The sequence below is a fragment of the Phocoena phocoena genome, chromosome 12 (genome assembly GCF_963924675.1).
Source record: "Phocoena phocoena chromosome 12, mPhoPho1.1, whole genome shotgun sequence".
NCBI lineage: Eukaryota > Metazoa > Chordata > Mammalia > Artiodactyla > Phocoenidae > Phocoena > Phocoena phocoena.
In genome coordinates this window covers 74,187,748-74,259,836 of record NC_089230.1, presented here as the reverse complement: position 1 = coordinate 74,259,836, position 72,089 = coordinate 74,187,748, and the positions used below count along the sequence as shown (strand labels likewise).

Below are 72,089 nucleotides of genomic sequence, written 5' to 3'. Positions count from 1 at the left end.
CGGAGCAATAGCCCCGGGGCTGGATTTGCACGCAGCGCCCTTTGCTGCTTTCTTTCGTTCTCAACGTTTAGACCCTTCAAAACCACATCCAGAAAGCTTTGGTTGAAAAACCTCTGACTCTCTAGGCTCTGAAGCCCACCATCTGCAGAAGTAGTGCCAGGTTCCCTGCCTTGTGTAGGGCCTGCAGCCCGGCAGGGGAAGCAGAACGCGGCGCTGACCCGCCCTGCACAGTTAGAAGGTCCCCCCCGGGGGTGGGGTGGGGAGGGGAGGAGCCGAGGGTTAATTCCCTTCCATCAGTTACACGTGCTGATCGCCTGTTCCGCTGCCTCGGGCCCAGCTTCCTAAGAGCTGTTTGCCAGATGATCAGCGGCCTCTCCGCCCTCCGCGTGGTACCCGTGCCCGGATGTAGTGGGATGGCATGGTTCACACTTGTGACGGCCAGGCCACGCCGTCTCCCCCAGCGCAGGGAGCAAAGAGCCCCCGGCGAAGGCGAGGCTCGGCCAGGTTTTATTAATTGAACCGGAGCTCTCGCGAGCATTCGCTGGTGCCAGCAGCCCGCGGAAGAATGGCTCAGGACAGCCCTCGGTGAACAACGGGGTGAGCGCCTGGTACGAGTACCCGCACCCCCAGCCGTGACAGCTGCCTTCAGCGTCCTGTCCTCGCCCGCGCGGCACCCTTGGCCTGGGAAGGTAGGTGTCTTTCAGTTCCTCCGGTCTCGGCGGCCAGACGTGAGGGAGCCTGGGGCTGACGATTTGCCCTCCGAGAGAGAGGGCCTGCCAGAGAGAAGCCTGGCTCCTTGCCGTGAGGGGGTAGCTCAGACCTGGGGGGACGGCCTCAGGTTTATGGGGACCCCGCCCAGCCGGGGGCAGCGCGCTCATTTGTATTCCTTACGGTCTTGGGGAAGGAGGCTGGCGTTTTTTGGAAACACCTGCTGGGCATGTGTCCCTGAGTTAAGTGCTGTCGATTACCGAGCTCTGCTTGTCTACTTTACCCCCTTCCCGGCGCCGAAGTCCTCCTTTCAGAATCTGTATTCAGTTAGAGATCTTTGGCTGGCTGGCCGCCAGAAGTTCGGTCCATCGATGTAGGTGCCAGCACGTCCCTCTTGATGAGAAAGCAGCTTTTGCGCCCACAGCCTTAGATGACCTGCCCTTGGGCAGAAAGTTATGCTCCTGGGACAGAAGAAACTGGAAACGTAAGGTTGTTTGGGTGTTTGTGATCCTTAGTTATGAAGCTAAGTACTTGTTGGAGACCGTCTGTCCTGTAACAGTAGCAGCAACCTTCCATAGACTCGTCTTGGGAAGGTCACTTGGGAGATGAGGGGTGTCTCACTATCTTTTATCGTTTCATTTAATTAAAATGGAATAGAATATAATGGCATTATTGACTCGAACGGGTTCTTATTAGCGGGAGCTCACAGGATCGAGGAAAGAGCCTTGAATGATTTCGTATTCCTTCGGCCCTGTGCTGAAAGCACCCCAGGGCTCCCGAGCAGCTGGCCAAAGTTGCCCGGCCAGCTCAGTTCAGAGCTCTCAGCTGTTTCTGCCGAGGCCAGGTGTTCACGCTCATTGTGTTGGAAAATAGTCCCTCCTCCTAGGAGGAGAGCTCCCATCCCTGCTCTCAATCTCAGCTGTGGCTGAGGACCATAGCCCTCAGCTTGCCTGGGGTTTTCTTAGAAGGAAGCGTCTTTGGGTCCTCTGTTCGGGCAGTGTGTTAGAGAAAAGGAGTCGTTTGTCCCGTTGGTGTCCTGGTGAGCTGGTAATGCAGCCATGAGGTCCACAGGTGAGCCTGCCCTATGTTGGGAGAGGCTCGTCTGCCCACCCTGAGCTTTGCGCCGGGAGTGCAGTGTATCCTGGGATGTCTGTTCACCGTGACCCCACTGTGTTCCGTAGGGCAGGTGAGGCAGCCTGTGGAAGAGGGGGTTGGCGCTGGATCCTTGCAGCGGGGCCGTGGTTTACTGGCCTGACCCTCCAGCCTTCTTGTTCTACATCCGACACACCCAGTTAGGGTCGATGGATCAAGCCAGGAGCATTGCAGGGCCCTCACCGTGCCCATCTGTTGTCGTCCATTGTCTTCCTGGGCAGCTCAAGGGAGCCCTCCACCTTCTGGGTGGTGAGTGGTTCATGTCTGAAGGAAGCCTGCCCTGCTTCAGGCTACCATTTTCACTCTTACTTTGGGGGGCAGATTCATGTGAACTCGGGACCGGAAAATCTGTGACGTGCAGTAAACGTGGTCGCTAGAGCGATAAGCCCAGGGAGTCCCCATGACCCAGCGTTTCTGGGGCCCAAGGTGCTGGCCTGACAGTGAGGACAGGAGATGGAGGGGGGTCAGACAGGCAGCCCCCGAGATGGTTGCCACATGTCTGTCTGTCGTGCCTCACCTCCAGGGACCAGAAGTGCAGCCTGTATTTTATGCCCAAGTCAGTGACTCAGTTGTACCTACTAGCATCTTTCAGAAAAGCCCCTCGTGCCCTCCACAGGCTGCTGACGCTAGTTGTGTTGGAACACTTTCTGTGTGTGTGCAGTAATGTAAATGTGAAGGGGTCACATATAAAGAGTGATTTCGATTTGAGCATGACAGTGATTTGCTACACATGAAATGGGAATTCAAAAAAATCCAAGGACTCTGTAACGAATTGTAGAGACTTAATGATTTGTATTGTATAATGAGACAAACCACTTTAATTTTGTACCAAAAATGCCTTTCCATCATGTGACCAGTAGCTTCTGAATAAAACCAGATGATTTTTTGCCTAAAAAAAGAGAGAGAGCTCTGAGAGTTACAACCGAATTCACGTAAACCATCTTTGTGTAGAGTTGATATGAAAGCTATCAACAGCAATGAGAGCTGAGCATCTAGATCTAGAGGCTGTGAAGGAAAAAGGAGTATAAGGCAAGGTTCTCGGGCTCATAATCTGGATGAGGCATAGCGAAGATACGTATGAAAATCCGACGACAGATGAAGGTCTACACACTATGCTATCTTAGTATCTTATATCTTCATCTCTAATGTATGCATATATCTGGTCTAAAACATTCCAGTTTATTAACAAAATATTCACCAGTTTCTACATCAATGAAATACCCCTGCTATCCACCCTCCTCCTTTTCCTGCAATGTTCCTTTCTGGCTCAGGGAATTTTAACTGTCTCACTTCTTGAATAGATCTTTCTCTACTGTTTTTTTCCCTCCAACCACTCTCCCCTTTAACAGCCACCCGCCTCCTACACACACACACACACACACACACACACACACACACACACACACGTTGGAAGATAAAATATACTTGGAAATAATAACAGATCCTCTTCAGGGAAGATCACAGTACGTTCTTTAAAATATACTCTTGTGCCCCAAGTTTGTGCGGTGCCCTTTAAAAGCTGTTCATTTTTAAATGCAGAATCATCAGCCAGCTTTCCAAAAGATTATTAGATGTTTCCATGCTTTCTTTTTTAGATAAAACATAAATACCATTGTGAATTGATAAATGCGGGAGTTGTACACGGAAATTAGCAGAACTCTAGAAGCCTGCAAGCTTAGACACAAAGCACATAGAGCATGTGTTTTCTCAACAGGCAATTTTCAACATCTATAATTTAGTTTAAACAGTTCAGCATATGCAGTGTGAAACAGAGAATTACTTAAGTTAACTGTAACCCAAATGCTAATCTAGATCGGATGACACACAGGTGTTCCAATCCAGAAGCCCATAATCCAAAGTTCTGTATCCTGATCAACAACCAGTGCTTTGTAAGTTTGCAAATACACATCAGAAGTGGCTTTCTATAAGTGGAAATAGTAGTCTGTTGACTAGCAGAATGAAAGTCAGAAATTGACTTCCGTGGTGAAACTTTAAAATCGTGAATTGGCCAAAATTAGTTTAAAAACATTCTCTAAACTTAAATGCATCAGGTAAAAGAACCAAAGGAGGCCTGTGCCCTTTATCCTTAGGAGCGAAACTTAAATACTGCTTTGTCCAGCTGTGAACTCCGGAGAATTGTTTCCTGGTAGGCTACAAAGGTCACAGGGACCCTTGGCCAAGTTTTGAATAAATAGTTGATCTGTAAGGGTGGCAGAATCTTGCCTCTGGAATCTGGGCAAGAATCTTGCCTCTGGAATCTGGGCGTGAATCTTGAATGACCTTCCTTGAGCTGTACTACAGTCAAAGCACCTTTAAGAGGACTGAGAACTGGGGCTCTTATGAGACCACAAATCAGGCTGTATGAAGTATTCCACTGAGACTTGGGTCTTTCTCCTCGGCTTCAGCAATTAATTCACAGAGCATGAGAGTGTAGTTTGGTATAACATAACATAGTGTAGTAAATAACACTGTGAATAATAGCTTGTATTCTGAAAGCACTCACCACGTGCCAGGCACTGTTCTATACCAGGGGTCCACAAACACTTTTTTAAAAGGTCAGCTAGTAAATATTTTAGGCTTTATGGGCCAACAGGCAAAATTGAGGATATTATGTAGGTACTTATATAACATTTTGCAATGCAATCAGTTTTTAAAATGTAGAAAACATGCTTAGCTCATGGAAGAAAATAAAACAAAACAAAAACAGGCAGCTGGCTGGATTTAGCCCATGGACCATAGTTCACTGATCCCTTTTCTAAGCACTTTACATATATTAGCTCATTCAGTCTTCGCAGTCACCTCTGAAGTTGGTACTATTGTATCCCCACTTTAGGGATAAAGAGATTGAAGCAAAGAGCGCTTATTTTCTGGGGTCAGACAGTTACATTCTATCAATATTAGTACAGTATAAGTAATAGAGCCTAGTATAATGAAAATTATTTTTCTCCGTATGCATATTCTTCTTTAAAAGACCCATATACTACTTTTCTGCTGACAGAAAAAGACATTGATTGGAATGTCCCTCTTGTTAAATAATCTCTGTTTCTGACATCAAAATGCCCAGTGGCTGGGAAGCATGCAAGCGGCTCCATTACAGGATGAAGGTGTTGAGCCTTTTCTCTATCTGTGACCAATCTTTTATAAGCTCTCTCAGCCTCCTTTGCCTCCCTCATTTTCTCAGCTGTACAGAGAGCCACGGTCAGACCTTTGGTGAAGTCAAGCCACAGAAAGCAAAGAGTGAAGAGGACCGTGTTCCCTGTAGCTGGCAGGCAGGAACACTTGTTCTCTCTGGAAAATATTGACACTTTTATCAAGGGCCTCCCAACACAAATAATAACTGAACATTTATGTTTCCAGATGGCTCATCACAGTCATTCATCTTTGTGTAAGCGGGTGGTTAGTGCAAAGCAGCAATTGAAGCTAAATCATCTGTCAGTTTGTCTTTCGACCTTGCCGATAACATCAGCCCAATATTTAGGATAACCAGTACATGCACTTATGCATGGAAGAGTTGAAGCTTTACTGTCCCTAAAAGGAAATATCAGAGACAGAAAACACAAAGATTCCTTTGGGTCTGGAGCCTCTGACACCAATGAAAGGCCCTTACTGGCTAATATCCTAAAACTGGTGGATGCTTTTTCTGGTTGATGAGGCAATGATTCTCTGATACGGGTGTTGTTTTTCCTGGCTCTTTAATCAGTAGCCAGATCAAGTGGAAGTACTTTTGTTATGTGTAGCCTCAAATCAGATGGATCTTAGCTCAGTAATCATCACTCTGGGAACACTTCGGAATGTTAAGGACTTAGAACTTTCCAGTTCTCTAAATATCGCTTATTTGGCAAGGCGGGGCAGTGAGGGTTCTGGCCAAATTATAGACAGTATTCTGGATACAATAGGGAGTTAACCACTTATTCCAGATGAGGATTTCAAATTGTAAACCATTTCAGTTAATCAATGACTAGTGTGACTTGAATGCCTCCTCTGAGCAAAAAGTACTAGACGTTTGTAGTGTAGCCCAAAACTCAATGGCATAATTAATACTAAAATTATACTAAGATCATGGATACCTTCTGGGTTCAGCTGATACACAGGATTAGCAAAACAAATTGTTATATGGTAAAAGTGTGTGAGCGTTAGAGTCATAGAATCCTAAGAATCTACTATTTTTTAGGTCAGAAACAGCTGAATCTTGTTCAACCTACTATAAATTAATAGATTTCTGACTTAACATATGGAATGTTTACTATATTATTATTAAAATTAATTTGTTATGGAAAGCTTTCTTTACTTGGATACTACTTTTTTCTGATTCTTTTTTCTTTTTTGATTGAGGTATAGTTGATTTACAGTATTATATGTTTCAAATGTACAGCATAGTGATTCACAATTTTTAAAGGTTCTATTCCATTTATAGTTATTGTAAAATATTGGCTCTATTCCCTGTGTTGTACAATATATCCTTGAAGCTTATTTTAAACCTAATAGTTTGCACTTCTTAATTCCTTACCCCGATCTTGGCCCTCCTTCCCTCCCCACTGGTAACCACTAGTTTGTTCTCTGTGTCTGTGAGTCTGCTTCTTTTTGTTATATTCACTAGTTTGTTGTATTTTTTAAGATTCTGCATGTAAGTGATAGCATACAGTATTTGTCTTTCTCTGTCTGACTTGTTTCACTAAGCATAATGCCCTCCAAGTCCATCCATGTTGCTGCTAGTGGCAAAATTTCATTTTTTTTTTATGGCTGAATGGTATTCCATCGTGTGTGTGTGTGTATATATATGTATATATGTGTGTATATATATGTATATATGTGTATGTATATTTGTGTATACATATGTATGTGTATATATATACATATATATTCATCTGTTGATGGACACTTAGGTTGCTTCCATATCTTGACTATTTTAACTTGGATACTTTGATTATATATATCCTTCTCGTACCTAAAACACTTAAGACCTGGAATCCCTAACGGCTTTTCCAAAAAAAGATATGTTCACTTTCTGGTTCCATTTTGTGATTTCCCTGGTGCCTGGTGGCAGATTACACTGGGTTTACACACCCTCTCCTTGCTGCTGAGTGACAGGGCACGAGGTACAGCTGGTGAGGGGGCCCGGAGCTTCCTGGCTGAGCCCCCCTGGGAGCCAAAGAGAACCCACAGTCATGTGGCTTCTGGAGAGGGAGGCTGTCAGACACACAGCAGGCCGGAACTTACCGGTGGGAAGTTCCACTCTCCATTGTCCTGTCTGTGACATCTGTACAGGGAATGGCAAACCAGGCACCTAATGACCCACAATTCCACATGCAAGTAAATTAAAGTGAATAAATTCTCATCCTAAATACTATATTGTTCAAATTACTTCTTCCATTCTGGTCGATAATAAGAAGTGAAGTGAGATTTTTAAAGTACACGAAAGTGATTTTAATACCCTTTCATAACAAACAATTATTAGTTACCTCCTCTGTCGCAGAACGTGCCAGGCTCTCATATGTCATCTTTTCCTCTCCACAACTCGGTGTAAATAACAGGGCAAGGGTTAGAATCCAGGTTTTCTGAACCAAACACAGGGGACCCAGGTGCCACACTGGCTTTGTGACCTTCTTTGGACATCTTTGTCAGGGCTGTTTAGTAGACATTAGGTAATATGTTTTGTAAGAGGAACCAATTTAGTAACATGGAGAATGAAAACAGCTTGCTTTTGATTTCTTTGGGAGAGACTGTGTGCTCCTACGCCGGGCTAATGGCGCTGTTCACTCGGGCAGTGAGTGTAAGCAACTGGGACTGTCCAGAGCCACTGTTTTCTTAAGAAGGAGAAACAAGCCAGAGTTCGTGATAGCGCCCTCCTAAGAGACACAAACTCAGCCACCCAGCTTCACTTCCGTGGGGAGAAGCTGCGTCAAATTGAACACAAATATTTACCTACTCAGACTTAAAGAGGAACCAGAGCCACCTTCCTGCAGGGGTTACCGTCCTGCTCCAGAGGGCCGAGCAGTCACAGCTCGGAAGCAGTGACCACAACAGCAGCGCCTGTTCATTGAAACAGCGATTAGATGTTCTGATTTAGTACTAAGTTATAGTTTATATAAATATGTCATAGAAAATCTGTGGAAAATATGATAGATCTAGAAACCGGACAGCAAACGTTGCGTTGATTTTTTTTCACTCTGCTATTATAGTATTGGGGATTCTCTTGGGATTCAGCTTTTCTGGGGAAACTGCAGAGACATGTTTGCATTTCCCCGCATTCAGTTTGAGGAGTAGAAACATAAGCTCCCCTTCTGCTGCGTAACCAGTTTCAGAAGGGTGTTGCGGGTGCGGGAGAGGCCTGGTCAAGAAGCCTGAAAGCGTCAAAAAGTGGATGAGCTGCCACTAACCAGAGCTGGGAGAGTCCTGGTCCTACCACAGCCTCCGGAGGTCCTAGCCCCCTGACCAGCTCTCCCGTCCTGCCTGTTAGGATGGGGGTGCTCACAGCGCTACACACCCGATGGGAGGGTGTAAAACCCTGCACCTCCTTCAAGTCCCTGCAGGGCCAGCCTCATAATTGGCAGGGCCCAGTAAAAGATGCAGAGGCAGGGCTTCTTGTTCACCAAGCAAGAAAATACCTTTTCCCTTTTTTTTCTGAGGTCTCTTTCTCAACCAGTCGTGGTGCTTTTTATTTTTATTGTACTTATTTATTTTTATTTGCTATTTAAGGTAGCACTCCCTTGGTCAAAGGGATACTCACTGAGCGAGGGCAAACCTTCACCGTGATGGGGCTTCTAGTCCCACACCCAGCTCAGCACCTGGGGTTGCCTGTAACTGTCCTTGAACCTGCACCCAGCCCCACCGGAGGCCAGAGGAAGACAGCGGTTGCCGGACCAAGGCAGGGGCTGCAGGCAACCAAGAGCCTGTCCCAGGGAAGCAGCAACATGGCAGGAAGAGGGACCATATGTAAAGCAGGCTCCAAGCCCCCATTGCACACTCTGTGGTCCCATTCGACTTCACTTACAAAACACAAATTCAAAGATAAAATTATGAAGGATCTCAAGACCACTTGACCACAGAACATTAAACCCCAAGCCCGGAGCCCTTCTGAGCACGGAGAGGGTACCGTGGCACTGGTGATGCCCAGGATGTTGGTCCCCAGGGCCTGACTAACTCTCCAAGGAGCCTCAGAGCACCAAGTTTCTCAGGATCAGCTGTCGAGTTTAGAAACAAATTGGTCATGTGACAGTGGTCTATCCAAATAGCGAGCAACCCCCCACCATCCAGGAAAAGACTCCCAAAGCAGAAATGCCAGCCAAAGAACCACTGCACTGCCAAGAGGCAGCTCTCCTAATTTTGAACTTAGCAGGAAATGAAATGAGTTCAGGGATCTAAAATCTTTGCCTCAGGCTCAAGAATGTCTAAGTAATTATTCGGATGATCTGGTAAGTAAAAAAACTCTCAAGAGTTAGGTTGTTGACAAGCTAAAGGGAAGGTAGTTAATGAGAGCCCTAATCAGATAATCAGCACAGAAGCCACCAAATCATGAAAATCCAATCAAATAAACAAAAAAGCATTATCTTATTAACTGGGCCCCAAAACCAGATGGTCAGAGAAGGAGCTCTGGGAGCCTGGAAAATAAGATCTTAGAGAAAAATAAGAAAGAAAAGCACCACGACAGTCCTGAGCTAGGAGTGGAGCAAAATCCAGATAAGCTTGTTCTTAAAAGAACAACTGTGGGAAGCAACCTCGATGTCCATCGACAGATGAGTGGATAAAGATGTGGCACATATATACCATGGAATGTCAGCCATAAAAAGGAACGAAACTGAGTTATTTGTAATGAGGTGGATGGACCTAGAGTCTATTATACAAAGTGAAGTAAGTCAGAAAGAGAAAGACAAATACCGTATGCTAAGACACGTATATGGAATCTAAAAAACGGTACTGATGAACCTAGTGGCAGGGCGGGAATAAAGATGCAGACGTAGAGAACGGACTTGAGGACATGGGGGGGAAGGGAAGCTGAGATGAAGTGAGAGAGTAGCAATGACATATATACTCTACCAAACGTAAAATGGATGGCTAGTGGAACCTGCTTCACAGCACAGGGAGATCAGCTCGGTGCTTTGTGACCCCCTAGAGGGGTGGGATAAGGAGGGTGGGAGGGAGGCTCAAGAGGGAGGGGATACGGTGATGTATGTATACATAGAGCTGATTCACTGTGTTATAAAGCAGAAACTAACACAACATTGTAAAGCAATTATACTCCAATAAAGATATTAAAAATAAAAGAACAACAGTGGGTCTTATGTGTTCCAAAACAGAGTACACATATCACCCTCACTGGATTACATCTCAAATATAACTCAGAACTGTTTTGACACTGAAACTACATAACTGGAGCATCAGGTTAAATGTTTTGCATGGGCTATCATGCTTAATTGTCAAAACCACCCTTCATTTTTAAAATTTTTATTTTTTTAAATTGAAGTATAGTTGATTTACGATGTTGTGTTAGTTTCTGGTATACAGCAAAGTGATTCAGTTATATATATATATATATATATATATATATACACACACACACATTCTTTTTTTAATATTCTTTCCCATTATGGTTTATCACAGGATATTGAACATAGTTCCCTGTGCTATACAGTGTAGTACCTTGTTTATCCATTTTATATATAATAGTTTGCACCTGCTAATCCCAAACTCCCAATCAGTCCCTCCCCCAAACCCCCTCGCCTTGGCAACCACAAGTCTGTTCTCTATGTCTGTGAGTCCATTTCTGTTTCGTACATAAGTTCATTTGTGTCATATTTTAGATTCCATATATAAGTGATATCATATGATATTTGTCTTTGTCTAGTTTACTTCACTTAGTATGACCATCTCTAGGGCCATGTTGCTGCAAATGGCATTATTTCATTCGTTTTTATGGCTGAATAGTATTCCATATTGTGTGTGTGTGTGTGTGTGTGTATATATATATATGCACACACACACACACCACATTTTCTTTACCCATTCATCTGTTGATGGGCATTTAGGTTGCTTCCATGTCTTGCCTATTGTGAACCATGCTGCTGTGAACATAGGGGTGCATGCATCTTTTTGAATCATAGTTTTGTCCAGATAAATGCCCAGGAGTGGGATTGCTGGATCATATGGCAGCTCTATTTTTAGCTTTTTGAGGAACCTCCATACTGTTTTCTATAGTGGCTGCACCAAGTTACATGGCCACCAACAGTGTAGGAGAAGCCCACCCTTCATTACCCTCATTTTGCAGGTGGGAAACCCAGGCTTAGAGAGGGGCCCTTGCCCAGAGTCCCCTAGGTGGTGCATGGTGACACAGCCGAGGTGTGACAGCGGGAGCTGCCTCCACGCCTGCCCTCAGCCCCGACGCTTCCTCGGACTCACAGTACTGGCTGCCTCTGATTCCCTCCAGCGGCACAGAAAGCATTTGTTAAAGCCCTAAGTCCTGATTTTTTTATTTGGAAACTGTAATTACTAGAGCAAAAGAACTTAGGCTTGGCAGCTGTATGAAAAGCCGCCAAAGGATACAAAAGAAATCTCACAGCTCCTCCTGTTATCTCTCTTCCTTCTGGTATTAATCATTCCTCCCAGCCTTTCTATGCCCGTGTGTCCTGTTTGTAAAATAACAATAATAATGAGGTCTTCATCACAGTATTGCTGTAAGGACTAATATTGGTGATACATGTAGATGGCTTAGCCCTTCCCTCGGTACGATGTGCTGTTATCAGTATACTGTTCGTGTTAGTGTCGATATTGGTGTTATTGTGGACGTTGATGTGGGAAAGCTCGTTGAATGTGGACGGGGCAGACACTGTTGATCTCTACTTACTAAAACTAAAATAGGAAAAAGCAGAGCAGTGTGTTAAGATGGGTCAGAAAGGATTACACATTTAGGGCTTAATGATAATTAAATCTTGTATTGGGTTGCAAACATCAAGAAACACCTAATGTGCTTGATTTCCCAGTCTGTGCTCTCCAAGCTCTCCGAAAATTCTCTCTGAGGCTCCTCATATCTCACATGCGGGCAACTCAGTCCACCAGGAAGGATCTAAGGGAAGAACTAAACCCCAAGGATCTGGCATCCAAACGTTGCTGATTTATCTGCTCTGAACTTTATTTCTAAAATAGTTCTCACTACTCCTGATCACGTCGCTGATTTATTTTCTATTTTGCAGTTTACTGGCTAGAAATGGTTTAGGAATCGCGTCTTGTTATTCATTTTACTTGTCATCTCATGTAGAGCAAAAATTCTGTCTTTTCCTAGCACAGTGATACACAACAGAAGATGTATAATAAAGCCTTCATTAATTTACTTATTAGGCTAAATAACACTTTCCAATATTCTCTTAGGGAATTCATTCTCTAGTTTCCGTAAGTTGACTTCTGTGAGTTGAGAGTTTGGATCCCAAAGAGGGATCCTCGTGAGAATCCCACCGTGCCCTAAGCTACCCCTGTGGCCCAGCCACTTTGAGCAACTCATGCCAGAGGCCTAGCATGGGTAATCCACTCTGACCATCAGTCACGAGAAGGAAGAACTGCCATCACCTGGAGAGGGCAGAGAGGCTTACGTTTGGCACACAGGTGGCCCACTTGGGCTCCTCTTAGCGTTCTGCCACTGAAGTGTGATACTCATCAACGTGCATCCATCGTAGATGCGGCAGCCACCGCCTGAGAAAGGGGACTGAACCCCTCAGGGATGAGAGTCCGGATCTCCCCCAGAGGAATCCCCAGAGACCAGCAGAGCCACTAGCCGAGGGCAAAGGGGATTTTGAATCGTTAGCAGAGGGGGAGAATGAGTATCGTGTGTGGCCTTGAGGCCAACTGCGGTGGTGGGGATGTCTTTTGTCTCACTAACTGTCCTCCTGTAAGTTCCCTTTAGAGGCCCACCAGAATCCTCAAGGAGCTGGCCCCAGAATTCATACAAAGTAGACCCACCCAGCACCAGGAAAGGGCTGTCATGTCTGCAGTGGCACGGCCAGATCCTCCCTTCAAGATTGAAACATTTATGCCCTAGCTGGGGGAAAGTTGTTGACAGTCAGCCCCCTTTGGGAAGTGCCTCAGCTGAAGAGGGCCCCCTGCCCAAGGTCATGTGCCCCTCTGGGCAGACCACGTACAGTGTGAAGGGTCCTTCCAGCTTCAGAGCTCCCCACAGTGTACGGAGAGTTCCTGCTGTGACTGCCCCTCAGCCCAACTTCTCCTTCTGCCCAATTTTTCTTCTTCTTTAACCCCAGCTTAATAAACTTTCTGTACACTAAGTTCCAACTCAGAATTGGCTTCCCAGGGAACCCAACTCAGGTCGCTCACAATTACTTAGATTAACAATGAACTCTTTATCCAGACCACCATATTCCTTTATCTTCAGGCCAACCTTATCTGGTGGGTCAGGTGGACATCAAGGAAGATGGTGGGCTTGATCCGTTCTGCCTTACACATAAGGGCTATCCACTGGCAAAAGGACCTAGTAGCAAGAGGCTGAGAGTGTTCTTCTACAGGCCAAAATGAGGAAGCGGAACAAGTTTCCACCTAATATATATATTAGGAGCTGGGATAATAGGAGATCTCACTGGATACCTTCAAAAAGCTCATGCATGTAGCCCTTATGGGGCCAACATTTTCATGCCTTCCACAGAGAAGGCATCACCCACTAGCCATGATGGACCAAAGATGATACACATACATACAGCAGAGGACTGTAGGCAAAGTTACCAACCAGCTCAATCCAGAGGGGAAAAAAGCACTGATTTCTAATGTTTGCCCATTTCCATGGTGTAAGGATTTCCACCAGGACTGATTTTAAGCTCCCGACATGACATCACTGATGGTGAAGTTGTAAAGGACACACAGTAGCACGTGGCTCGATGGTATCTCCACCGTACAGGGACAAGACATGTAAATAGCCTTAAAGGGATAGATAATAGTAAAATAAGATAGGAAGTGACAAGTTTTGAGTACTTATTACCTCTTTTTTAATATAATTTATTTCATTATCATTTTATGTAATTTAACTTTTAATAGTGGCATATTTAACAATTGGCCCATGAAATTCCTTAACGTTTTTTTTTTTTTTTTTTTTTTTTTTGTGGTCCGCGGGCCTCTCACTGTTGTGGCCTTTCCCATTGCGGAGCACAGGCTCCGGACGCGCAGGCTCACGGGCCCAGCCGCTCCGCGGCATGTGGGATCTTCCCAGACCGGGGCACGAACCCGCGTCCCCTGCATCGGCAGGCGGACTCTCAACCACTGCGCCACCAGGGAAGCCCTTCCTTAACGTTTAACAGTCAGCTCGAACAACCTGGCTCAGGCCAACTCCAGCACAGCATCTGGTGCTGGAGCAGTTCTTCATCCCTCTTACCAGTCCCTAGCACAAAAAGCTAGAAGCAGAAGAGGAAGGTAGAGAAGAGAGAGAAAAAACCATGTCCCCTCTCCCTGGCCAGATAGAGATGGGCTTGGGAAGTGTTCCAGTTCTGCCCTGCTGCGTAATAAACCACCCCAGGATGCAGTGACTTTTCTCTCTTGCTTCGGAGAGTCAGCGGGGCTCATCTGGGTGGCTCTGCCTCACGAGCAGGTCTCTAGAGCTGCAGTCCCCTGGTGCCTTGAGTAGACTTTCACACCCAGGGTGGCCCATGTACATGTCCCGCCCCTTGGCAGAGAAACCTAGAAGACAGGGCTTAGCTAGGACCGTGGGGTGACTGGGCTGAGGACTCTTCCTTCCCTACGTGGTTTCTCCACACGACACGTTGACATGCCAGATTCCCTGCATGACGGCTCAGAGCTTCCCAAAGTGGAAAATAAGAAGTTGCCAGGCCCTCTTTTGACTTAGGCTCAGAACTGGTACAGCAGCCTTCGCTAGTTAACAGGAGTGAAAGGCCCAGCTCAGATCCAGTGTGGGAGGGACGACGAAGGCCATGGTTCATTAAGGGCCATCTTTGGACACCAGCTACAATGGGATGGGGATGCCCGGGAGATGAGAAGAAGATAAGGTTTAAATCAGATTTGAAACTAGACGTTCACATTTGAAGTTGGACCAGATTAAGGTTTTTATTTTTAAATTTTATTCAAGTATTGTTGATTTACAATGGGTTAATTTCTGCTGTACAGCACAGTGATTCAGTTATGCATATATATACATTCTTTTTCATATTCTTTTCCATTATGGTTTATCACAGGATATTGAATGTAGCTCCCTGTGCTCTACAGTAGGACCTTGTTGTTTATCCATCCTATATATAATAGTTTGCATCTGCTAATCCCAAACTCCCAATCCATCCCTGCCCCACCCCAGATTGAGTTTTTAAATAACTGAAAAGCGACAGGAAATTATGGACTGTAAACAAAATGCTATGGGTGGGAAAGGAATATTAGACATAACGGTTTAAGGGGGCATTTGAAATAATATAAAATTACTTTGTATATATATCTCTACTCAGTTTAAATTATTCAGTAAACCAACTACATAAGATGGTACAAATATTAGTGACGATTATGAATTATTAAGAAAGGGAATGTTTTCAACTACGAATCAGAATTGAGGTAAATATTTAGAGGTGTTGTCGTTATCTGAGTCTGTGCTCACTCTCGCTTTTAAGAAGGAACATCTTAATTTCTATCTGAATAGTGCAACCTGACAACTGTTTTACATTTATTTCATTTTGTCAGACATTTTCGTTTAAAACTCAGCATGTGATCCCCTCCAGTTTTCCATAAATCTCTGCAATTTTTCCAAATGTGGAAATAATGGAAAAATAAAGTGCTCTCTGGTACACACCCATATCCTGCTCAATTTTGAACAGATTAAGAAACAATTGTTACGAATTCACGATATCTGTTAAATACTTTCCTAGAACGGAACCATACATTGGAGTACATTTGTAAAGTATCACCGGGAATAATATACTGATAAAACTTTTTATCTGCAGTGGTAATGTATTTGCTTAGTTCTTTCCAGTTTAAAAAACACCTTAGGGTAATGTTATTGCATTCCAGCCTTAAGCCACATTGAGAAGTAGACGTTATTGCCTCTTCACTTCAGAAAAGGAAGTCAGGACATAGAGAATCTAAGCAGTTTGCTCTAGGTCTCAATACTAAACCCAGGTCTTCGGGCTTAAAATTAAATTGGCTAATTTTTCTAATTTAATAATGTACTAGCAACTTCCTTCCTAAAAGCTAAATCTTCCTTTCTGTAGACAGATCTAGTTTGAAAGAAAATTACTATAGGACTTCCCTGGTGGTGCAGTGGTTAAGAATCCACCTGCCAAGGCAGGGGACACGGGTTCGAGCCCTGGTCCGGGAAGATTCCACATGCCGCAAAGCAACTAAGCCCGCAAGCCACGACTACTGAAGCCCACGCTCCTAGAGCCCGAGCCCGTGCTCCGCAACAAGAGAAGCCACCGCGATGAGAAGCCCGCACACTGCAACGAAGAGTAGCCCCTGCTCGCCGCAACTAGAGAAAGCCCGTGGGCAGCAAGGAAGACCCAACACGGCCAAAAATAAAATATAAATAATTTCTAAAAAGAGGAAATTGTTATAGACTATTGGAAGAACGTTGGGTCCCCGCTCCTATAGAAAGGTTATCCTGACATGGACAGTATTTACCATCTTTTAACCCTAATATTATTGTCAATCCCGGGATTTTCTCTTACCTCTGTAGGACAGTGTTACTTTTTTTCCATAGCCAAGTTGATTAAGACAGAGGGTCTCTTATCGAGGAAGGCAGAGCACACGTACAAAACAGGCAGAACGCTGACAAACGGTACTTCTGGCAGGATCCACACAGGTGATGGTCTTTGAGTAGCCAGGTTGAATAACAGTGTATAATTCAAGTGTAGCTTCTTGAGCTGAGGCATGGCTGTAGGCCTGCATTTCTACGTGAAACAACCATTTCAGAAAAGTTTTCTGTGAAGTACAGCCTGTTGTAAGAATTGGCTTTTTGGCCAGATTTTTAATTAGCGTCAAAGTTTCTTAATGGGAGATTGCATAATAATTAAAACCATGAGCGTTGAAGTGAAACTTCAGCTGAAACTGATTTTTTAATTTTGTGGCCAGTCAAAAGTCACATAACTCTCTAAATTCAGATGTCTTCCTCTTAAAACAAAATAAAAATGGGTCATTGGTTGGGTTTAAGACAAGTGTGTATGTTAAAATGGATAGTACAATACAGTTTATATGTAAATGTAAGTGATAGGTTCCGTTCAAACTTGTAACTCTATATCCAAAAATTTCTTTCACTTTTTCCATCACTTAACTTTTCTAGTCTGTCTTCGAGCAACTTACTTACCATTACCTGTGCGCATAGACGTTACAACATCTAAAGACAACCTTTTGCAAAAACACAGGAAGTGGTTACCTGCATGATATGAAAAATCATGCCAGATTTACTTACTACTCTTGTTGGCTTTTGTTGGGAAAAGGAGCTTTGGTCTTAACATTTGCAAGATTTAAAATGAAAATGCTATCTCTTCTCACCTAGTCTCAGAAGGTAAAACAAATGATTAACAGTAAGGTGTAAATTATTGATATAAAATTTTGTGAGGACAGATTTCATGAGATATTGGGTACCAAAGAGATCCTTGGGTACCAAAGATCTATAAAACCTGAAAGAATGGACTCATTATACAGGAAAGAAGAATAACTTTTACTATATTTACATCTGTGTTTTAACGTGAAGTGAATCCATCAAAATTTTTCCAATAAAACTTTAGTTTGGGACCGATACACTCGCTGCTGGGAATATGAGGTGGCAAAATTCCTCCACTTATGAAGCACTGGGTGCCAGGGACTGTTATTGTTGCAGGGAAAGCAGAAATAAAGAATGCACAGCTCCGACCTCTGAGGTTTTCCTTTGATGGAGAGGATGAATTATCCAGCAAATAATCACTGTAAGGAAAGGGGAACACTGGAATAGATGTTATTTTGTGTGCTTTGAGGTATTAACTTTAAACTTTGATTTATTTTACATCTTTTCGAATTAGACAGGGTAAATAATAATTCACTGTTTTTTCCTATGCGCTTTGATCCCATTTTAGTAAGTGTTTGAAACAGTTGTGTTTTTGAAATGAGACTTTATCTCAATTCACGCACTAAATTTGCTGGTCTGCACTAAATTTTCCCGAAGGTCTGCTTCATTTACCTTTCATTTTCCACCAAGGGTTTACATCACTGCAAGAGGAGTAATTTCCTTTACAGAGGAGCCATAAGTATTGCCTTGGCCAAAAAGTTCATTCAGGCTTTTCCGTACATCTTAGGGAAAAACCGGAACGAACTTTTTGGCCAACCCAATATAAACAGCTTCAAATCAACCCTCTTTTTTTTTTAATCTCCTTATCCACCCAGATGCAGTAATTTCTCCTACAAAAACTTAGATTGATCAGAAACTACTGTAGGAATGTTAGATTTTCGATACTAAAGAATAACTAGCAACACAGGCACTATAGTACCCGTTTTCTAGATAAAATTGATGTTGACATCTGTTCCAGTAAAGGGGTGCTCTAGACTTTAAAAAGATAAAAGAATGAAAGAAATCAATAATAATAATAGTAATAACAACAACACAAGACATAACTAGATGTTGTTGAAGCATGTTGTGAACCAAGATCTCTGGGGATCACATTATTCATGCAATGCTGGTGAGTCATTCATCTTTCTATGGTTTGTATTTGTTGCACTGGTTCAGTATTTACTGACTGCTTATTATACACAAAGCACCATCCCTGAAGGCAAGATAACACAGGTGCTCAGAGTTGGTTCTCTCTCTCCTTTGGTAAACATATCCCACAGGCTCCGGGAGGGTAGGAGGTGAGGCCAGTCAATCCAGTATCGGTGTGAGAGTAACCTTGATCTTGACCGCTTACCGGATGAGATGAACTCTGAAATGAGTTAATGCGGGAGAGGAAAACGTTGCCAACACATGAGAAAAGGTCCTTATATCAGCAGAAGAGATTTAGGGTAGAAGTCGTAGGGTTAATCAAAGAGATTTAGATTTCTCAATGGGGAGAAAAGGGTGGTCAGCTTTAAAAGGGAGTCCAGACTCCCCCTTCCTGGCTATGACATTACTGTACCCAGTGGGTTACAAAGTCAGGCATTAACAGAGCTCGCCTGCAGAGGGAGTCCTCACCGTGACCGGGGACGCGTACGAGGCCCTGCACTGTGCCTGCTGAGGGTCTGTTTTCATTGACCCTTCCACTCTTGAGACTGACAATCACTTTTTTTTTCTTTTTCACTTTTTGAAATTAATTTTATTTTTTATTGAAGTATTGTTGATTTACAATGTTGTGTTTTAGTTTCAGGTATACAGCAAAGTGATTCAGTTATGTGTGTGTATATATATATAGATATATATATATACACATACACACACACATACATATATATTCTTTTTTCAGATTCTTTTCCTTATAGGTTATTACAAAAGACTGAATATAGTTCCCTGTGCTATACAGTAGGTCCTTGTTGGTTATTTTATATACAGTTGTGTGTATCTGTTAATCCCAGACTCCTAATATATCCCTCCCCACCCCCCTCTGGCAGCCATAAGTTTTTTTTTTTTTTTAATTTTTATAACATCTTTATTGGAGTATAACTGCTTTACAGTGGTGTGTTAGTTTCTGCTGTATAACAAAGTGAAACAGCTATACGTATACATATATCACCATATCCCCTCCCTCTTGCACCTCCCTCCCTCCCACCCTCCCTATCCCACCCCTCTAGGTGGTCACAAAGCACCGAGCTCATCTCCCTGTGTACAAGTTTATTTTCTATGCCTGTGGGTCTATTTCTGTTTTGTATATAAGTTCATTTGTGTCTTTTTTTAGCTTCCCCGTGTAAGCCGCTTTTTTCTCTCTCGGGAGGTCCTTTTGCTCAGCAGACCTGGGTGCTCTGGCCCTAGACAGGATCTAGCTTATATTCAGCTCTAGCTCTAGAGAAATGTCCTTTCCTTCTCTCTTAGATGCTTTTCTTCCTTAGGCCTCTGTTTCTATGCTACCCCATGTCGTGAAGCCAGGGAGGCACAGGGCAGAGCTAGGAAAAAGGCGCGGGAAGTGTGCTGGGCTGACTCTTCAGGAAGGCCCTGGGCCAGTCTGGAGCCTCCTCAGGAGAGAAGGACTGGTCCCCAGCTGCTGGGCGGGCTGACAGAAGATGATCTTGAGTCATCATCCCTCTCTGAGGATTGCCTTCGTTAAGAAGGCCGCCCTGGTCAAAGTTACACCTCCTTCCAGGGTCAGCCCACACTTACAGCAACGCATCCCAACTCCAGTAAAACTCTGAAAGGTAATGCCATCTCCAGAGCTCCCCAGGGCGTCAGCAGAGGACGGCATTACAGTTCAATTTCTCCCTCTGCCCGGTCCCACTTCCTTCGCATCCTTTTGGCAGCCCAGCAGCAATCCTTAATGAATGTCCTGCACGTTGCTTTTAAAGTAAAAACCATGCTTAGCTTGTAAGCTGCAAAGAAACAGGGAACAGGCTAGATTCGGCCCACGGCTGTAGTTCGCCAGCCCTTGTGCTATAACCAGTTTCATGAATTCAGTCAGCTTGGGTATGAGCTTATATCATGTGATGCCCATTTGCAGAGTTAAACTATTTAAGCTAAAAATGCTTACATCTAAGTCGTGGATGGACAAATCAATAATGCCACCAGCTCAAAACTATTAAGCAAAACCATTCCCAAGAACAAAAAACACGCCTACTCTTCATGCTGTATTTTTTCATGAAATAAAAGGAAGACTTTGTTTTGTTGGTCTAAGGGCCAAACATTCTTGAAGTGACGTAAAAGTCACTTGACAAAAATAGTGTCGACAATCAGATGTGAAAGTTTGGAGCTAAGACCAAGAGTGGTTTTCTGCAGTTTTCCCACTTTGAGCTTCATGGAATCTAGCAGTTGTCTTCAGAAAGAAGATACAATATCACACTGACTCGGAATTTACATTGGAACAAAGCTCCGTGGCAACGATTCACTGAACCCATTCATCAAGAGACCCAGAGTCTGCTCAGTGGCGGTTGTGACCGCAGGCCAGCATGCCAGCCACCACCCTCTTCTTGAGCCACTCTAGCGATGAAAGTGGACATTGCACCCCTGAGGGCCTCCACGTTCCACCTCTGAGCTGCTGAAGAACCAGCAACAGCGATTGTCGCCTTACGGGCTGGACACTCAAGAAGTTTCATGCAATGAACTACTGTGAGTGAATGAACACAGGAGGAGCTCAGAAGAGATCCTCCAGCGGACTGTCTTCCACTTTGCTTTTGTTGTTCACAGCGTGCTCAGGCTTCCGTGTAAACTATGGACAGAACATGTTTTCCTAAGGGCTTATTTGATGTTAGAACTTGTGTGAAAATATACTCCTTTCAGTTCTCAAATTCTGATTAACTTCCTATTAAAAACGGATTTTCTTCGTAGAGTACAGGAGTCAGACTGCTGCATTCTAAGTGAGAATGAAAACTTCCCAAAGGAGAGCGTCTGGCATAGGCATGCGGTGTGATTCATGCTTTCCTTTTTTTGCCTTCTCTCTCTGGTAGGTGTAATCTTTTCAGAGGCATTCGCTGTTAATCCCATAATGATATCTGAAGGAAAATCAGCGAGGATAGATGAGGTCTGATTTTTCCAACCATAAACACTATCAGTTAGAGCTAGAAATAACTTTGGGAAACCATTGCCTCAAAGACCATGGTTAAACTAAAAATAACACGATACAATTTGAAGGGGGCGGATGACTGTGGTTCAGACAAGTTTTTCCCTTATTGCAGGCTCTCAGGCAGAGGTCACTATGAAGTCAAGCATTGTGGTTTCTGACAAGCCTCCTCCAGCTTTGCAGAGACCCTGAGCGTGATCATCTTCCCTCCTTTAACTTCCCGTGCTTCTGAAACATCCTCAGATTTTTCTGGGGTACCTGATCTGGCACCTTTGTTATTCAAGGCTAAAAGATGGAGCATCAGGGTAGAAGGGAGAGCCAGGAAGAAGGAGGAATAATGGTGCCTAAACTGTTGATACTTTCTCACCAGGGTTTATGGCCTCCCGCAGCCGGCACAGAGCTAAGAGGTGGTGGAATTCATCTACTTCCAGGTTAAGCTGTCAGTGGGAAAACACCGGAGTCCCTGAGCCGTGTCACCCCAGGCCGGGCTGGCTGGCACCTAAGCACTACAGCTAAGCAGTATTCTGTCCTGATTGATGATTTAGCTGTTTCCTCATTACTTAACACAAACTCCTTAAAGAGAAACACAAATCTGTAAAGTAACACAGAAGCTCCGTAATGGTCCTTGATAACCACCCAAGCACACTTCACTTGGAGAATTTCAAACATGAATTGTGTCACCATCCTTTATGGGAAATGGAACTGGATTTGAAATGGTGATATGGCCTGGTCATTCAGTGTATAAAGTCGAGATATAGAAGTAATGGTGAAATACAGGAGAAAATCAAGTTACAGAGTAACCCAGATGGTTGAACAGAAGTCAGAGGCTTCTGGGTTCTGTGCTGTCTTGTTTCCATGTCCTCAAGGGAGCACATTACTCTTGCCGTGGCAAGGCGCTGATACGTGGTTCTTAGCTCCTCTTCTCACTAATAGAAACTTAATTTGGTTTTGGGGAAACAGTCTGTCCAAGCTAACCACACACACTATATTTTCAGTCTTCCCTGTAGCTCAGGGTGGCCATGGGATGTACTTCTGTCCAATGCAATGTAAGGGGTGGTTGACAGTGGGTTCCTGGGAAACCCTCTTTGAATTCAGCAGCCTGGGCCTCTCTCCCTGCACCTTCTCCCTTCTTTCTTAAAGGCACCATGTTTGGAGGTAGAGCAGGCAAGTTAGCATCTTGATGAAGAGAGGCCCAGCTAAGGACAGCAAGGCAGAAAGCCAGAGCCCCTCTACCGGCCCCGGGCTGCTTCCCCTGACCTCTGTGTTTCAGCCACTGTCGTTTTGATAATTGGAGCCAAACAGAATCCCTCACTGACACACTTATCTCACTTATCAGGCGAGGGCCCCAAGGACCCCTTAACTGACCAAAGCCACACAGCCAAGCCATAGTTCAAATCCACATCTGCTTCGCAGGAGACCACTCTCCCTCCACTTCTTTGTCTTTGCCTCTGCTTCCTCAGTGGAGTCCTGGAACTTAGGGTGTTCTCCTATGGCTGAAGTTCCTAAGTCTGTTCCCCTTTATGGACAGGCTTATTCAGGTGTATCGCAAAATGATTCAGTGAAAATATATATATATATATATACATACACACACACACACACACACACTCAGTGGAAAAAATATATATATATATACTGTTATATAGTAGGTCCTTGTTTATCTGTTTTATATATAATATTCTGTATCTGTTAATCCAAGACTCCTAATTTATGCCTCCTGCCCTTTCCCCTTTGTTAACCATAAGTTTGTTTTCTATGTCTGTGAGTCTATTTCTGTTTTGTAAATAAGTTGACTTGTATCATTTTTTTAGATTCCACATATAAGTGGTATCATATGATATTTGTCTTTGTCTGACTTACTTCACTTAGTATGATAATCTCTATGTCCATCCACGTTGCTGCAAATGACATTATTTCGTGCTTTTTTATGGCTGAGTAATATTCCATTGTGTATATATATATATATATATATATATATATATATATATATATATATATATATATACACACATATATATATTCACATACAGCACATCTTCTTTGTCCGTTCATCTGTCAATGGACACTTAGGTTTCTTCCATGTTTGGCTATTGCAAATAATGCCGCAGTACACATTGGGCTGCATGTGTCTTTTCAAGTTAGAGTTTTCTCTGGATATATGCCCAGGGGTGGGATTGCCGGATCATGTGGTAGCTCTATTTTTAGTTTTTTAAGGAACCTCCGTATGGTTCTCCACAGTGACTGTATCAATTTACATTCCCACCAACAGTGCAAGAGGGTTCCCTTTTCTCCACACTCTCTCCAGCATTTGTTGTTTGTAGACTTTTTGAAAGCCATTCTGACTGGTGTGAGGTGATATCTCATTGTAGTTTTGATTTGCATTTCTCTAATTATTAGTGATGCTGACCATCTTTTCATGTGCCTCTTGGCCATCTGTGTGTGTTCCTTGGAAAAATTTCTGTTTAGGTCTTCTGCCTATTTTTTGATTGGGTTGTTTGTTTTTCTGATATTGAGCTGTATGAGCTATGTGTATATTTTGAAAATTAAGCCCTTATCAGTCACATAGTTTGCAAATAGTTTTTCCCATTCTGTAGGTTGTCTTTTCATGTTGTTTTTGGTTTCCTTCGCTGTTCAAAAGCTTATGAGTTTGATTAGGTCCAGTCTGTTTATATTTGCTTTTATTTCTATTGCCTTGGAAGACTGACCTAAGAAAACATTGGTACAATTTATGTCAAAGAATATTTTACCTATGTTCTCTTCCAGGAGTTTTATGGAATCATGTCTTATATTTAAGTCTTTAAGCCATTTTGAGCTTATTCTTGTGTATGGTGTGAGGGAATGTTCTAACTTCATTGATTTACATGCAATTTACTGGGGTTTTTAAAATATTTTTTTTTCTTTTAAAATAAGGTAACATTTATTTTGGAAGATTTTTCTTGTCAAGGAGAAAATCTATTTTCAGTATATCAAAAGGTCAGTGCCATTCAGGAGCAAATAAATATGAAAACAGGCCATATCAGCAGCTCCTAGCCCTAGTGGAGTCACATTTCCCTATTTTCTTTCTTAGTTAGTTGCAAAAGAATATGACTTTGCCACAGGTCTCTTTGCACTACACCAATAGTCTGTATTTGTAGATTTTGTTGTATTTGTGTTGAGAATACTTACATATTATGTCCCTGAACAGTCTGGAAGATGAGTTAAGTACCCTTTTTATTTTATCCAGTCGTAAAAAGTGGACATGGTTAATTACTTTATTTTCTGGTTTTATTTCATTTGAACTCTGTACAGCTGATTTTTACCTTTCTCTGATACAACATATTGTAGAAACATGTCTTTGACGTGAGATTTTTAGAAAGGTGTAACGTCTTCCTTTAGGATAGCAAAGTACTTCTCAGGTGAGCGTACGTCCCCTCAACACCATTAGGTCGTTGGAAGTAGGGACAGTTTAAATTCAGCCATTAATACATTTTTTAAAGAGATATTAAGGATAGGTCCCCTTACCAGCCATGCTACTTGTGCTGAAAACCTTACAGCATCTATCAAATGCCATTATGCTCTTGGAGACACATGCAGCATCTGACCACAGTGGCCCTGTGAGCACTGAATGTAGCTGCCTGGGGTTTGGTACAACTTCTTTGAAACGTTGTCTTTCCCTCTGGCTCAGTGTTTCTCATCCATCATCCGCTTCCTCTAATAATGGTATCTGTTAACAGGCAGACAATCCATCGTCACCCCAGAGTATGTCTTAGCGCTCTTACCCCTGAGTGCTTTCTTCCCATGGTTTACTAATTAAAAGAAAGAGTCAAAATATTCAGTGATAGATCAAGGAGGCATATCTTTCTTTATGATGCTTCTTTCCAAGTAATGTATAGAGATCCCAACTAACTACCTCGGGACTTTTCCTCTTAAACAATTGGCACGTATTCAGGCCAGTGCTTCTGAAGTAAGAGACGGAAGTGTTCTTGATAAGGTGAGCTTCTTCATGGCTACACGTTTTAAGACTCTTCATTGTTATGGAGGTTGAGTGTGCCTGTCCTGCAGTATCACAAGGTTTGTTGTATAAATGTAGCTATATTTATTTTTTTAATTAAATATTAAATTTTTCTAAATTTTAGAAATATTACATATTTCTAAAATTATCTTTGTGGTGACATACAGTGAAAACCAGAGAAGCGGTAAAACCATAAAAACGAAAAAGAAAATATTCGCAAGTACTTGACTCTGCTTAGTTGCGGGCCCATGGCGCTGGCCAGGAGGGCAACCTCTGGGGGGAGAAAACAGCTATTCGCTGCTTTTTGAAGAACAGTCAACTACACAGGGATTATGTTTATCGGAGATGGTGGTCTGTAGTTCTGAGCTCTCCTGGTGGTTTAGTTACGGATTTCCTGAGTTACCAAGACTGATCATTTTTGATGTGGGGACTTTTAAGTCTTTGTAGATGTTACAAACAGTCCCAAGGACGATAGTAAGGAATTGGATTATGGTCGTGGAACAAAAACAATGGTGAGAAACAGGATAGAGGTATTAGTGGATTTGGCGTTGGGAAGGATCTTAGTGGAGAGGAATGATGACGAATCCCCAGGCTCCTGACACTTACACCAATTGAGATAAGCTACTAATAAAAACTCAACGGAATAAAGGCAGTATGGATGCGTGTATTTGTATATTACCTATAAGCAGAAATTTATAAATAACCAAAATGTTCAGTGATAGGACGTAATGAGGACGTAAACTATGGTGAGAATGAAAAGTATCATTTAATGATCTGACTACACGCTGAGACTTACAGAAACGAAAATTCTGTCGTGGAACCTGAGATCCACTCCCTCTCTGAGTTCCCAGGATTGTCTTCACCTCCCTTTTACTGTTGAAACCAAGGTTGCTGAACCTGGCATCCTTTCCAGGAATCTGGGAAGGATGCCCAGGTGAGGTTGATTTGCCTAAGGCTAGAGAGCACAGGTGAAGAGTGGTGGAAAGGCTGGCCTAGCAGAGCATCCAAGCCAATGCATCACTCCAGGAAGGCCAGGCATGGAGAGGGAGGTGGGGCCTGAGAAAGTCAGAACAACTGAGCTCGGAAGTGGGGGGAGGCAGACGCTAAAGAGATTCCCTAAGGAGTTTTGTAGAAGGTCTGTGGCCTCACTCGTGGGCAAGGAGGGCAACGTTAAGGGCTCAGAACCGGCTTGAACCATTCGTTTCTCCATGTAGGAAATGGGATAGGGAACTGACGAAGCACTCACAGGCTGTTTTAATACTTCTCCTGTACAACCCATTTCCCGTGGGTACAACGCTACCAGCAGAGCTGTGGCGGGAGAGGCATTGTGCTGAAGACAGCACAGCTTTATCTCAACCCTGTGCCAACCCGAGATTCTACCTTCCGTGGCACTGAAAGAGAGAGATTAGTAAAAGGACCCAGATAAACTGGAGTTTCTGGTCCTTTATGTAACCCTACTCTTTGTATACTGTATTCTACACAATAAGCATGTACAAAGAATACATTTAGCAACAAAATAAGGACTTCTAGGATAATGCCCTGTGTGCCAGGAACGCTGTGGTATAATCTTCGTGCGGGTATTGTACCTTTGGGTTTTAAAGCTCTTAAGAGATCCACATTTGCCTGCTGCAGGGAGCAGGATGTGGTGGGCGGTGCTGGCCTCCACTGCGACGGGAGAGGCCCTGGAGAGTGCAGGAAAGAGTCCTGGATTCAAAGGCAGGAAACCCTGCCAACTGACTGGCTGTGTAACCTCAGGAAAGGCATTTAATCTGAGCCTCGGTTTCCTCCTCTATCAAATTAGACAAATGGTGCCTTTCTCATCTTTCAGAACTGTGGTGACCACCATGAGATGTTTGAAATGAAAATCTTTAATTTTCTCTAAAAGATAGGTATCTATGAATATCTGTAAAGCACTACATAAGCGAATATTAAAATAACGTACTGGGGCTTCCCTGGTGGCGCAGTGGTGGAGAGTCCGCCTGCCGATGCAGGGGACACGGGTTCGTGCCCCGGTCCGGGAAGATCCCACATGCCGCGGAGCGGCTGGGCCCGTGAGCCACAACTACTGAGCCTGCGCGTCCAGAGCCTGTGCTCCGTAACGGGGGAGGCCACGACAGTGAGAGGCCCGCGTACCGCAAAAAATAATAATAATAATAATAATAATAACGTACTGAAACCTGTTCCTGCCTATTACAGAGAGTCCTCAACACCCCAGATAGGTCCTTTAAATGTAACATTTAAATACTGAGGATTTTCAAACCTATCAGTGTAGCTAACCTCTCTTCTGAGTTCGAGACCTTATCTGAATGTCATACAGGCCTCCAACTCAGGATAGCAAAACCTACCTCAAAGTCTACCTGTCCCGCCTCCTGTTTTCTCTTTCTTAACGAATGACATCACCATCCATCCAAGGACACACACCAGAAACTGTCATGCACTGCCCCACCCCCATCACTTACTCTTAAATTCTGTTCACAGACGTGTCTGTATCTGCCCCCAGCACCACTGCCTTAATTCTTTCCTCTAATTGATCCTCTTGCCTCTGTTTATGCCCCCTCTAGCCGCTTACCTATGCTGTTGCCAACAACATCTTTCTAAAGGTGAAGTCCAGTTATAACACTCTCCTAAAATTCTTCAGTGTCTCGCTGTGGTCCTCAGTATAAACCCAAGCGCTTTAGCAAAGCTCACCAGCCTCCTCATGATGGGCCCCACCCCCTCACCAGAGTCCTGTTTATGTGTCTCTCCCGCGGCTCCAGAATCCAGACACATTGCCCTGCAGCTCCTGGAGTGTGCAGCCATCTCCCCGTCTCTGTGTGTCGCCAGTGCCGTTCCGAGCATAATTTTCCTATTGAGCTGACTCTCAGGGATCTTCAAAGCTCGATTTAAATACCACCTGTTCCAGCCCGCCTGAAATGACCTCCATCTCACGCCACACACAGACCCTCCTTCCATCCCTGTGGCCATAGTCTCTCATACGCTTCTCATATCGTTATGGTTTCCTCTCTGTTTCTGCTACCACATGAGCTCCTTGAGGGCTACTGAGATTTCCATTGTTTTCTCTCCAACAACTTGTTTGGGACCCGGCATTCTCCTGACCCTGACCAGTGTGAAGAGTTGAGGAGATCCACCCGGAATGAATCTTCTTTGGAATCCCTGTCCAGACAGGAAGAGCATCCCTTTCATCGGGCATGACCTTGGGGTTGTCCGGCAGATGGAAAACAAGAGCTCAGTAGTTGAGTCATAGGAGCTCTCCTATACCAGTGACACTTTGAAGGAACGTTCACAACCTTCTGGTTATTTTTCAGATATGACACAGCACAGAAAGCAGAGGAGGGCTCCTTTTATTAAGCTACAGTCCAGAAGAGAATCAATGGAAGAGTGTCCCCAAGGCCCAGGGCAAAGCAAACACTTCAAGTAGGAATGGGAAGTCCAAGGGAGTCAAAGTCCAAGGGCCATAGAGAGACCACACCTCTGTGGGCTGAGGCCCTCAACTTCCCCCCAGCAATGGGATCTCACGCAACACCCTTGCCCTTGATGCATCCTTGGGATAGGAGCAGCGGAGGAGAGAGGTGCCTTTAGCACTTGCCTAGGAATCTACTCCTTGACCAGTATTTCTTCCTCAAAAACAATTACACATTTCATTAAAGTAGTGATTAAATCACTGTTGCTATCTTGATGTGCCCAGGTACCACCCAGACAGGCCAGGAGAGGTGCTCCCTCCGCGTCAGGTCTTGCTGTCTCAGGGGCCGTCTTTACCCTGCAACTTGTTCTCTGCCCGCCCCGGCACAAACACCACACGCCCACGCGTGCGTACATACTCATGCCCAGGCATGCACTCCTACTTGCCCACTTACACTTATACACATTCATGCCCACACATGCACGCACACACACACACAATCCACCACTCATATGAGTGTCCTGATGTCAACAACAGCTTAAAAATCCCTTGCAAAGTCGATGCCCTTTCTCCCGTTTTGTCTTAGCAAAATGGATAGATAACCTGCTTCGATCAACCAACGGAAAAAAGAAGGAAATGAGGGCAATTTGCTCAAATTTGGGGGCTGCGGTATATTTTTCATTTTCCATTCCGTCGATTATAATCAGACAGATAGAAGGACGGAGACACACACCAACACACACGTGTCCTTCAGTGAGGGAGTGCCACCCTCGCCCTTCTCTTGCTGCCAAAGATGAGACACTGTGTTATCTGTAACCTAGGTTTTCTTTGTCAATATTTTAGCAGATTATTAACAGCCTGACTAGTGGTATTTCTGGCTTTTCTCTGGGATTCATCCATCTTTATTTTTCTTAACAAGATGACTCCTGGAGAAGAAAGAAAAACCAAAGGGGGTTAAGGATGCTGATACTATTTATTGAGAATACGTAACTTTTAAAACATTTTAATTTATAATAATTTGGTTGGGAATGACCCAAATTAGTTCCAATTATATTAAGGGATTAGGAAAAGAATCAAGAATGTGAGAATTCTGGTGATTTATGTTTCTTTCTTTTTGCAGTTATGCAAAGCACGAACGAAGCGTTGCCAGACTTAGCAAATAAAAATAGAGGATGTCCAGTTAAATTTGAATTTCAGGTAAACAATGAGTAATTTTTTAGTGTAAATATGTCTCAAAGATTGCATGGGACATAATTTATACCAACAATGATTCATTTCTTATCTGAAATTCAAATTTAACTAGATATCTTCTATTTTATCTGGCAACCTTACATGTATTACTTGTGGTAATACACAGTTAAAAGAAAAAAAAAAGGAACTATTAACATTTAAAAAATTTTTATTTTATTGAAGTATAGTTGACTTACAATGTTGTATTAATTTCTGCTTGTACAGCAGAGTGATTCAGTTATACATATACATACATTCTTTTTCATATTCTTTTCCATTATGGTTTATCCCAGGATATTGAATATAGTTCCCTGTGCTATACAGTAGGACCTTGTTGTTTATCTATTCTATATATGCTAGTTTGCATCTGCTGACCCCAAACTTCCAATCCATCCCTCCCCACCCCTCTCCCCCTTGGCAACCACAAATCTGTTCTCTCTATCTGTGAGTCTGTTTCTGTTTTGTAGATAAGTTCATTTGTGTCATATTTTAGATTCTACATATAAGTGATATCATACAGTATTTGTCTTTGTCTAACTTACGTCACTTAGCATGATAAGGTCCATCCCTGTTGCTGCAAATGGCATTATTTCATTCTTTTTTATGACTGAGTAGTATTCCATTGTGTGTGTGTGTGCGTGTGTGTGTGTGTGTATATATATATATATATATATATATATATATATATATACACACACATACACATACATACATACATACATACCACATCTTCTTTATCCATTCATCTGTTGATGGACATTTAGGTTGCTTCCATGTCCTGGCTGTTGGAAATAGTGCTTTGAACCTAGGGGTGCATGTATCTTTTTGAATCATAGTTTTGTCCAGGTCTATGCCCAGGAGTGGGATTGCTGGATCATATGGTGACTCTATTTTTAGTTTTTTGAGGAACCTCCGTAAAAATGGTATTAAGAAAAAGCCTCGGCATCAAGTTCAGCTAATACCTAGATATTGGTATCTAAAAAAAACCTATTTACTCAGGAAACAGAATGTACATTCCTCTCCTGGACAGTGGGCAGGACCAGCTGGGTATGGGAACCCGTAGTCATCACCTGTGAACGAGCTGGAGAGCTAACATTTGATTTAAACCCAGGGATTTGAGGTGTGAGGGAACTTTTCTCTCAATAAGAGGATTAGAGAGCTCTATACATACATCTCTAGATTTATAACTGTATTCATCGTGGAGCATTCCTGCATCTGAAGGTCCTGGAGCTGTGTGCAGAAGGAGAGCGGGAGGGTGGCATTCTAAGTGAAAAAGAGAATTTCTTAATTCAAGGGTTTTTCTTAATCAGTGAGCTTACGAATTAGAAAAAGCATCAATTCAAATTTCCTAGTATATGATCCAACAGTTCTTGTGTGTGAATTTACATGTATCCCACCTTTTGTTTAAATTCAGTCACTGTCCTAGTACATAGGTGGACAGCAAAGAAACAAAACAAAACTCACGCCCACCGAGAATGCTCTTCTGACTTCAGTATCCGAGACCGTAGGTCCACTGAGGCTGTGCTAGCCGTTCAGAATCGTGAATATTTGAGTAAAATTACTTTATTGTTAACAGTCAAAACCTCAAGTTATTCTTTTCCGTGCCTTAACAAATAGCATCAAGGAACTTGCATTAATATTCCATTGAATTCACAGTCAGGCACCAAATTTGATTATATTCATTTTTAAATTACCTTCACTTCAAGGAATGATTTGTTGAAATTTCATTGTCTCTGTGGTTTTATAAATTACCCTAGGAAATGGTGCCTCACGGATTTGCTGCGATTCTTAATAAGCTTACATGATTAATGCCTATTAAAGGTTATTAAGAACTTAGCATGATAAATATTAAATGTCCATTGTGGTAATTATTAGCTGTTATTCAGAGTCATTCTTGCAATGAAAGATGCTGTGAAAGATTTCTGGAGGGAAACAAAAATGTCAAAGGCAGGCCTGCCTTTTCATAGAAGCCTTGAGCTTCAACTTCTGACTTTCACTGAAGAGTTTTCCAACCCCGGCCCCACCAGTGGAAGGGTATGTATGGAGCAGAGCTTAGCAGAGTCAACAGGCAACCTCTTTGGGTGTTTCGCGGTTTTTGTTTTGATTTGGTTTGTTTTTCCTGTGTTCAAGCTTCACTATTCCAAGACTTAAGTAGAGACCTTAAGACAAAAATGAGAGAGAAGGATATTCTTTGCCTGTGAATTCTCTTAGATGATGAAAATCCATTTCAAGGATACAAGAGAGGGCTTCCCTGGTGGCGCAGTGGTTGAGAGTCCGCCTGCCGATGCAGGGGACACGGGTTCGTGCCCCGGTCTGGGAGGATCCCGCATGCCGCGGAGCGGCTGGGCCCGTGAGCCATGGCCGCTGTGCCTGTGCGTCCAGAGCCTGTGCTCCGCAACGGGAGAGGCCACAACAGTGAGAGGCCCACATAGCACAAAAAAACAAACAAACAAACAAAAAAGGATACAAGAGAAACAATACTGTCATTTTTTTTTTACTTTTATTGAATTATAGTTGATTTACAATGTTGTGTTAACTTCTGCTGTATAGCAAAGTGATTCAGTTATACATATGTATATATACATTTTTAATATTCTTTTCCATTATGGTTTATCACAGGATATTGAATGTAGTTCCTTGTGCTATACAATAGGACCTTGTTGTTTATCCACCTTGTATATAATAGTTTGCATCTGTTAATCCCAAACTTCCAATCCTTCCCTCCCCCATCCCCCTCCCCCTTGGCAACCACAAGTCTGTTCACTGTGTCTGTGAGTGTTTCTGTTTTGTAAATAAGTTCATTTGTGTCATATTTTAGATTCCACATATAAGTGATATCATATGGTATTTGTCTTTCTCTTTCTGATTTAGCTTAGTATGATAATCTCTAGGTCCATCCATGTTGCTGCAAATGGCATTATTTCACTCTTTTTTATGGCTGAGTAATATTCCATGTGTGTGTGTGTGTGTGTGTGTGTGTGTGTGTGTGTGTGTAATATGTATTATATATATTGCATCTTTATCCATTTCTATGTTGATGGACATTTAGGTTGTTTCCATGTCTTGGCTGTTTTAAATAGTGCTGTGAACCTTGAAGTGCATGTATCTTTTTGAATCATAGTTTTGTCCAGATATATGCCCAGGAGTGGGATTGCTGGATCGTATGGTAACTCTGTTTTTAGTTTTTTGAGGAACCTCCATACTGTTCTCCACGTGGCTGCACCAGTTTCCATTCCCACCAGCAGTGTAGGAGGGTTCCCTTCTCTCCACACCCTCTCCAGCATTTGTTATTTGTAGACTTTTTAATGTTGGCCATCCTGACAGCAACACTGGCACATTAATAAAATAATAGTACAGTCCTTCTTGTGCTCCCGTGAACTTCAAAAGCCCTGTCCTTCTAAAGTTCAGAGTGCCAAGCAGACAGCCAGTTCACTTCAAGAGGCTCAGACAAACAGTGGAATTGCTCAGGCTACCTGCAAAGTCAGCAAGCAGAAGGAAACCATAGAGCCAGAAAGGAAAGACGGGGGGTTTTTTTGCTGCTCATTTAGTAACATTTCAAGGTGGTGATGTGGAGAAGAGTGTGGAGCACGTTGTCTGAAATTATGAACTGAGTCTAATCCTTCCTCAGAACTTACCCAACATCTTAAGCCAAGTTTGCCAGGGTTGAGTCCATTTAAGGAAACTGGTGATCACACCTCTTTCATTCAGAAGAGAACATATAACTTAGATCCAACCAGGAAGTGTCAAGGACAAGGCTTCAATAAAGAGATATTTTCAAAATCATTGTTCCTAAGATCATATTAGACACATGTTCTCATAATATCATCTTGACAAGGACATGAAATGAAAGGGCAGATGTCAGAGGAGGAAGTAAAGTCACTTTACTGGAACCTGGGACTTGGTTCACAGCCACTGCAGTTGGGCCGCCCCACAACTCCCTATCTCACTTCCCTCCTCCTGAGTGTTCAAAGTAGGAATCCAATCCAAGGTCAGAATGTTCTGAGTTTTTGTTCCGAAGGAAGAGTCCAGCTTCTGTGTTGCTTTCTGGGAAGGTGTTTTCAGGGAAACTTTTTCTCTTCCCGGCATCACTCACTTCCAAGAGCCTGAGATTGGGCATTGGATGTTGGTTTATACTGAACACGAAACCAGAACTAGCTCAGCATCATGACAGAGAAAAATCATAAGCTCCTTGGGAGAAATTTGAGAAACACGTTGTAGATTCAAAAGTTCATTTCTAAGACATCCTTGGGAACTCAGAATGCACTTTCCCGTAGGAAGTGTTAGGCCAGCCCACCACAGCCAACAGCACTCATCACATAGCAAAAAGAGTGCTGTACTAACAGCATTCTAGAACCTAATTGGCACTGCTTCTGAGAGAACACATCGCAAGTCTCAAATAGGTCTACCAGAACCACAGCACTCTCGCTTTCCCCGGTTCAGTGGCAAGATCTTCCCCCATCTTCTAGCTCCAATCTGCCACCAATGAGCCACAGGAGGTCTCCTCACAGCATGTGGCAAAGCAGTCCCAGCAAAGGCTGGTGTGGGGGTGCAAGGCCCAAGGGGGAAATGGAGGATGTGAGAGCCTCCAGATTTGAGAATTACAGAGCAATGCCCCAGTGAGATCATCAACTGGGATTCTGTAGGAACAGTCACCACTGAGTCTGGTGGGGCAGGAAGAGGGTTTAGGTGGGGGGTTGTGTAAAGAACCAGATTGGGAAGGGACGTGGAGCCAGATAGGAGCACAGGTTTTAAGGGAAGTAATTTTCCTGGTAATGGTTTCATCGGGAGTTCCTTTGGAAGCCCAAGGAGAAGAGCAGCAATGGAGATTTTCTGTTGTCATCTTCACTGGTGGAGGCCCCTTTAAATGAACCTTATTTATCTGCAGTGCAGATCCACAACTCACCCCGGGCCTCCCCCACCCCCCAGGGACTGCCTCAGACCCAGCTCACATGACTGTGTCCTTGACCTTCTGTCCCATGGGACATCCGACCTCAGCACAGTGTCAGCATTTATCCTTCAGTGCAAGCACTAGGGGGCAGGTCAGAGATGCCTCTGCTTTTGGAGCTGGCTAGGCCTTGGTCGATTTGTAAGAACACATTCTAGAACCAAACCCTTATATCTCTGTGGCCAGGACAGTGCAAAGGTTTCTCTCTTTTTCCTCTCCAATACCAAAGACCCACTATGTGCTAGACTTACTTTGGTCTTGAAGAAACAAGAATAAATACTAATGGTGGTTGGGTGACAACACACTTGAACCCAATGGGGTAAATTAGAAGCAGTTGGAATCTAACCTATTGGACCAAAAGGAGGAAATGAGGAATTCTTCCTATGCATGTGTTAAAGAGACCTAAAACAGTGGAGAGCTAGAGGGGGAGCCTCTCAGGCAGCCATAGTGAGTGCAAACAAGCATAAACACCTTTGGCGAACCAAGGGTATGAGTCTAGGTTATCCTGCAGCCACCAAGATCAAAGTAATCACAATTCCTCACTTCATTTGGACTCTTTGCCAACTAATCTAAACAGATTCACCCATATGCCCATTCATGCTGCCTCTGAGCCATGTGACTTTCCTTTCCACCGCCAGCCTACAGATATTTTGGGGATCCCCATGTGAAGGAAACCTGTTCTAGAGAGTGCAGGACCAGGGCAGTGGTGGCCAGGATCTGTTGGGCTGAACCCTGACAACTCTGCTGCCTGAGCTTTCTTTTCTGATTGACCCTGACTCTGCCGCTTAGGGAGTGTGTGAATTGGGCAGCTTATCTTAACCTCTTGCGGCTCAACTGCCTCGGCTTTAAAATGGGGATTTATTGACTTTGCAGGTTTGTTATGAGGGCTAAACTATATAATGCACAGAAGATGCATGGCACACTGTCTGGCAGAAAACGGGCCCTGAAGAGCTGGGAACTGCTTGTTCTTCCTATTTGCCTCTCCTCTCTAGAGGCTGCCCTGGGGAAAGAAATATGACGGCTGCTTCTCCTGTGATTCTCAGAAGTTTCACCCTCACAGCCCACATTCCAGGGGCTGCAGTCAGCCTCTCTTTGGACCCCAGAGAGACGTGTGGACTTATGAAATTACCAGTCAAGATTTGGTCCACCAGAGCCTGATACCAGGAGATGTCACCAGATGGGTTCTCCCTTTGCCTGGGAGTCTAGGATTTCCACCGTCTAAACATCCTTCATTGCCAAATGCTGCCACCCTCAGGGCAATGCTCCGTGTAGGTGCCCTGCCCACCAGCCAGAGCCTGGGACACAGCTTTCCTTTCTGTTTCCCACAGGCTGATCTGGCATTTCATCCTGCACCACTTGAGGAATGTAACAAGGCGAGGGCCGGGGCGGGCTGTCTGTTGGTCACATGCTGCCTCTGGTGTCCCTGCTGGAAAACTTGCCTCTGCCACATCTAGATCTGCAGGGCCATGAGACGAAGCTTTGGAAAGGAACAGTATGTGAAGATATTAGTCCGTGGAGTATTTTCCCCTCCTTGTGTGTTCTCTTTCCTCACTTCTCTTTCCTCACTTCACTTCCAGCAGGCTCAGATCTTATTGTCTCGGGCTAACAGGTGGTAGCTCTGAGTGTGTCTGGAGGATGGAGAAGGGGAAATGCAGCTTTCAGGCCTCCCTGGATTTTGCTTTCTAGAAGTCTCTTTAAGAAAACACATCCAGATGTAGAAAACAAACTTATGGTTACCAGGGGATCGGGGTGCGGGGAGGGATAAATTGGGAGACTGGGATTTACATATACACACTACTATATATAAAAGATAACTAATAAGAACCTGCTGTATAGCACAGGGAACTCTACTCAATACTCTGTAATGGCCTATATGGGAAAAGATTCTAAAAAAAAATTTAAAAAGTGGATATATGTGTAACTGCTTTGCTGTACACCTGAAACTAACACAACATTGTAAATCATCTATATGCCAATAAAAATTTTAAAAAGGAAGTGAGATACCTATTAAAATACAGACAAACAGAAAACCACATCCGGGCTTTGAAAGAAGTGAGAGGAAGAGGTTGTAAAGAGAATGTCTTGAGTCAGACGGGCGCGGAGACGCTTCTGGAAGTAGCATCGCGATGGCTGTGCAAGGAGAGCCCCAAGTGCAGTTCAAGCTCGTATCGGTTGGTGACACCTTGGGCGTTGAGGTCCATCCCCTTGTGTTCCATACCAACAGAGGACCCATTAAGTTCAACGTATGGGATACAGCTGGCCAGGAGAAATTTGGTGGACTGAGAGATGGCTATTACATCCAAGCTCAGTGTGCCATCGTAATGTTTGATGTAACATCGAGGGTTACTTACAAGAACGTGCCTAACTGGCATAGAGATCTGGTACGAGTGTGTGAGAACATCCCCATCGTGTTGTGTGGCAACAAAGTGGATATTAAGGACAGAAAGGTTAAGGCAAAGTCGATTGTCTTCCACCAAAAGAAGAATCTTCAGTACTATGACATCTCTGCCAAAAGTAACTACAATTTTGAAAAGCCCTTCCTCTGGCTTGCTAGAAAACTGATCGGAGACCCTAACTTGGAGTTCATCGCCATGCCTGCCCTCACCCCACCAGAGGTGGTCATGGACCCAGTGTTGGCAGCGCAGTAAGAGCGCCATCTAGAGGTTGCTCAGACAACTGCCCTCCCGGATGAACATGATGACCTGTGGGAAACGTGAAGCTGGAGCCCAGCGTCAGAAGTCTAGTTTTATAGGCAACTGTCCTGTGATGTCAGTGGTGCAGCATGTTTGCCACTTTATTATATAGCTAAGCAGAACATGTGCTTAATGTTTGGGATGCTAAAGGAGATGAATGGGCTTTGGAGTGAATGTGGCAGTTAAAGAAACAACAGACCTTCATTTTTTTGGACCTGCATATTGAGGTGTTTTGGAACACAGTTCTTTCCTCCTTGAGTTTCAAATATAAGACCGCTACAGTCACATCACAATGTTCAGTGGTGGAATCTTAACTGTCATTCCCATTCCTTTTCGTTTAGAATCAGAATAAAGTTGTATTTCAAATATCTAAAAAAAAAAAAAAAGAGAATGTCTTGAAGAAGTAAGGTTGCCCAGGCTTCCCTCACGCTCTCTGATTTCCCCTCCAAACTGGAAGCAGAGACCCCAGGCCAGAGGAGAGGAAGAGAGAAGACAGGGCCTGGGGCGCATGTGCTGGTTTTCTTTTGCTGCATCACACATCCCCACATACCTGGCAGCTTGAAACACTGATCGCAGTTCTATAGACCCAGCTGGTCCTAGAGTCTACAGTCCTGGTTCCATAGGTCCGGTGTGATAGGGCTGGGTCTCTGCTCAGAGTATCACAAGGCTGAAATCAGGGTGTCAGCCAGGCTGGGAGAAATGCGCTTCCAGGCTCACTCGGGCTGGAAGAACTCAGTTTCTTGGCGCTTAAGGGGCTGAGGCCCATGCTTCCTTGCTGGCTGACAGTCAGGGCTGCCCTCCATTCTGTCGTCAAGCCAGCAATGGCGTGTTGAATCCTTCCCATGCTTTGAATCCTTGGCTTCCTCTCCTACAACCAGCAGGAAGAATGCTCTGCTCTTAAAGGACTTGTGTAATTAGGTGAGGCCCACGTGACTGTTCTCTTTAATTTAAGGCCAGCAGATTCGGCACTTCAGTTACATCTGCAAACTCCCTACACAGCAGTACCGAGATTACTGTTCATTGTATAACTCAGGAAAGGTGTGTGTACCCCTGGGACCAGGAATCTTGGAGGCTGTCATAGAATTCTGCCTCCTGTAGTCCCAGGGCAAGGAACTGAACCCTGCTTCTTGGCAGCAGCATTACGGCCGTGGAGGGAAGGGCTGGGTGATGTGCCCAGCAACGCAAGATTGTGGAGACCCCTGCAAAGATGCTCCCACGCCCTAGGCTTGGCCTGAAACTCATAGGACGGTGTCACATCCCCAGTCCCGCAGCCACCATGTGGAACTGGACGGTGGACATGTGACCAGCAGTAATCATACTCTCAAAACCTGGTACATGGGCTTCCCTGGCGGTGCAGTGGTTGAGAGTCCGCCTGCCGATGCAGGGGACACGGGTTCGTGCCCCGGTCCGGGAAGATCCCACATGCTGCGGAGCGGCTGGGCCCGTGAGCCACGGCCGCTGAGCCTGCGCGTCCGGAGCCTGTGCTCCGCAACGGGAGAGGCCACAACAGTGAGAGGCCCGTGTACCGCAAAAAATAAAATAAAATAAAATAACACAACCTGGTACGTGTGCTTAGATACCCAGTCAGAAATGAAGTTCACTTATAGAAATTAATGACAGTGATATTTCTTGCACACCCACAAGATAGCAGTGGGAGACCTTAGCATCTCCAACACTAACTCCAGTACCTGATATATTTTTTCATGAATGAATGAATGAACAAACAAAGGAATGAAGCCAGTAATGACCAGTTTGCAGAAGTTCACAAGAGCCACCAGCTTCATGAATCAACCTCTGTTTCAGGTAACAGACAAAAATGCATTAGGGCAGCTTTTTTAAAAAGTGTGTTTGGTGAAAAGTTATTAAGTATTATGTAAAAAAAAATTCTTTAATCAAGATTACTGGGAAAATGCTAGATTACAGTAGTAAACCAGTTTCTTTCCTGCAAGATTTTTTGACATCTTTTAAAATGCCAATCTGCATTATTATGTTTTAAGTGGGATAGCATATGTAGCATTTAAAAAATTCATTTGATACAGAGAGCCCCCTTTGTCCTGACAACGTGTTGGTGAGGACGAGCCGGGTAATGCTGCAGTAACAAAATTTCAGTGGTTTATAACAACAGTGCTCTATTTCTCTTTCACTTTACAAGATAGCTGCTAGGTGGCTGTAGCTCTATTCAACATCTTCTTAACTCTTGGATCAAGGCTGAAAGGGCAACTCCCATTTGAGCCATTGCTGGTCTCATGGAGGAGATAAAAGGAAAATGGTAGAACCTTGTGATTGATGATCTTAAGGTTTTGCTGGAAGCAACACACATTTCGTTGGCTGAAGCAAGTCACATGGCCAAGTCTGATATAAGAAGAGGTGTACTCCTCCTACAGGGAGCATTTAGCAATACTGTTTCTCAGTGGAACACACTTTTAAAAACCCCACATTAGGGATGCAGAACTTGAAAGTCACTCTGGGCTTGGGCCACTGCATATTCCCTGTGACAGAGAAAGGAATCAGAACCACAGAGCAGTGCAAAATCAAACCACAGACAAATCTTGGCTTTCATCCCAAATCTGTTTTGCTTGTAGTTTGTTTTTCTTTCAATTTGAGAAAAACAGTAAACAAAAGAAAATGGTATAATTGTCTGAACTTGCCCTGCTCTAGCTTAATACTCCTAGATATTTTTTAAAAGAAGAAAAACATTCAATCTTCCATTATCTCCTGCCTAAAAATTCTGATTGTTGGCCATATCCAAGAGAAAATTGAAACCTGCCCACTCCTCTTGAAAGGGAACAGGGTTTGTTTGGTTTGCTTTAAGCTGTGAATGGCACGGAGCTCCATGAGTGGGAAGTTGGCGTGGGCCATGAGGCCCTGCTTTCTTCATGGCTCCTGGCTCATCTTCCCTGACAGGGCTGTGTGCAGGTCCCCTTGGCCCTGCCAGTGTGTCACTGAAGATAGGTCCGGATGACTTGATGAAAAGCAGACAGTTGTGTCTAAATAGCTACCTGACTCTGGGCTATATCTGAGCCAGTAACAAAGCTGGTGAAAGGCTTCAAAATCCCACCGAGAGAGCATGACATTCTCTTACCAAGATAAGGAAGAGGATTCAAGAGAAAAGGCACAAATCCAAGGTTAATGATTGGGACTTGGGCTTCCCTGGTGGCGCAGTGGTTAAGAATCCACCTGCCAATGCAGGGGACACGTGTTCAAGCCCTGGTCCAGGAAGATCCCACATGCCGTGGAGCAACTAAGCCTGTGCGCTTCAGCTACTGAGCCTGAGTGCTAGAGCCCGTGAGCCACAACTACCGAGCCCGTGCGCCACAACTACTGAAACCTGCGTGCCTAGATCCCGTGCTCCACAACGAGAGAAGCCACTGCAATGAGAAGCCTGTGCACCGCAATGAAGAGTAGCCCCAGCTCGCCAGAACTAGAGAAAAGCCTGCCTGCAGCAATGAAGACCCAACTCAGCCAAAAATAAAATTAAAAAAAAAAAGATGATTGGGGCTTTACTTTCTTTTTTTCCTTCTTGTTCTCACCTCTTCTACTTTGAACTGGGCAGGGGACGCAGAGAACTTGCCCCAGTTAAGAGAAAATGAAAACCATAAGCATGGTCATTACTGATTGGGTTCAGTAATTAGTCAGTTTAGCCAGACTTCGCTCTCCTGGCTGCAACCTGAAAGCACATCAAATTTCTACTGATAATCCCATTAACAGTTTCATCCCAGTGAATCCGTATCTGACATTTCCAGAGTAAGGATAACTCCGTGAGCTCCACGGCTGTAGGAAATACCTTTAAACTCATGACCTGAGGTGCTGAGCTATTCAGTACAATACGAGAACCTCTTTGAAGATCAGCTTTAAAATGTGATCACAGCTATCGGACTCTCTCACCTGGCACCGCCCCCACCATTCACTCAAGTCCCTTCATTAAAGGAACTTTTTATACACACGCACCACACAGACATATACCATATGCAGTTACATATCTTAAGTTAAAACTTATTTTAAGTCCAAATAGTTATACACTGGTAGCTAGAAAGATCATGATTGAAATCTTCTGTTCTAACAAAGCATCTTTAAGGTGGTTTTAATTGACGACCTTTCAAAAAAGCCTAGAATTGTCCCACTGAATGTGTTTTATAAATGTGTGGGTTTACCCTCTCCTGGGCCATGTGTTTTGAACAACATTCTGAGTAAGGCTTGTATTTTCATCTCTGCCCGCAAGGCACTTTGGTTCATAGACTGGATTTGACTTTGAATGAAATTAGTCCTTGTTCTCAGCTCCGTGTCATCAGGATTTGAAGCCAGTACCCCAGGTGGATATGATGGGCTCGCTCTTTAGAATTGCACAGCTAGAGAGGTTACACACAAAGTTGTATTTTAAGTCTCTTAAGTGGTTTTGTGCAAAATAAGTTATTTCGTACTGCCTAAAATGAGGACAAATCCAGCAGTGTTTACAAAACAATAACCCACACTTTCCTCCTCTACATGGCCTTTATAATAGTCTAATTAACTTAAATTATCTTGTTAGCTAAAACCTATAATTACAACGAAATAAGAGCCCCCTACTAACTTATAACTAGAAGTCATAGCTAATCATCTTGAAACATCAAGCAGTTTCTCAACTTGACACTTATTATAAAACTGTCCAGAGAAGTGGAATATATTTTATTTTCTTCTAGGCTATGAAGAATATATATTTTAGTTATAGCTTTGATTTTTAAGTTTTATAAATTATTTTTCCAACTTTTCATAGCACCAGAGAACTAGAGGAAATCTAAAGAAAGAGGAAAAGGCCAGGACTCTTGTCAATGAAGACCACAGATGTGAGCTAACTTAACTGTAGCAAACAGGAACTCTCTGTTGGAGAGAAAATAACATGTCACGGGCTTATAAATATTTCAGGTGGAAAGTTTAAAATTTCCCTTTAACAAAAACCAGCTTTAAGAGAATCTGAATCCAGTTGCCTAAACCTTAAACTGACGGTAAAAGAAACACCCCCTCCATCACCCCCTCCTGTCCCATTTACATGTAGCAAAACTTTCAAAAAATGTAAAGCATCCCTTTTAGAATTTAATAGACAAGAAAGTCACTTGGAAGAGTTTTACAGCTTTAGGAATGTAAAAGGTCATTTTCCAGAAGCCTAATAAAGAAAATTTCTGTCCTGCCGGGAAGCCATGACCACATTTGATCACACGCTTTTCCTGCATCTTGGCAGGTGATGTTCACTCACACTCAACTGAGAAAACAGAACAGACGCTTCTCCAACTTCTTAGCACAAATCCACAAGCCTTCTTTTACCCAGTCACGTTCTTTGTTCTCTCCTTTGACAAAGGACGAGGTGTTTCTGCTCTTACTAAGCATCTCCTCTTATCCTTGGGTACCATCCCTCTCACCTTTACTAGGAGTGCCTCTGCATTTGCTCTTCTCTCCTGCATCCTTTATTTTTTATTCTCCTCTGGATCGTTCCCTCAGCATATGGAACACTCGTCTGTTCCATTCTCAAAAAAACAAATGATGGGGCATCCCTGGTGGCGCAGTGGTTGAGAGTCCGCCCGCCAATGCAGGGGACACGGGTTCGTGCCCCAGTCTGGGAAGATCCCACATGCCGCAGAGCGGCTGGGCCCGTGAGCCATGGCCGCTGAGCCTGCGCGTCCGGAGCCTGTGCTCCACAACGGGAGATGCCGCGGCAGTGAGAGGCCCGCGTACCGCAAAAAAAAAAAAAAAAAAAAAAATGATGAAAGCTATTAAAACAAAATCTCCCAGCCCCACAGGCCTGGCTGTTCCTGACTCGCTGCTCTTCCTGTCTTTGCAGCAAAAGTTCTTGAAATGTGTGTCCACCCACTGTCTTCACTCCCGAACCCCTTCTCCCCTCCCTTCTACTCTACCAGCTTCCCTCCTCCCCTCTTCTGACTGCACTTCACAGGGTCACTAGCAAGCTGCATGTTGCCATTTCCAGGGTCATGTACCTGCCCTCATGTTACCTGAACTCCCAGGAGCTCTCAAAGAGGGGACTCCTCCCTCATTCTTCAAACACATTTCCCCCCCAGTGACTCCACACTTTCCTGCGTCACCTTCTGTTTCTCCCTGTTCCTTTTCTCTCTTTTATGTTCCTCTTCCTTGGCCCAGTCTCTAAGGTTGGGATGCCTTGGGATTCAATCTTCCTTCTCAACATTTTCTCCCTGGGATGAAATATGATTTATGTGCTAGTGGCTTAGGAGTCATCAGTTAGGACTCATACTGCAAATAACCAAAAATCAAACTCTGTCTTAAATAATAAAGTGGGGAGGGGGGCCGGTTATTGGTTCCCATAACTGAAAAGTTCAGAAGCAAGATAGTCTTCAGGGCTTCAACAGTATCATCAGGGGACCATTTTCTTTCCAAGTCTCTATCCCACCTCCCATGTTATTAGCTTCATCCTCAAGCTGATGTCCGTCATGTTGACAAAATGGCTGCAGCAGTTCCAGATTTTACATCCACAAATCGTGCCGTCCAAAATGAGAGAGAAGGTTGATTTCTGGTCGCTTTCTCTGGGCTCTCAGAAGGACAGGAAACATTCTTTCTTAGGAGATCCCAGAAATGAGCTTCCATGTGTCCCATTGGCCCAAATTTTTCACATATGTACTTCTGATGCAGTTCCTTTGGATAGGGTAATGCCATGTGCAGGGAGGCTTCGATCTGAGTTACCTCAATCAATAATGATGATGTGGGAGAGGAAGGATTATCTTGATGGAGATAAAACAATCGAGATCCATATCAGATTCCAGGTTAGGAGTCAATTCCCTCCAAATAATATGGGTACCACACAGTGGTGATGGGAAAGAAGGAGTAGTGGGGAGGTACCCACATACAGTTTCCAAAATTATGCTTTGTCTCTGATCTCTGTGCTCTAGACTCAAATATCCAACTATATGTGTGACATCTCCTTGTGATACAATCAAACTAGCACTCTCGACTCTCTGCTACCCCCATCTCCCCTCAAGAAATCCACTTTTTTCTCCAACATTCCCTTGTCAGTAAATGGAACCACTATCACTTTGCAAAAGACCAAAATTTAGGGATTTTCTTTGTCTTCTTGCTCTTCCTTACCCCCGTAATCTACTCCACCTACGAGTCCTATTGGTCCTATGTCCCAATTATATATTGAAGCTACTTATTTCTCTCTCTCCCTCCACTGTCACCTTCTAGATTCAGGTCGTCCCTACCTCTTGCCTCAACTACTGCAGTCACCAGCCAACTGTTGTCCTGATTTCTGTCTTGCTCTCCTATTATCCATTCTCAACACAGCCTCCAGAAGTGGTCTTTCCAAAGTATCAGATCGTTGCCTTTCTAAAGGCTCTTCAATGTCATTGCCTTTTTTTTTTTTTTTTTTTTTTTTTTTTGGTACACGGGCCTCTCACTGTTATGGCCTCTCCCGCTGTGGAGCACAGGCTCGGGACGTGCAGGCTCAGCGGCCATGGCTCACGGACCCAGCTGCTTCGCGGCACGTGGGATCCTCCCGGACCGGGGCACGAAGCCGTGTCCCCTGCATCAGCAGGCGGACTCTCAACCACTGCACCACCAGGGAAGCCCCTCATTGCCATTTTTAAATCCCTTTAATGGCTTCTCAGCCTATTTAGATGAAAACCTCAACTCTTTATATGGAGGCCCTACCACATCTGGCTCAGGCCTACCTCTCCATCATGATCTCGTACCACTTCCCCTGTTGTCTATGCTCCACACACAGGCCTTTTTCACAGGCTACACATGGTCAGCCTGTATCTACGCTCACTGTTGAATTCTCAGACCCCAAGAGCCCATTCTTTGACCACAGCTTCTTATCCTCCTGTTCCCCTCCCTCCTGCTTCAGTCACTCCTTATGTCCTCCAGGCCCTGACTCTTCCCTGATCCACAGTGTATCCATCCCTCTACCTGCACTTCCTTCCTATCCAGCCAAGACAACGTAGAAAAGATTATACAGCCACGCAAATTAGTGCCATTGTCTGATGTGATCTTAGGCCTTGACTCTGCCCAACACACTCTTTGACAGTCTTATTCACGTCCGAAGACAGATCTTCTTTCATCCCCTTCGTAATTGTCATCAATCCTCAATGTCATCCCTTCTCTCATCATCTAGCTTCTTAAGCCACACACACACACACACACACACACACACACACACACAAACACACAAAGCTCCCTCAGTTTACTGCCCTTTTACCCACAAAATAAGATGTCGCTCTATCTATTTTTAATTGTTTCTACCTTATCTCACAGAAAGAGGCTTTTTAGTTTGGATGATGTCTGCTGTAAGTACCAAAATATTAAAATGAATGGAGTTTAAACAGCAAGGAGTTATAAACCTTCACGTAACAAGAAGTCTGGAGTTTCAGGGCTGGTTCAGTAGTTTATGTCATCAAGGACCCAACTCCCTTCCATCTTCCCACACTTCAGTCCTCATCAGGTTGGCCTTCCTCTTTAGGTGTCACCTCCTCACTCAACATAGTCCAAAGGCAAAATGGTTAGTAGTGAGATCTCTTCATGTATCTGTCGACTTAAAAACTATTCACAACCTAAAAGTTGAGAGTGACGTTTTATTCGGTGGGAATTTTTAGGACTTCAGGCCCGGGAGGCAGCATCTCAAGTAACTCTGAGAGAAATGCTCCAAGGAGGTGAGGGGGGAGCTAGGTCATATAGATGTTTTACGACAAAGAGCAGGTTGTCTGAACATCAAAAGACTATCGTTAATTACAGAAAAACCAGATATCCCAAGTTAAATTTAGAGCTTTGCTGTATATGGGAAGATGCAAGAGTCTGGGCTCACTGAAATTATTCCTTTGATAGGCACCTCAGCTATCTGGGGCCAGTATCCTGTATTTTCACATCCTGACTTTCCTCAGGGCTCACTGTGGGGAGTGGCTGTAGTCTGATGGCTGATAGATGGCAGGTATTCTTTCCTTCCTGAGTTTCCTCAGGGCTCACTGGCTCACATTAGAGGGCTGCAATCGCTGGTGACTGTGACATCCTTTGTTGACTGATATGGCAGCCAACATTCCATCTGTCATATCTCTTTCATCAAAAGGGAAAAATCCTCCCCAGGAGCAACCAGGTATACTGTACCCAGGGTCCATCACCAAGAATGGATCACATGCATTGTATGCTGGTCCATGTTTAACCATTAGCTCTCCATGAAAATGCAAATAACCCCCAATAACTTATCTTCAGTCAAAGGCTTTTTTTTTTCCTTTTAATTCCAGATCTACATATCCAACTATCTTTTATATATTTACATATTAAGATCTCCCAAGCATCTCCAAAGCTACTGCCGCTGCTTTGCTGGTGTCCATGGCTGACATCGGTTATCCAGATGAGATTGTTGAGAGTCATATTACACCCTTCTGTTTCCTCTACCCTTATTCCAAGGAAAGCCCAGTATTGTGAGTCTCCCTCCTAAATATCTCCCAAATCCTTACTCAGGTGCTGGATCCATATTTAGGAACTCATTGCCTCTTTCTGGACCATTGCAATAGCCTGAGTGTTCTCTGTGTCTCTAGATTTTCTTGCACACATTTAATCTGTCCTATCCAACTTTTCTAGAGAGGTCTTCCTTTTTTCCTTTTTTAAATTTATTTACTTATTTATTTATTTTTGGCTGCATTGGGTCTTCATTACTGCCAGTGGGCTTTCTCTAGTTGGCGGCGAGCGGGGGCTACTCTTGGTTGCAGTGTGCAGGCTTCTCATTGCTGTGGCTTCTGTTGCGGAGCACGGGCTCTAGGCACGTGGGCTTCAGTAGTTGTGGCATGTGGGCTCTAGAGCGCAGGCTCAGTAGCTGTGGCACACGGGCTTAGTTGCTCCGTGGCAAGTGGGATCTTCCCAGACCAGGGCTCGAACCCGTGTCCCCTTTATTGTCAGGCGGATTCTTAACCACTGCGCCACCAGGGAAGTGCCTAGAGAGGTCTTTCTATTGAACATGTTGGCTCAAAATTCTTCAGTGGCTCTAAATTGCCCAAAGGGTAAATTTGAGCCTCCTCTGATATACGCCTGTCTGTTCTCATCTTTTGTCTCCCCTTCCTTTCCTCCTCACTCTAATCTTACTCTCTCACCATAGTGAACTGTTTGTACAGAACACATCATACTCTCTCATGCTTCCATTCCTTTGCACACTCTGTTGTCTCTTTCAAATGTACTTTCCTCACTTATATGCCCAGAGAATTCTCAGTACGTATCTTTGCCACTGTGAAGTCTTCCCTAAGTCAGAGAAGATATGGGCTTCTCCTATGTTGTGACTGCCCTTTGCATATATCGTTGTGAAAGGAATTTCTCATTATATTATAATTCTTGGTTTGTAAACTTTTTAAGGACAAGAACAGTTTCATCCCTGTAACCCCTCTGCCCAGGACACACTAAGATTAAATAAAAGCTTGTTGAAAAATAAATATATTAATACTGAATCTCAGAATAATAATTGGTGCTGTTCTAAAGAGAACAGAGGTTGGTTTAGCAAAACATTGCTGTAATGAGTCCCAGATCAAGAATGCCAGTCTTGTAACGATCAAATAACTCTACTCATCTCCTTGCCAGCTAGCCATCAACTTTTTGTCAACAATATGGGAATATTGGTAAAAATGTGTCTACTGTGCAAAAAATAAACTGCGTGGGGGCTTCCCTGGTGGCACAGTGATTAAGAATCCACCTCCCAATGCAGGGGACACGGGTTCGATCCCTGGTCTGGGAAGTTCCCACATGCTGCGGAGCAGCTAAGCCTGTGCGCCACAACTACTGAGCCTGCGCTCTAGAGCCCGCAAGCCACAACTACTGAAGCCCACATGCCACAACAACCTAGAGCCTGTGCTCCTCGACAAGATAAGCCACTGCAATGAGAAGCCCGCACACCGCAACCAAGAGTAGCCCCCACTCATTGCAACTAGAGAAAGCCCACGCACAGCAACAAAGACCCAACGGAGCCAAAAATAAATAAATAAATTTTAAAAAAATAAAAATAAACTGTATGGTCTGTTGATAATAGGACATTATTATGTACAGTGGAAAGCACATAAAAACATATTTTGAGATAAAATCAGGTATGCAAAACACTTCTAGAAGCTAATTCATCCATTTCCTTTCATCTAAGTTGGTATTAGGCCAATTATGTTAAGATATATCTCTTATGTTTAATCTTTTATAAACCCCTGCAACCTTCCAGTACATAATTCTTCTATTCTACATTTTGAACCTCCATCCTGAAGGGACTGCTGATTCTCTACTATTGTGCCTTGATTTTTTTTTATTGTTTGGAGAGCAGGTTTGGAAAAAAATATGACTACTTCTATTTGATAATGTTTTGCTTGAGATACAAGGATAAGATTGGCCCAGATGGTCATTGGATGTGAGTCTGGAGCTTAAATTTAGCCATTTCTGTTGCTATCCATAGTAAATGATGTCACTGAAAAAGTTCACGAATGATGGGGTTTGAGTGAGTTTGTGTTTCTATCACGTAGACTTTTCTCTCTTTCTTTGTATCCTAAAAATTTTAGGTTACAATTTCTAACTAAAATCGGAATCTTTTTGTGTGTAAACATTAACAGTGACTCAAGATAATTGTGTACAAAGTGATGAATTGACCTTCTATATAATTTTCTCAAAAAGCATACATCAGAAATCACATAGTTATTGGGACTTCCCTGGTGGTCCAGGGGCTAAGACTCCACACTCCCAATGCAGGGGGCCCGGATTCGATCCCTGGTCAGGGAACTAGATCCCATGTGCCGCAACTAAGAGTTCGCATGCCGCAACTAAGAGTTCGCATGCCACAACTAAAGATCCTTCATGCCACAACTAATCACCTGGCACAGCCAAATAAATAAATAAATATTTTAAAAAATCATATAGTTATTAAATTCAGCCTTAATTAAATAAGTCTTCAAATTATTTGGAACTTAGAAAGAATGGAAGTATGAATGTATTGATGGAATAAGTAACAAGAGTTGAAGCCTGAGCGTTTCTTTAAAATATCTTCAGGAATCCTTCAAAAGGTCTCAGATTGCTCAGAAATAAAGTAATTTATGGTCAGATCATTTTAAAACTAAAATTGCTAATCTACTTAGAGAAAAGTTTATAGCCTCAGTAGTTACCATTTTGGCTTACTTTAACCTGAGCTAGGGCCACCTAAGAAATAGTCTCCATTGCCATCAGAGTTGAAATTAAAATTAAATAGATGAAATGTGTGTTAAGTTCTTATCAATAGAGTTTTTTAAATTATAGGCACTTTGAAAGAAACAAAATCTTAACAAAATTTTATTATAATCCAGTAGGGAATATGAAAAAAAAAACATGACTCTGACCCTTTCTTTATCTTTTCTCTACTCTGAATTCCCCCGAGATGGAGATAGTTTATTCAGTCTTCTTTCTGACAGAACTGTCCCCAGATGGATATGCTCCCATGGCAAATAAAAATGCCATAGGAAGCAAATGTATGGGTACCAAGGGCTAAGGGCGGGGGAATGAATTGGGAGATTGGGATTGACATACATACACTACTATGTGTAAAATAGATAACTAATGAGAACATACTACTATAGCACAGGGAACTCTACTCAGTGCTCTGTGGTGACCTAAATGGGAAGGAAGCCCAAAAAAGAGGGGATATGTGTATACATATAGCTGACTCACTTTGCTGTACAGCAGAAACTAACACAACATTGTAAAGCAATTATCCTCTGATTAAAAAAAAAGAAAAAAGAAAGAAATGCCATAGAATTCATGTACTGTAGTCTCCTTGTTGGGGGCTGAAAAGGGATTCATGGGAAGAATTCAGGCTGAGGGGAGGTGAGAATGGAAAGAAGGAGAGGAGGAGAGCCCCCTACAGAAGCTCATAAATATGCAGACAGAAACCCACAAACCCCACCACAACATGGAGGGAAAATATGGCACCCTGCCCAGAGCTACATAGCATCCTTTGTGTCTTCTTTCTGCACTGTCCAGGGGAGACACCACATACGTAACACTGTTCACTGGTGGCTGGGCAAGGGTGTGGGATGGGAAAAGAAGAGGGTACTAGAGGTTGTTTTTTGCGGATTTAAGCTTTATTTAAATATTAGTATCTACAATTTAAAAATGTCCAGTATAACACTCATTAAGCTTTTTTGGCTGAATGTTTTTGAGATTTATCCACATCAACGTGGAGCTCTAGTTCACTTATTTTAGTTTCTGTATTGTTCTATAGAGAAGAATGGACATTTATGTTGTTTCCAATTTTTTTCTTACAAACTGTTGTAATTAGGCATTTTATATATATGTGTCTGTGTGTATTACATATGGATAATCTCCTTATACACATGCTAGAAGAATTTCTCATAGCTTATAGAAGTGGATCGGTTATAGCCTAAGTGCAATTCTTCGACTTTGCCAAGTCCTGATATTGTAATTGGCGCTCCTCTCTGGAGGTACCAGAATGCGCATTGCTCTGCCATCACTCAGGACTTTCTGACTATGACATTTTGCTTATCTTTTGAGTCTGAAGTGCGTCTCGTTGCTGATTTCGTTTGCATTTATCAGAGTAGCATGAGCTTGAGCAGCTGCATATTGGCTTTATGTGTTTTTCAAAACTATGCAGTTAAAGTGTACTCATTAAAAAACTGAAAAAAGAAAACTCAGGAAGAGAAAGGTCACCTATAGGAAAGGTTCTTGGGATAGAGGGTCTCTATTGTTATCAACAAGGGACATGGAGACACAGGGCACAGCAGAAAGAGACATTATTCTAGTAGGGGAAGGTGGGAATCAGTTCAGAAGCGGCTCATAGGAGGAGCTGTGCATCAGGAGACGCTGATGCTTGTGCGAGGCAGGTGTTGGCATTCCACAGAGGTTACTAAGACTCCACAGACAGGCATTTGAATCTGAGGTAACTGAGGAATCCTCAGAGCAAATTTAACCTATGATCCATCACCCTATTGGACCAGCTGGGGTTAGAAACACATTTCCATCCTGCTTTCCAGACCCCATCTCCATAAGAAGTTAATTTGCATCACACAAGCCAGTCTTCTGGCTTTGACAGGGACATTTCATTTTTTAGAAATTAGCCCAAATATTTATAGCTTGACTAAGCTAATTTAAAACACACAGCAAAAGCATGCTATGCCTCACGTTCTCTGGGCCGCAGCCGCGGAGTGGCCGCGCATCTCGAAGCCAGCGATGACCTGTCAGGGCTGCTTGACTAAGAGCCACACTGTCTACTCATCAGGACCGCTGCTCAGGTCACCTAGGACCTCTTGCTCTCTAGGTGACCACCCAGCGTGGCTGCCACTGTTTCCTGTCACTTGTCCTTCAGAACCTAAACTTTCAAGGCATTTGGGCCTGGAGCAACAGTCTGAGCACATCTCAGGTTGAGGGACGTCATGTCCTGACCCAACAAAACATTTTACAGTCCATGTCCTAACCCAGGAAAAGCTGAGTCTTACCCTTGTATAAACCTGAAAGTTTGCCCTGAAAAATGAAAACAATGAAATCAAACGATTGGGAAAAGATTGCCTTTGTTCTGCCGAGAAGATTCCACATATGCCGCAGGGCTGTAGGCAGCCCCGGCCAGCAGGAGTCACAGCCAACATCTGAGGGCAGCCAAGGCTGCCCAGAGCACCTGAACCAGACACCAGCCATTTCTGCGTCTTCTCCTTGGTGCTTCAGTGGAAGCAGGAATCGTTATGAGCTTCTTTAAAGTTAAGAGAGACACCCAAATGTTCACAAATCTCCAGAGAATAGGAATATCACTGTAGGTATACTGGACAAACTCTTATTTTTCTGATTAAACTAGTTAAATTCCAACTGGAAAAACTTTTGTCAGACATTAGAAAGGGCATGCAAGGAGAAATTTTAAAAAAACCTTTTTCATGGATTCACTTTGCCTTACACCTGAGACTAACACAACATTGTAAATCAACTCTACCCTCCCCCCAAATTTTTTTAATTTAAAAATTTTAAAACTAAAAGATTTTTTCTGCTCTGAAATGTCACATGAAGAAAATAAAACTGGAAGAAGGGAGCAGAAGGGGACCATTAGGAAATGGGAGTGACCGCCACAGAGCCATGTTTGTTTTGAATAGTCCTTGAAACAAATGTTGACTTTGCAGCCTGCATTTGATTCACACATGCCTCCCGATAAAAGCAAAGAGAGCAAAATGACCAGGTCCAACACTGTCATCACCATGAAGGAATATGCAAATTATGGTCTTAAAATAAGGCTGGGAGAGGCCTGGGCAGCTTCACCCACATGAAGGCCATTTCTTTGCTCTGTTCTTGTTTGAGTACGCTCAGCGCCCATGAAGCGAGCCTGGAGTTGCTACCAAGTGCAGTGTAGCGAGTCATGACGTTTAACAGATGAGGAAGGGCCTCTCCAGAAATGAGCCACTGGGCTGAGACTGGGCAGAAAATAGCCTGAAATGAGTCACACCATGTAAGACGGTACAAAAGATGATTCACCGGGTCCCAAGGAAAATAAAGAGGAGGGGATGCTTGTGTACCCAGGGAAGCTCGGTCCCGGCGGGCCGAGTTTATTGGTCTGCATCACACGGAGCCTGTCACCGGTCCCTGGGCTGCTGCTGGGGGCGTGCTGGGCCGCGACAGCCAGCAGCGCCTCCTGGGGTGGTGACACCGCAGGGTCTGTCCGAGATCTTTGAGGCCGGGGGATGCATCTGCACTCAGTGTGCTGAACAGGGTGGTGCGAAATGGTTTATCCAGAAGGTTGCACCGCTGGCATCAGAGAAAACATTTGGAATCATTTTCGATGTGTGTCACCTAGAGGCAGCATTCTCTCCCCAGTGCTGGGCTTAAACCATTCCTGTCATTTCGGACTCTCTATTGAAACTGTTTCTCACAGAATGTCTCTGTCTTGGAAATAGCATGCGACCCCCCTATAAAATGGAAGGGAATTTGAAGCATATAAGTCACCCGTTCTTCTGTCTACCTCTCTCTCTCTACACACACACACACACACACACACACACACACACACACACACACACAGAGACACAGCCCTCTCTCTTTTAAGGAAAAAACATTTTTCAGGACAGAATAAGGAATGCATGGAAGCAAGAGGGATGTGCTTCCCAGGACGGGGAGGGGCTGGTGGCTGGAGCCTGCCAACAGCTCACTGGCAAGCGGCACTGCCTGACTCATGCAAAAGCCCCAGAGACATCACCGGTTTCCTCAGTCACCCTTTAGGAGAAGAGAGACAGCAAACGTGATATTATAAACGTTCCCACAGAATCATAGCCTTACTGGGTCCAAGGGAACCACAGGCTTACCCTGCTGTTCACCATGCTGGAGTGTAAATCAGCTGACGAGCCCTACACAGCTAAAGACCTCACAGAAACCATTACACACACACACACACACACACACACACACACACGAGATGCAAGATCCAATGGGAAAGTTTACAGTCTGATAGTGTCCTATTCTATGCTCGAATATTACAGCAAGTTTTGAAAGCTCCCAGTATTTTCTGATGCAATTTAAAAGCAAAGTCAATATGTGAATATTAATACCCTTATCTCAGCTGTAGATCCCATGACCGTTTCAAGAAATTAGAAACCAAGTTTAAGCAGAACTCGGGAAGAGTTCCGGTGTGGAGTCTCCTTGCTGTTGTTGGTAGATAGGGGCCCTGCTCACATCCCTGACGATGACAGCCCACAGTCACGGGAACAGCACATCTTCCCCTCTGCCCACATGTCCTGGTTTCTCATGGTGATGAAGCTACTGTTCCCCCTGGCTCTTCACTGCGCCTGGGGGGAGTTAGCTGAGGAACTGGATGCTATTGCAGGGGGGCCAGGAAAGATGCCTAGGATTCTGCGCAGTTTGTAGCAGTGCTCGTAGACGTCTGTAAACGCAGGACAGGCTTAGCGAGCTTTATCTTGTCTGAGTGTCCTCCTCCCCCACCCCACCCCCAGCTCCATGTGGCTCAGAAAGAGCGTGTGACAAAGTGCAGGCTTCTACACTCATCTCCTAAGGAGCAGCCCAGCAGGGTTCGAGCAGCCCTTATCACGCTGGCTCAGTGAGAAGTGGGCAGAGTGGCTGTTCTCTGCTCAAGGCAACAGCCTCTCTGAATACTTCCTTAGAGAGTCCAGACACTCCAGGCTGCTGGGTCTCTAGAGTTTCCAGGGTTTTCTATCAAAGCCTTTTGCAAAACTGCTGTTACCACTGTGCATTGAGATCTCGGTGTTCAGTGAATGTGGCTGGAAGCTTCCACTTGACATTTTAAGGGATGTGACATAAAGCCGCTAGGGAAGCAAGTGGTTCTTTGTAGGAAGCTCTAGATCCCTACTTCCCCTGAAGTGATCTTCAGGTGTCAGTCTCCTTCTTAAGCCACATCATCAATGCTTCCGGCCTTAATTAAGGCAAGGAAACCACCTGCAGTCCTCACGCTGCAGCTAAGAGCTTTAGCCTTCCTGGGGTTCTGCCACGTTTTTCACCCATATTAAGTGTTGCTGAAACACCTAATCCCCTCACATGTGTCTCAGTGAGGGACTTGCCATCAAGAGGATGTTTCCTGAAGAGTCAAGCCATCACTGACAATCTAGTGTGTATGGGCACGCACTGGTGAATGCAGATTACGGTTTTGTATCGCTTACCATGTCTGCAGTACTTTGTGATGACTGGCCTGTACATTCACCACAAGAGCAATCGCAGAGTCACCTGTGGGAATGTCACCACCTCGAGAGCGACAACGATGACCTTGCTATGTTATCCAGCCGAAAGGTTCAACATCGGCTCTAGCCTACAGATTGTACTGCTGATTATAAATACCTTCTGGGTGGGGTGAGGCCAAAGCAAAAGTTACTGTGTCGAAGGTTGTGTGAATGAAGGCGGTCCAGTCCCTGCTTGGTCACTAAAGTCTTTACTCCATGCTCAGAACAAAGTTTGATTCCCTGCTGATGTTCAGAACATACACAAAATCCATATTTTCTCTGCGATTAAAACATGCATTGATTAGCAGAGCCTGGCAATACGTAGTCAAGGAAGTGTTTTTGTAAAGTATCACAAGATGATTCATAGGCAAGAGTCGTGAAACCAAGACTCAAGAGTCAGATATAACATGAGGCCCAATTATTCGGCATATATTTTTCCTAATAAAAAATATCTGCCGAGCTCTCCTTTTGCCATAAGAAATAGTTTTGGTTCTTCAGAAAGCTAGTTTACAATACTGGCTATCTCCTGAGGGTTTCCAGTACCCCTGGTCAAGGCTGTGCTTTCTACAGAGGAATCAGGGTAACCTAACAGATGTGTGTGAGGGGGACTCTGAGCTATGCCCTGGGACTTCCCTGGTGGTCCAGTGGTTAAGACTCTGAGCTTCCAGGGCAGGGGCCAGGGGTTCAGTCCCTAGTCGGGGAACTAAGATCCCACATGCCATGCAGTGTGCAAGATTAGCTATGCCCGAGGGCCTGGGCCAGGAATAGCCTATTGTAGAATAGAAAATAAAAGCGAATTCCCACTTCGAGAGCTCAAAGAGCTTTGCGGTTTTAAAAAACTAACTTGGATGGCAACTCACTGAGCTAGGGGACAAGTGTTAACCAGATTCTTGTTGGAATATTGCAGTTCTAGGCAGGGGAGGGGATGGTAGGCCAGCCAACAGATTGCAGCACAATCAAACAACTGGGCTTAAACCTCTCTGCACTCATTTCTGGTCTATGTGCCACCAGCCTGGCTTCCTGCTGAAGCATCACTTCATGCTTTTATGCAACACACTTATCCAATATGTAAAACTAAATTCAGAATCATCTTCCTGTGCGTGTAAAAAACTTCTGCTAATTGAAATCCTGGCCTTCATAGCCACTACTGTCGTTGTTAAAATACAGCCAGGGTGATGTTTGGTACCGCTTGGAGTTATGTTCTCATGGAAAAGTCTATATGAAATACATGCCAAATTTAAAAGTCATAAGGGCAGCTGAACAAGTGCATTTATCGCTAGAATGATTATTCACAAATGTTCTAACTAAGAGCGTGTGTTTCAATAGCGTCCTACACTAAACCCAAGATTTGAAAGCACTGCTTATTCAGCAGCCAGTGAAAACAGGATGAAACACTGACTATCAAACTGATTTTTTTAACATCCTCTATGTAAAAGCTAGACTATCACTAGAGAGCACATTAGGTCCTAAGAAAGCATTTGGACTGTGTACCCAGTAGCTGACATTTCTAACATTCAAGTAGGGGACCGAGTCACGGCTGTGTGTGGGCAGGAGTGTGGAGTTGGGGCAACTGCAGGGCCATGGAGGTAGCCTGTACGAGATGTTCTTCCCGGGGGTGTGGTGGAAAGGCAGGGACGCTGAGTAAGACATCCAGCATTCATTCCCGTGACCATTTACAATTGTTTTTTTAAATACATTTATTTTTTTATTTATTTATTTTTGGCTGCATTGGGTCTTCGTTGCTGCGCACGGGCTCTCTCTAGTTGCGGCGAGCAGGGGCTGCTCTTCGTTGCGGTGCACGGGCTTCTCACTGCGGTGGCTTCTCATCGCGGAGCACGGGCTCTAGGCGCGTGGGCTTCAGTAGTTGCGGCACGCGGGCTCAGTAGTTGCAGGGCACGGGCTCAGTAGTTGCAAAGCATGGGCTTAGTTGTTCCACGGCATGTGGGATCTTCCTGGACCAGGACTCGAACCCATGTCCCCTGCATTGGCAGGCGGATTCTCAACCAGTGCGCCACCAGGGAAGCCCCACATGACCATTTACAATTAATGAGAACACACGCTCAACCTATTGGCCTAGCCCCATCTCCTAGGGGGCAGGGATGGGAGGAGATTGGCCTAGCCCCATCTCCTAGGGGGCAGGGGCAGCAGGTAACACTATGGTTTACTATCTTGGAAAGTGAACAAGAGACCTACTTGGTCAGGGAAATTTTTAAGTCCAGATACTTAAATGTATTGACATAGCTTATTTATTTATTCATTCATTCATTCATTTATTTTGCGGTACACGGGCCTCTCACTGTTGTGGCCTCTCCCGTTGCGGAGCACAGGCTCCGGACGCGCAGGCTCAGCGGCCATGGCTCACGGGCCCAGCCGCTCCGCGGCATGTGGGATCCTCCCGGACCGGGGCACGAACCCGTGTCCCCTGCATCGGCAGGCAGACTCCCAACCACTGCGCCACCAGGGAAGCCCTGACTTAGCTTTTTGGGGGGATTGCGTTGTGATTATTTTAAAAGCTCTTTCTTGTTCAAAGAAGCATTGACAGTGTCCATGAAGCACATCGACACTCAAAACCCTCCCTCTGTCCAAAGAAACAGAATGACTTCAGGTCACCATATGTGGTTTGATTCTGCCTAAGTGTAACCTTAATCTTGATAAGGCAGTATCTCAGTTCTATAAAAAGAAGTACAGTGATTTGCAGTCATTTCCAAATTGGAAACATGTTTAAGAAAGGCAGTGGTAAAGGAAAGGAGGTGGAGCCTAGGATTCCTTGGAAGAGAAAGTGCCCTAATTCCCTTTGTGCTTTGACCCTCGCTTGATTTCTGTCTGTATTCTCTGGCGCCTCCCCGCGAGGGGTCTGTCCGAGATCCAGGGCTCCTTCGACCGTCTGTGCACTTTACCTGCCTCTGGACCCCACGCTGCAGAACTTGGTGATGAGTCACACAGACAGCACAGGACCCACTGGCTCAGATTCCCTCTGCCACCAAAGCTCCTGGGGTCTGCCGAACGTCGGGCTACCCATTATTCCCTTCTCCAATTTGGCCTCATTTTCAGGATGGGATCTCTGTCTACATTTTCCTTTAATTTTTGTCAGTTAATTACCCATTCTAGTAGACTCTTCACCCTCAAAGACAGACACTACATCCTGAGCCTGAGTTAATGGAGTTGGCGCCATGACGGTCTCACCAAACCACGTCTGGGGCCTGCCCCATCCTCTCAACCAGACATGGGCAGATCATCCAGGGTCACAGCTCTCGTTTGTTGGCTCCAAGAGCCCGGGTTCTCAGTCTCTGTGCTACTATTTACTCACTTAGCTGTAGGACTGTGTAACTTGTCTCCAAGATGGTAGCAATAATCCCTCTCATCCCACATGCACTTTTTTTTTTTAACTTTTGTATTTTGAAATATAGATTCACAAGAAGTTGCAAAAATGATAGAGTCCCATGTAGCCTTCAACCAACTTCCCCAAATTATGATATCAGAAGTATAGCTATAGTATGACATCACAATTATAGGACAGTATATAGTGATGTAGTGCAATATCAAAACCAGGAAGTCGACATTGGTATATTACCGTTAATTTGACTATAGACCTTACTCAGTTTCCATCATTTTTTAACCTGTATTGATGTGTGTGGGTATGTGTAGTTCTATACCATTTCATACCACCTATAGATTCACATAATGATCACCACAATCAAGACACAGAACCGTTCCATCACCGGAAAAGAACTCCTTTGCGCTGCCTCTTCATATCTGTGGCCCTCTCTCCTAACCACCAAGTGATCTGTCCTCTGCCAACCACTAATCTGTTGGTTGCCAACCCGCCAAGTCTCTGTCCTCTGCCAACCACTAATCTGTTCTCCATCTCTATACTTTTATCACTTTGAGAATTTTTTAAAATATTTATTTATTTTTGGCTGCATTTGGGTCTTAGTTTTTTATGAAGATTAAATGAGATAACGTATATGAAAATACTCAGTTTAATAAGTAGTGACTCAATTATGGGATCAAATTATGAATCATAAACCAATGCAAAATTTACATTTTAATATAAAACAGTTCCGATTTTTCCTACTGCTTCACAGTTGTCTTTGGTGACATACTACCCAGTTTTCTGGGCTTGTTATTGTACATTCTGCCGAAGAATGAGCAGTGGCTGCATTTGTGATCTCTGCTTCTCCAATTAATGCTGTTTTGATAAGTCAGCATTTTTACTGCTTATAATAAGCTATGTTCTTTACATGAACTAGCAATCTCTAATATACCCATTAGGTAGGAATTATTCTTCTTAATGTATAGGTTAGAACCCAGGGCTCAGAGAGGTAAAATGACTTGCTAGTTTGTCTAATTCCAGAGCTTCTATATCTAACTTTGATGCCAGTGTGATTCAGATATTCTCCATAGAACTCCAGTCCCTAGGGATATTGCTAAAAGAAAAGAAAAAGAGTTCATTGATTAAATGAATTTAATATACATTTTAAAATAAAGCATGTTATAAAAGTTCCTTCTTGAGAGTTTTCAATGCATATTAGCAAATTAAAGGTTCTGAGAAGTCCTGTGGTCTTTAACCCAGCATTTCCCAAATTAAATTAGCCACTGGGCTTTTTAGAAATATATAGAACTATCAACACCCCTCAGAATTAGCATTCCATAGAAAACATTTTAGGGAACTCTGCACTGAGCATACATTTCTGCCCTATTTTTAAATGTTTTGATATTTCTGTAAACTGCCTAATCCTGTTGTGATACCAAACTGCTTCAGCCTCACAAGAACTCTACAAATAGTTCATTTATATAGTGTTATAGCATCTTACTGATGAAAGTAATAATCCTATGGCAAACTTAGTAAAATTTTATATATATATATATATTATATATATATTATATATATATATATGTCTTTGGTTTCTACCCTAGAAGAATAGCAAGTTTACACCAACAACTCTGAGGGCAAATGATGTTAAAGAGAAAATAAACCTCTTTTCTAAGAAGTCTGCTTTTCACCTTGAATGGTGTACAGTTCCCAAAAGTTTAAGATAAGGTCATTTGGAGGGCTCTATTTAACTAATGCAAAGTAAATGTATAATATACAACCAAAGAGCAAATTTATTTTCTTTCTTTAAATTATTTATTTATTTGGCTGCGTTGGGTCTTAGTTGTGGCACGCAGGATCTTCGTTGTGGCACATGGGCTCTAGAGCGCACAGGCTCAGTAGTTGCAGTGCACAGGCTCTCTAGTTGTAGCACTTGGACTCCAGAGCGTGCGGGCTCAGTAGTTGCGGCACACGGGCTCTCTAGTTGTGGCACGTGGGCTCTAGAGCATGCAGGCTTAGTTGCCCCACGGCATGTGGGATCTTAGTTCCCTGACTAGGGATAGAACCTGCGTCCTTGTCCCCTGCATTGGAAGGCGGATTCTTAACCACCAGGGAAGTCCCAAATTTACTTTCTTTAAATCTCAGCCACTACCTTTAATTATAGTACTTATTTCCAATATCTCTTCTTGTAGGTTCTTAGAACATACTACATTATATTACTTCTGCCACTCATCACTCAAACATCAGTCCCTAGGCAGGAGGGCTACATGCTATTCCCTGTCCTTGAATTCTACTCTCTATTTAAACAAATGCTTGGTAATGGATGTGATGTTGATGGTTTTAGATACATAGTTATGGGCTTACATCTAATATGAAACCATACTAAATGGCTCTTTGCCTCTAAAAGTTTTCCATTTCTAATGACACAAAATGAGTCAAATACACTATTCTATTTTATGGTAACAGAATCAGAGTAATAAGCAAACCCAGGCTGGTCACTGCTATGTTATTCTTAGAAAGTAAAGGAAAATTCATCTTTTCACTCCAGCTTAATGTTATTTCCATTTCACTGGGATTGAAAATAAAAGGAATACTAGGATTACAAAACTTGAGTGTTTTTCTATTTTTTTTTATGAGCACGTCAGCTTTAATTTCTTGAAGTTAAGAAACTGATCTCAAGGTAATTTTCTAGCAATCAACACAAGCTGGTCTATAGACAAGTCACAAGATGGAGCTTGATCTTACGGAAATTAAGGAGGTGATACACAGAGATTAAACGGAGGGGTTAAATCAGTGTACTTAAAGATGATCCGATGACACAGCCTTTCCATTTGTCAACATTTTGCTTTTGATGATGCTGGGAAAGAGTAAGCAGAAAGCATGAAGCCGAAACTTCAGGATCAGGTCGGCAGCCTGCATTTGTACACCACAAACCACAGGGCAGTTATCGATGTGGAAAATCCGATGATCTTCAGCAGGCCTGTCACGGAAGGCAGGTTCCTCTCCCAGAAGGTGTGGGTGATTTCTACAGCTGGAACATCCTCTGATGCAGGTTCTTGGACCCGTATGTCTCTCTTTGCCGCCTTCCCCAAAGCATTCAAGACCTCTCTAGCTGCCCGTTCTCCAGCCTCTGCTGCTCCTTGCACGTGACCGCTCCACTATGTGGCAGTCTTCGTGCCAGCAACGTAAATCCTGCCTACGGGCTGGCGAACCCTTCCGTTCTGAGTCATATTCCAGGGGGGAGGTAGGCAGTGTAGCAGCCCCCGGAGTACCCCTCCTCACACCACTTCTTCTCTTCATAGCGCACCGTTGTAAAGCTTCTTGGGATCCTAATGCTTTGGCATACAGCTCACAGATTCTCCTCTTCCTTAGTTCTTTATGGACCTCAGGAAGGCGGTCGGTCAGCTTTTCGAGCAAGGATGAAGCCCATGAGGGTGGGCAGCGATCCATCTGGCTTGGTGTCATCCAGCGTTATTGAAATCGGAGCTTCCTCATCTTCGATGATCATACAGCCGCAGTAATCCTTTTTCTTCCAAAAGGCCTCCTTGTAATACATCATGCACTTAATGATAGCCCCCACTGGAAGACACTGGATTAACTGGTTTCTCTCTGAAGGAAGCTCTGCTCTGAAGTGTATCTTGGCAGTGAAAGTTGGAGGGATGGCACTAATTACGTATCGGCACTCATAAAGTTGATGATGCAACATCTCTATCATGATGTTGTCACTTGACTGGTCCACGTAGGTGACAGGACACCCCAGCTTCACTCTGTCCCCGAGGAGGTGCATTATCCGCTTGCTTGCCTGACCAGATCCACCTACAGACTTCCGTTCCTGGCCCTGTTGGTGATGGAGAATATCCAAGTGGTGCCTCCACACTGCTTCACATACCACAAGAACCACAGGGCAGACACCTCGTGGGGTTCAGAGGTCACACTGATATTCACAAAGAGAGATGCAAACTGCCTAGCAGTCCTGTCTCCCCTCACGATCACTGTGGTTCATGCCTCATCATACCACCCTTTCACAGCATCCGCTCTTCCTGTAACATCCATTTTTCTGTTTTTACTAATAAGTGTGATACAATTCACAACTTAAAAATTCTAAACTAGTATGCCATCTGTTGCTATGAATATGAAAGATAGTGCCTCATTTGGAGACTTATTATATTAAAGCATGAAATGTGGACTCGTGAACTCCCAGTAACCTGTAAAAATCTCTAATTTTGGAACACCTTTAGGATTCACAGGCTCCCTCTTTTTTTTTTAATAGACCTTTATTGGAGTATAATTGCTTCACAGTACCGTGTTAGTTTCTGTTGCACAACAAAGCAAATCAGCCATATGCACACACATGTCCCCATGTCCCCTCCCTCTTCAGCCTCCCTCCCGTCGTCCCTATCCCACCCCCAGGTCACCGCAAAGCACCGAGCCAATCTCCCTGTGCTATGCTGCTGCTTCCCACCAGCCAACTATTTTACATGTTGATGCTACTGTCACTTCGCCCCAGCTTCCCCCTCCCACCCTGTGTCCTCAAGTCCATTCTTTATGTCTACATCTTTATACCTGCCCCGCAACTAGGTTCATCAGTACCTTTTTTTTTTTAGATTCCATATATATGCGTCAGCATACGGAATTTGTTTTCCTCTTTCTGACTTACTTTGTGTGACAGACTCTAGGTCCATCTACCTCCCACAGATAACTCAATTTCGTTTCTTTTTATGGCTGAGTAATATTCATTGTATATATGTGCCACATCTTCTTCATCCATTCATCTTTTGATAGACATCTATGTTGGTTCCATGTCCTATCTATTGTAAATAGTGCTGCAGTGAACATTGTGGTGCATGTCTCTTTTAGAATTATGGTTTTCTCAGGGTATATGCCCAGTAGTGGGGTTGCTGGATCATGGTAGCTCTATTTTTAGTTTTTTAAGGAACCTCCATACTGTTTTCCATAGTGGCTGTATCAATTTACATTCCCACCAACAGTATAGGAGGGTTCCTTTTCACCACACCCTTTCCAGCATTTACTTTTTCCAGCTTTTTTGATGATGGCGATTCTGACTGGTGTGACGTGATACCTCATTGTAGCTTTGATTTGCATTTCTCTTAGTGATGTTGAGCATCTTTTCATGTGCCTCTTGGCCATGCTATCTGTATGTCTTCCTTGGTGAAATGTCTATGTAGTTCTGCCCATTTTTTAAATGGATTGTTTGTTTTTTTGATACTGAGCTCCATGAGCTGTGTGTATATTTTGGAAATTAATCCTTTGTCGTTTCATTTGTAAATATTTCTCCCATTCTGAAGGTCGTCTTTTTGTCTCGTTTATGGTTTTCTTTGCTGTGCAAAAGCTTTTAAGTTTAATTAAGTCCCATTTGTTTATTTTTGGTTTTATTTCTGTTACTCTAGGAGGTGGGTCAAAAAAGATCGTCCTGTGGTTTATGTCAAAGAGTGTTTTTTCCTATGTTTTCCTCTAAAAGTTTTATAGTGTCTGGTCTTACATTTAAGTCTTTAATCCATTTGGAGTTTATTTTTGCATATAGTGTTAGGTAGTGTTCTAATTTCATTCTTTTACACATAGCTGTCCAGATTTCCCAGCATCACTTATTGAAGAGGCTGTCTTTTCTCCATTGTATGTTTTTGCCTCCTTTGTTGTAAATTAGGTGCCCATATGAGCGTGGGTTTATCTCTGGGCATTCTATCCTGTACCATTGATCTATATTTCTGTTTTTGTGCCAGTACCATACTGTCTTGATTACTGTAGCTTTGTGGTATAGATTGAAACCGGGGAGCCTGATTCCTCCAACTCCATTTTCCTTTCTAAAGATTGCTTTGGCTATTCGGGGTATTTTGTGTTTCCATACGAATTGTAAGATTTTTTATTTTAATTTTGTGAAGAATGCCATTGGTAGTTTGATAGGGGTTGCATTGAATCTGTAGGTTGCTTTGAGTAGTATAGTTATTTTCGAAATATTGATTCTTCCAATCCAAGAACATGGTACACTTCTCCATCTGTTTGTGTCATCTTTGATTTCTTTCATCAGTGTCTTGTAGTCTTCTGAGTACAAGTCTTTCATCTCCTTAGGCAGGTTTATTCCTAGGTATTTTATTCTTTTTGTTGCAATTGTAAATAGGAGTGTTTGATTTTTCATTGTTGATGTATAGGAATGCCAGAAATTTCTGTGCATTAATTTTGTATCCTGCAACCCTACCAAATTCATCAGTTCTAGTAGTTTTCTGGTAGCATCTTTAGGATTTTCTATGTATAGTATCATTGTCATTGGCAAATAGTGACAGTTTTACTTCTTTTCCAATTTGTATTCCTTTTAGTTCTTTTTTTTCTCTGATGGCTATGGCTAGGACTTCCAAAACTGTGTTGAATAAGAGTGGCAAAAGTAGACATCTTGTCTTGCTCCTGATCCTAGTGGAAACTCTCAGTTTTTCACCATTGAGTATGATGCTTACTGTGGGTTTGTCGTATGTGGCCTTTATTATGTTGAGGCAAGTTCCGTCTATGCCCATTTCTGGAGAGTTTTTATCATAAACGGGTGTTGAATTTTGTCAAAAGCTTTTTCTTCATCTATTGAGATGATCATATGGTTTTTATTCCTTAATTTGTTAATATGGTGTATCACATTGATTGATTTGCATATATTGAAGAATCCTTGCATCCCTGGGATAAATCCCACTTGATCCTGGTGTATGATCCTTTTAATGTGCTGTTGGATTCTGTTTGCTAGTATTTTGTTCAGGATTTTTGCATCTATGTTCATCAGTGATATTGGTCTATAATTTTCTTTTTTGTGATATCTTTTTCTGGTTTTGGTATCAGGGTGATGGTGCCTTTGTAGAATGAATTTGGGAGTGTTTCTCCCTCTGCAATTTTTTGGAAGAGTTTGAGAAGGATCAGTGTTAGCTCTTCTCTAAATGTTTGATAGAATTTGCCTGTGAAGCCATCTGGTCCTGGACTTTTGTTGGAAGATTTTTAATTACAGTTTCAATTTAAATACTTGTGATAGGTCTGTTATTGTCTAATTCTTCCTGGTTCAGTCTTGGAAAATTGTACCTTTCCAAGAGTTTGTCCATTTCTTCGTGGTTGTCCGTTTTATTGGCATATAGCTGTTTGTAGTAGTCTCTTATAATCCTTTGCATTTCTGCAGTGTCAGTTGTGATTTCTCCTTTTTCATTTCTGATTTTATTGATTTGCATTCTCCCTTTTTTTCTTATGAGTCTGGCTAACGGTTTATCAATTTTATCTTCTCAAAGAACCAGCTTTTAGTTTTATTGATCTCTGTTATTGTTTTATTCATTTCTATTTCATTTATTTCTACAGTGATATTTATTATTTCTTTCCTTCTACTAACTTTGGGTTTTCTTTGTTCTTTAAGTGTAGGGTTAGATTGTTTGAGATTTTTCTTGTTTCTTGAGATGAGATTGAATTGTTGTAAACTTCCCTCTGAGAACTGCTTTTGCTGCATTCCATAGGTTTTGGGTCGTTGTTTTTCATTGTCATTTGTTTTTATGTATTTTTTATTTGATTTCTTCAGTGATCTCTTGGTTATTTAGTAGTGCACTGTTTAGCCTCCATGTGTTTGTGTTTCTTACAGTTTTCTTCCTGTAATTGATTTCCAGTCTCATAGCAATGTGGTCAGAAAAGATGCTTGATATGACTTCAATTTGCTTAAATTTTCCAAGGCTTGATTTGTGACCCAAGATGTGATCTATCCTGGAGAACGTTTCATGTGCACTTGAGAAGAAAGTATATTCTGCCACTTTTGGGTGGAATGTTCTATAAATATCAATTAGATCTATCTGGTCTATTGTGTCATTTAAAGCTTGTGTTTCCTTATTTACTTTCTGTTTTATCTGTTCATTGGTGTAAGTGGGGTGTTAAAGTCCCCTACTATTATTGCGTTACTGTCGATTTCTCCTTTCATGGTTGTTAGTATTTGCCTTATGTATTGGGGTGCTCCTATGTTGGGTGCATAAACACTTGTTATTATCTTCTTCTTGGATTGATCCTTTGATCATTATGTAGTGTCCCTCCTTATCTCTTGTAACAGTTTTTATTTTAAAGTCTATTTTATCTGATACGAGTATTGCTACTCCAGCTTTCTTTTGATTTCCATTTGCATGGAATATCTTTTTCCATCCCTTCCCTTTCAGTCTGTATGTATCCCTACGTCTGAAGTGGGTCTCTTGTAGACAGCATATATATGGGTCTTGTTTTTGTATCCATTCAGCCAGTCTGTGTCTTTTGGCTGGGGCATTTAATCCATTTACATTCAAGGTTGTTATTGATATGTATGTCCTATTACCATTTTCTTAATTGTTTGGGGCTTGTTTTTGTGGGTCTTTTTCTTCTCTTGTGTTTCCCCCTTAGAGAAGTTTCTTTAGTATTTGTTGTAACGCTGGTTTGGTGGTGCTGAATTCTCTTAGCTTTGTTTGTCTGAAAAGCTTTTGACTTCTCCATTGACTCTGAATGAGATCCTTGCTGGGTAATCTTGGTTGTAGGTTTTTCTCTTTCATCACTTTAAGTGTATCCTGCCACTCCCTTCTGGCCTGCAGAATTTCCACTGAAAAATCAGCTGATAAAATTATGGGGATTCCTTTGTATGTTATTTTTTGTTTTTCCCTTGCTGCTTTTAATATTTTTTCTTTGAATTTAAGTTTTATTAGTTTGATTAATATGTGTCTTGGTGTGTTTTTCCTAGGGTTTATCCTGTATGGGACTCTCTGTGCTTCCTGGACTTGGGTGACTATTTCCTTTCCTATATTAGGGAAGTTTTCCACTATAATCTCTTCAAGTATTTTCTCAGACCCTTTCTTTTTCTCTTCTTGTTCTGGGACCCCTATAATTCGAATGTTGGTGTGTTTAGTGTTGTTAGAGAGGTCTCTGAGATTGTCTTCAATTCTTTTCATTCTGTTTTCTTTATTCTTCTCCTTGGCAGTTATTTCCACCATTTTGTCTTCCAGCTCACTTATTCGTTCTTCTGCCTCTTTCTGTTATTGATTCCTTCTAGCATATTTTTCATTTCAGTTATTGTGTTGTTCATCTGTTTGTTCTTTAGTTCTTCTGGATCTTTGTTAAGCATTTCTTGTATTTTCTCAATCCATGCTTCCATTCTATTTCCATGATTCTGGATCATCTTTACTATCATGACTCTGATTTTTTTTTCAGGTAGATTGCTTATTTCCTCTTCATTTATTTGGTCTTGTAGGTTTTAACCTCACTCCTTCACCTGTGACATATTTTTTTGCTGTCTCATTTTTTTTTTTTTTTTTATGAGTGGGATTGTGTTCCTGTTTTACTGGTTGTTTGGCCTGAGGTGTCCAACCCTGGAGTTTGTAGGCTATTGGGTAGAGCTGGGTGCTGGTGCTGCTATGGGGACCTCCGTGACACCTCACTCCGATGAATATTCCTTGGGGTCTGAGGTTCTCTGTTAGTCCAGTGGTTTGGACTCGGAGCTCCCACTGTAGGAGCTTCCCCCCAACCCCAGGCTTGCAAATCAAGATCCCGCAAGCCATGTGGGAAGGCAAAAAAAAAACAACAAAAAACAAAGTAAAAAATAAAATTAGACTAGGAACCTAACAGACATGTTAGAAAGAATGTAAAAATAAAAATAGAGATGAATCAGAAACTGGAAGGTACATCAGTACCACAGTAGTAAAAAAGAGAAGGGAAAGGAAAAAAGGGGGGGAAGGCCTTGGCTGTGGGGGGCGGGGCCTAAGCAAGGGCGAGGTCTGGGTGGTGGGTGGGGACAATGCTCAGGACTCACAGGGCTAGAAAAGGCCCTGGAGGCTGTGTGGGGGGGGGGGGGGTAGGACTTAGGCTCAAGGAACAGAAGGGGCCCAGGCATGCCCCCCACCCCAGTCTCAGAGGGCAGGGGACCTCACCTGGGAGCCCAGCAGGCTTCCTGTGCTCGAGTGGATGGGGCAAACGCCCTCCTCTCCTCTCCCGCTCCTCCTGGAGGGCCCCTCCTGCCTGCTTCTCCTGATCTCCCCGGCCTCAGGGGCACTGATCTTGTCTGGCCTCCACTTTTCCTCTCCCCTTGGTCTCCCTACATCCTATCAGTTCACTTTGGGGTTCCTCCCGTCTCCTTGAGGGTCAGAGTCCCCCACTAGCAACCAGGGAGGCGCCCTAGTTGTGGGGAGACGCTAACTCCGCGTCTTCCCACACCGCCATCTTGACTCCTCCCCACATGCTTTCTTAAAAGAGCAATTCCAAAGAAGACTCTTAGGCTCAAATCAAACACAAAATTAAAACCAGCTTTGGGCTTCCCTGGTGGCACAGTGGTTGGGAGTCCACCTGCCAATGCAGGGGACACGGGTTTGTGCCCCGGTCTGGGAGGATCCCGCATGCCGTGGAGCGGCTGGGCCCGTGAGCCATGGCCGCTGGGCCTGCGTGTCCGGAGCCTGTGCTCCACAGCGGGAGAGGCCACAGCAGTGAGAGGCCTGTGTACTGCAAAAAAAATAAATAAGTAATAATAATTAAAACCAGCTTTAAACGTGCTTAACTTTAGTAGAAATCAATGTGAAGGCTTCATAAACTTTAACTGACTTTAACTTCCTGCTTTGTATTTATTTTCTTTACTGATAGTCCATATAAGAAGACCCAGCAATTAATATGATTATTAGAAGAGGGTTTATTCAGATCTGCTGTCTGCTGCTATAACTATATGGCACATATTGGTAACTTATCAGAATCCACAATTTACCTCTTTTCATATCATTAATACATCATAATCGGATTCAGAAGTTTAGTATTACTTTAACAAATGTAAAGTGTACTCAGGAATGGGAACAAGGTTTATATATGTAAATAATCTACATGTTTGTTACATTCCACCATAGATTTTACCTTAAAATACCTAATGCAGTTACAGGACATCAGAGTGAAGACAGATGCTTTATACTTGTACGTTTTCTGAAACTGGGGCTTATTTTATGAAGGAAACTTGGCTTAATAATTAGAACTTTCATGTTAACCAAGTTTGGGGCACTTATTTTATACAGTCTCAAATTTTAAGATTAAACACAATTTCAATCAATATTTATACTGAGCAAAAATTATGTCTGGTTCTTTTTTCTATAAAACCATCAATCTATTAACTACATTTCTGAACTTATAGTTAACTTTACAGTCTTTACATTATTATATAAGTAACATACACTTGCAGAACTTAGAAGTCAAACCCTGCTAAAAAGACTTGTGCCAAAAACGGCCCCTAACCCCAGCTCAGAGGCATCACTTTCAGCTCTTCTGTTCTTTTTTTAATTCTGTTTACTTTTAAAACCACTTTACTGAGGTATGATTGATATGTAAAAAGCTGTACGTTTTTAACGTATACAACTCGATGAGTTTGGGAATAAGAACACGCCATGAAATCATCACCACCGTCAAGGCTGTTGACAAATCCATCACCTCCCAGTTTCCTCCCACCCCCCTTTAACAGTAGTATTTTGCATGTGTGTGGTAACAACACATGATCTGCATGTTTTAAGTATACAGTCATACTGTTAGCTACAGGCACTGTGCTGAATAGATCTCCAGTACTTATTTTTGCAAGGTAAGTTAGTTCTGGCCCCAGTCAACTGGGGAAGGAGCGCACACACACACAATCACTGTAGGGAAAGTGAGACCATGCTTTGTGGCCTGCAACATGGCAGTGATCAGTAGAACAGGTGATGAGCCAGTGAGATGCTGGCCTGGGGTCAGCCTGATACTGAGATGGCTTGGGCCATGAGCAAGCAGCATGCCTAAGTTTATCCCAAGCCAGTTTCATCAGTTGACCTACAATACCTGAAACTCCCCAAAGTGGATGACCAAATCTACTCTGAGTTCTGGGGAAATTTTGAGAAACTCAGGATAGATGTATTGGACCCAGAAGAGCTCAAATCAGAACCAGCTGAAAAAGGAAAATAGTTAAAGAACAAGGGCTTTATGTAGTTATAATAAACTAATAAAAGTGGAGGCCATTCTACTAGAAGTTTCATAGGACCCACACTCATTCTGTCTTCCTACACTGTGGTGCAGTCTTAGAGATATCTCCTGATTTGATCAGAAGTGAACTTTGTGTTTGCTTCTTGCTTTTCTTGTTATTTAGAGGTGATTTTTCAAGAGAAAGTTGAAGATGTCTTTTCTCTATCTTAAAAGTAGAAATCCTAGTGCACGCTAAATTGTGCTCCCAAAGTCTCTGTAAGTAAAAAAAAAAAAAAAAGTTACATCACCTTTTTTTCATCATCTCGTGCAGATGAAGGGACTGAAGATTCCCTTAATATTTTTAGCCGAATCTTAAAAGGTACAAAATATTTGCCATCTATTTCAAATGCCATCTATTTTAAAAGGAGCATATTTGTAGGATTTTATTTTTTAGGAGCTCCAAATACACACTAAATTAAGCTCCATAGCTAAACAAAAATTTTAAGCATTTGGAAAATTTTGTGCATTATAAATTCATATTCACAACCACCTAACAATGTATCCAGTTCATTTTCTATGCAAATTAATTCCAAACTTAATTATACCAGGTATGGAATCTCAAAAGACTATATGCACATAATTAAGTGTATAAAAGATAGGTGAAGGGAGACTATAAAACAGAATACCTGATTACTTGAGAAGTCACAGTCTGTCTTCAATATCTGAAATTGAGTTTGGCCCTATAATTTTTCCCACACAGTCTTAACTTGGGCCATTTAATTTTTATTTTCAAACAAAGAATGGTGCTAGAAATTTTTTTATTGAGGTATAACTGACATAAACATTAGTTTCAGGTGTACCACAGAATGGTTCAGTATTCACATATACTGTGAAATGATCACCATAAACCTAGTTAACATCTGTCACTATACACAGTCACAAAAATTTTGTTTAACAGTGCTGTACATAACACCCCATGACTTATAACACTGATAACAGGAAGTTATACTTATAACAGGAAGCTAGTACCTTCTGAATCCCGTCACCCATTTTGCTCACCCCTCACCTCCCACCTCTGGCAACCACCAATCTGCTCTCTGTCTCTATGAGCTCGGTTTTTTTCTTGTTGTTTTCTGTTTTTCCTAGATTACACATAGTAAGATCATACAGTACTTGTCTTTCCTGTCTTACTTCACTTAGTGTAATGCCCTCAAGGTCCATCCATGTTGTTGCAAATAGCAAGATTTCCTTCTTTTTATGGAATAATATTCCACTGTGTGTGTATGTGTGTGTGTGTATCACATCTTCTTTATCCATTAATCCATCAGTGGACACTTAGGTTGTTTCCGTATCTTCACTATTGTAAACAATGCTGCAATGAGCATGGGGCTGCATATATCTTTTTAGAAGAGTTAGTATTTTCATTTTCTTCAGATAAATACCCAGAAGTGGAGTTGCTGGATCA

At 43.2% G+C, this 72,089-nt stretch overlaps 1 protein-coding gene and 1 pseudogene across 1 annotated transcript; one reads left to right on the top strand and one right to left on the bottom strand.

The window, feature by feature from the left end:
- The first annotated feature begins 37,174 nt into the window (after window positions 1-37,174).
- Window positions 37,175-37,696, top strand: LOC136132163 (GTP-binding nuclear protein Ran-like). Its single transcript, XM_065889050.1, has one exon. The coding sequence runs from the start codon at window positions 37,175-37,177 to the stop codon at window positions 37,694-37,696; it is 522 nt and encodes a 173-aa protein (XP_065745122.1).
- Window positions 37,697-61,602: 23,906 nt separating this feature from the next.
- LOC136131903 (amine oxidase [flavin-containing] A pseudogene) lies at window positions 61,603-71,674 on the bottom strand (annotated as a pseudogene).
- Between the last annotated feature and the right edge of the window lie 415 nt (window positions 71,675-72,089).

Coding starts and splice junctions, on each gene's coding strand:
- LOC136132163 (XM_065889050.1), top strand. CDS start 37,175: ATGGCTGTGCAAGGAGAGCCCCAAGTGCAGTTCAAGCTCGTATCGGTT.